The sequence below is a fragment of the Emys orbicularis genome, chromosome 2 (assembly GCF_028017835.1).
Source record: "Emys orbicularis isolate rEmyOrb1 chromosome 2, rEmyOrb1.hap1, whole genome shotgun sequence".
In the NCBI taxonomy this organism is placed as follows: Eukaryota; Metazoa; Chordata; order Testudines; family Emydidae; genus Emys; species Emys orbicularis.
In genome coordinates, this window is record NC_088684.1 from 96058588 (window position 1) to 96130676 (window position 72089).

Below are 72089 nucleotides of genomic sequence, written 5' to 3' on the forward strand. Positions count from 1 at the left end.
TTTTACAAGGCTGATTCTATTTCCTTAATTAGTCCATCTATACAAAACTGTGTCTTACAGTAGGTAGTGAATGAGATTCCATATTATGTGCTGCATTAACTATACACAACAAGATGAAAGGACAATATTTCAGCTTCTTGGTGGGTTTTCTTTGTCCAAAATGTAATGTTATTTAAGCATAGTATTGTGTGTATCATTTAATTATATAAATTCTTTATACATGTATTATGAGGAGGATGCTAACAGCATATTATCCAATGTTGGCTGTATGCCCATTATTCTTGATAGCTTCAGGGTTAGTGAGGCAAAGCTAATAAGTAAACTATGAAGCCTGAAAAAAATACTAAAATCTTCAAGAGTAGAAAGAATTTATTTCAGCTTAATGGAAAACACACAAAAGGTATTTGTGAGCCAATGGCAATTACAGTATGGATTTCACTAAATAAAACCAGGTTTCTGGAAGGCTGGAAGCAGAAATACATATAGAGAGAAGTCTAGTCAACAAATTGCAGGGCATCCATCTAGCATCTATTATAATACATGTAAAATAATCAAATACAAAGAACAGATTTTAAAACAGTACCTCAAAAACAGTAAGCTTGATTCTGAACTTGAAAAATATCTGAAATGGCACCTATTATATTCTAAATGGCACGAGACGATACCTTCCCTTTCATTATAAAGGGGAGCCACTTAGTGGAAGCACTACAGCTTGTGTATCATAACTGTGGGTCAAAATCCTGACTCCACTGAAGTCAACAGGAATTCTGCTATTGACTTCTCCCTGGTTGTTTAAGCATTCAGGACTCAATCGTATAGACAGGCTTCAGTGTAGCAGTGTGAGATTACTTACAGTGGGATCACTGCCTGGTAGCAAGGTTTGCAGGATCAGAAGATTAGGTTTTTATCCCTTCCCTTCTCCATCCACTCTCTCTCCTGTGTCTCACACTACATAGAACTCTCGGTACTGTACATTTTCCCACTACATTTGAAACTGTAGGAATTGTTCATTTCATAGGATATTTCAAAATCTGGTTTGACATGGTTCCATTTTGAAATGAAAGTGATTTTGAGATTTCCTGTAAAGCGGATATCCCATTTTTATTAGCTATTATTTTAATATAAGCCTGGTGTTATCACTACAAAAAAAAATTCTTGTTTTGTTCATTACTGGTGTTCAGGGATAGGCTATGTAATGGTGATGGGGACTGTACATCCTTCATTCCATGAATAACATGGAACACTGCTTTGTGGTGGTTCTCTCCCCAGTAGCTCAGCATGGGGGTGGGGAGAAGTGGGAGTTTTAGGATAAATGAGGTGTGATTGATTAGACCCTCCTTCTGGGATGCCACCTGATGTACTGGGATTTCACTGAGCCTCTCCTGCTCGACCAGCCTGGGTTCCCTCTCCCTGCTTTGTTGAACTAGGCTCCACACCCCACTGCAGACACAGACTGAAGTCAGCTCTGTGTGAGAGGACTCCCCCAGCACTCACATGCACACCCCTTTTGGGAGATAAACCCAAAATAATACTGTCTTGCAATATATAGAAAAATCTGCATAGTGCAAGCTCATAAAAATCCACCCTCTTCCTCAACGTGAAGAGAGATGTGCATGACTTCGTGCCCCCCGCCCCCGTTAGAAATTACATAAACTGGGTTTAACAACAAAATAAGTTTATTAACTACAAGAGGTAGATTTTAAGTGGTTAAGGGGATAACAAACAGAACAAAGCAGATTACCTTAGTAAATAAACAAAAGCCACAAACTTAGCTTAACACACTAGATAGTTAGGATACAAATTAGAAAATTCTCACCCTGAGTGATAAACAGGCTGGCAGATTCTTAAGGCACAAGTTGCTTTGCCTTTCCCAGGTTCTCTTACACAGGTTAAAAATCCTTCCAGCCTGGTACCATCGCTTCCCACAGTTCAGTCTTCGTCCCTCAGGTGATTTCATGTGTGTTGTTGTAGGGAGACTGAGATCCCCCCATGAGGTCATTGTCCCTTTTTTGTATCTTTCCCCCATTTGCTGGAAAGCTTTTTTGCTGTGACCTGGGTCAAACAGTGCCCATTGTGTACAGCTATCTCTGAGAGGTTTCTGTTGCACAGCATTCCTGGGGTAATCCTTATGCTTGTGTGTATTTCTTCAATAAGCCACACACATTGTTTGGCCTCATCCAACATAGCACATTTGAAATACAGAGACATGGTCAATATTCCCAGCTTCAGATACAAAAATGATACATGCATACAAATTGGATAAACACATTCAGTAAATCACAACCTTTCTAATGATACCTTACTTGAGTCATCTTGCATAAAGTACATATCAGTTATGTCAGGGATCAGCAACCTCCGGCCCGCGGCCCACCAGGGTAAGCACCCTGGTGGGCTGGCCAAGTTTGTTTACCAGCTGCATCCACATGTTCAGCCGATCGTGGCTCCCACTGGCCATGGTTCGCCATCCCAGGCCAACGGGGGCTGCGGGAAGCGGCGCAGGCCGAGGGATGTGCTGGCTGCCGCTTCCCACCACTCCTGTTGGCCTGGAGCAGCGAACTGCAGCCAGTGGGAGCCGCGATCAGCCGAACCTGCAAACGCGGTAGGTAAACAAACTGGCCCAGCCTGCCAGGGTGCTTACCCTGGCGAGCTGCGTGCCAAAGGTTGCCAATCCCTGAGTTATGTCATATTCATATCATAACCATATTTCTATGAAGAATATGGGGTGTAACATAATATGAGGCATTACAGTTGTTGAAATCAACCATATTAGTTGCCTCAAATTTTATTGGGAAGGTTTTTGGTGTGGGTGGATGGGCGCAAAAGACAGACTTTGTAGCCTGATGGTGAAGGACTGGGATGTGGGAGACCTAGATTCATGTCCTTGCTGTGCCTGAGTTGGAGTGAGTAGGATGAAAAACTGCTCTGAATCAGGCGAAGCAGTGACTTGAACTCAACTCTCCCACATCCCTGACCAAGCACAGAACCTGGTCTACACCCACACTTCTCCTTTAATGAAAAAAGTTTGAAAGGTTATTTTCATTCCAGTGAAGAACAAATTTTTAAGCCTCAAAAAGTTTTCACAAAACTGAATTGTCATCCTCCGGTCAGCTGTATGTGGCATAGCCCATGGGTCTATGAACTGTGCATGTCCAAGGTGAAAATCTTTGAGACTGGCATGTGGCAGGTCAGGGCTGCTACTAAAATCCAGAGCTTGCAGGAGCTACATGGCTATTCTTTTCCCCACCTCTCAATTAAAGGAGGATTACATCCCCCACAAAGCTTGTCCATTTGGGCTTTGCACAGGATATAAACATTTGGCCATGAGGTTGTAGCATGCAGTAGGGCTGTTCACTCTCATCACAATCTTTATCAAATCTCCACGATCAAGTCAGATTATAATCAGTGGCATCTGTTTAATACTTTGGCTCACACTATTTGAGAAAACAGTAGTCACTGCAAAAAGGTAGTAAAGTGTGTTACAGACCCATAAAATCTGCATTCTGCCATCCAGGCTACTCTTCCAACATTTCACATTAGGCAGTAATCTTTTATTGAAGAGTTTGGCAATAGTCCAATAAAACTCGTAAAATTTTGACCTATAAAAATTGTAATCTACCTTCCCTAGCGGACTGACAAGAAGTACTTAATATCATACACCATCCTGCTCGGCACCGTTCATTTCTTGCTGCACTATTCATTTCAATTTAAACTCAGAATCATCAGGAACTGAGATTGGATATTAATGATTTATCAAATCTGCAGAAAGAGCAGTAACCAAGAATAGAGATTCTCTCAAATTTGTAACTAACATAATTTGCAATGGCTAAAGATGTTATACTCATGACTATAAAACCCTCTTATTCATGGTTTTCATAAATTATCTAAGATAGTCAAGGTCAATTACTGCATAATGATAAGAAAAGGTTTAAATGGACCTTCGTGAAACATCTCCAAATGCTTTTAATACTTTTATTCATCCACGCTTTTATTTCATCCAAATCTGGGACATCACAGGTTAAAGATAAAGAATTTTAAGAGTAATATTCTGACATAATATGCATAGTTCTATGCTGGTTTATAAAGAAGGTGATTTGGGGGATTTTTCCTCCACAAGGAAAAGATTAGGCCCCCCAGATCCTGGGTGTTCCTTTTTTTTTTTTTTTTTTCCTAATTACCAGTAATTCTCTCATCACTTTGCTCAAAATGAATGGTTGATCTTGTTCTTATAATTAGAGTGCTACTCACAGATTATGTGTACATAAACCTTGATAAAGGAATGGGGATTTACCTGTCTGACTAGCTTAATTACAGGCAGAGGACAATGAATGTACATTTACATGCAAGGTAAACAAAGCAATCAAGTTAACAAGTGGCTGAGGAAAAAGTTTAACAAACATACCAGGGGACAGAGTCTGCACCCCCCCAGGAAGTCTTCCTGGTTCTTGAGACAGAGACAATATACTTTGGAAAATACAAGGGGAGCAAAAAGACATTTTAGTTCTCCATCACTTAGGTAATCACCCTCTGATTCTGTGAGCATTTGATCATCTTCCCAGGACAGCCTGGAGATGTTGTAAGTGAGGAAGCTGTTTAGGCAAAGCCATAACTTGCTAGAATTTAGTTTTTGCACTAAGAAGCATGTTTTATTTCATTTTGTTTGCAACTATTTTCTGTTTCTGTTGTTTTGTTTTGTATCACTTCAATTTCTGTTCTTTATTAATAAACTTATTCTTAGTTTTACTATAAACCATTTTAGTGCTTTTATATTGAAGAAAAGAGAGCGTCCTCAGCTAACCTAACAGGCTGGCATGTGTATTGTCTCTTTGGAGGCAGTGAACTTAACTTTTGTGAGTGTCCCATGAGAGGGACTGGACACTGCAGATGACCTGGACTCTACGCACTGCACAACTATTTAACAAAAAGCAGTCCTAACCGCAAAAAGTTTATAGCAGTTGCTTTATATGAGTCTACATCAGCAGATCTACCATTTATCCATTTATCCAATGCCTCTCCGTATGAAGATATGAAAACAGCTGACATCTTCCAGAAACACCACAAGTTCTAGAACCAAAGGTTTCCCTACATCTTTCACCTACACGCTCTCCTCAAGAAAAGTAAGTTCTGCACAAATCACATTAAGAATGAAAGAAAACATACAGCTTCTGCATGGGCAACATCATCATTAAACTTCCACTCAATACAAACGTTAAGGGCAACATATATACACACCGGCATAACATGCAACCGGCAAAGCCTCCACAACACCCTAAATAATGGTTATATATAGATTTCAGTAACAATAAAGTTACAGTTCATTTCAAAGTATTAACATTAAAACAACAGGGCTTTCTGTTAAAGTTTTACATTTGTGCTCAGGCCCTTGGACAATGTGATTGATGCAGACATGCAAATGGTGTATAATTTACCATTCGGTCAAGATGGCACACATATATTTGGTCTGCGTAATTCCACAAATATGGCCATTTTCCAGCTCCTCAGCTTGTCTGCCTACCATTTCACCTTCTTTTTTCACAACAATGCATTTTTCTATATTTCCTCAAGTGAAGCTCAATTAATTTTCTGAACATGGTTGCAATGCACAGTACAATTCCCAGAGGGCTTAGGTGTTCCACATAACAGCTGCTTTCTCCTGCAGTTCAGCTCCCAAGTTGTACAGGAGCCAGACTCAGCTCCTTAAGTGTTCACAAGCTCCCCACAGTGGGCCCCTTTTCCTTTCACACAGCTCCTAAAATGTATACGATGACCAGATAAGCTCTAAACATGCAAATTTATTTGTTCAGAGACTATTTTGTTTCTGGTACAATTCAATGTAGGTAAAATATTTGACTTGTTTTGTTTCAATGTGAAGTCAAATACCGTTCTCAGTTATGCTGAGGTAAACCTGAAGGAACTTTGTTTGTTTCAATGCATGCATTTAGACTTACATGGGTGAGAGATAAGAATTTGGTCCATTGATTTTTAGGCACATTATTAAACTTTATATTTTTATTCTTGTGACCATTTAACATCACAGATATGTTAATATCCTTTTTTTGCCATAAACACATTAAGTAAATTGTTGCTACTTAAACAGGTTGTGAATACACTGTAGCTGTACATTATTAATTTATTTCAAGGGGTAAAAGGGCAACACATTTTTTTTAAATATTTACCTTAAAAAACCTATACCACTTCTGCAGCTTGTTTGATGAATTGTATACATTTACAATGACCAGAACCAATAAACATATTATTTACTAAAGGAACAGATTATAAGCACTTCAGAAAAGGACGGTCTTTAGTTCTTTTGGTAATGTGCCTGCACATTCTAGGGACTCAAAACAAACACATTCAGAAGTTTAGAAGAAAATTCCATTGAGATCAACTATTGTATACAGTGTTCCATTTAACTTCATTCACAGAAATAACCTATAGGAGTAGATTCATCAAGATGTCAAAAAAAGAAGACAAACGTCAGGAAAAATTATACTGGAGAATTTGTATTTATTGTGACTGGAATTAACATTACCATATATAAATTACAGCCTAATTACAGAGAAGAGAGGGATCCATTCTCCTGTCTCCAGATATTATATATGCCCAGTGAGAAAAGGCTAGACAGTACTGGAATGAAGACTGATCAAAACTGCAACAAGAAGAGTTGATGAGATTTTGGACAAAAAGTGGCAGACCAGTAAGATTAGAAACTGCAAAATATAGTCTCCAGTAGTAACATACTAAAATACATACAATCTGGAAAGAAGAGGAAAGCAAAGACCACAAGTCAGATCTTCAACTGTTGTAAACCAGTATAGCTTCAACATGACTTCAGGAGCTATGCTGATTTATACTCACTGAGGATCTGAGCCTGCAATTTATGTGGAGGAGTTTATTTGGGAAATATGGTGAAAATGGTTCATGTTTTATTGTAAGAAAATGTAAGTCAATGATGCTAAAACGTGACCATCAATGAACAAGAAATTATTGCCCGAGTGTGCTAATATGATAGATTTGCCTTTTCAATCTGGAGTTGCTCTTGTTAATACCCTTTGCTGCCTCCATTTGATTTTCTGTACAGTCCATATTATACCTGATTCTTAATAGATAATTAACTCATTGACTGAAAAATGACTTAAATGAGGTTGGATAGAAATTTTCAGCCCTTCTTTGAATAAATTACATGAAAATAATGTCTCCCTCTATGTAAGGCAAGATGAATGAATTCTATTGTAGCTGTGAACGTTTTGTTTTGTTTTTTTAAATGTAGGGGGACAGGTTAAAATAATCAGTGTCAATTCTAAATTGCATGACTGATATTCATGGTCTGTGGCAAGTATCCCAACGTCTCACTGGCATTGGCAGTATTATGGGGCAAAGTTGTACATAAAAGACTATCACTTTCATTAGTGTAATTAGATAGAGTTACACTTTGGCACAGAGTGAGGCTCCCATGGTGGCTCCTTCTACTTTGCTGTCTTAGCTAAATGTCATTCAGACAATGCCAGAGAAATCCCACTCTGTTCATGTCCAAGTTCCCCACTGATCTCCTACTACTCCCCAGACTAGTGACACAGTATTAGATTGTATCTGAAGTGGTCTGCATTTGTACTCTAGTTCTGTCTTTTTAGCATTAAATTTTATTCTCCATATCTAGACATCTGAAAAGTCAGAGGATACCATATACTTCATTGCCTCACATTATGCTGTTGCATCATCTTCAGAGGATGATATGAAAGCTTTTACAGAATAGGACTTAATAGCATTAAGACAAACAGCATGAGAAAGATGGTGGTCAAGCATTTATTATGCCTATGAAAGTAACTAGTACCTGCCCACTACAGAGCAATAAGGCCTTTCCTTTATTGCTAAGACATGTAGGCCCATGAGAATACTCCTAGGAATATGTGGACCAACCAGAATACATGATTGACTATGCAGGGTTGAAACCCAGAGGGTTTCTTGTTGTTGCCCAGGATTACTTGCATAGGGGGGAGGGATTTAAATGAAACATGAGAAGGCATGGAAGCAGGAGGACTACAGCAAAAGAGAGAGAAACAGAACCATGCACATGGGCTACGGCAGAAAACAGAGAATGCCAATGTCATCTCCTAAATAAGGCAAATATTCTTATTGCTATTTTGGTCTGCGTTGTGTGCTACCTAGAGTAATCAATGATTGATAAATCTCAGGAAGTTTGATTTGGATGTGTATTTGTGACCCATCTTCCTTCCTCTTCCTCTTTCCCAGTGGGGATCCCCCATAATGGTGACAATAGTAGCATTTCATCCAGGTAGTAGCAGGGTTATAGAGAAGGCTGCAGGTTCAAATTCCATAAGGTATTAGAATCTCTGATCCTTTTATCACAACTAGCTTTCTCTGTATGTGTGTGTATAAACACACGCACCACCATTTTTATTCCTCAGTACAATTTTCTACAGCAGTTGGAAATAAGACTACGGTTTCTTCCCCCTGACAGCACATTTTGCTTAAAAATGACAAGTTTTATGCCAGCCTTAGCATTAATTTTTCTTTTCTTGTGTTGGTACAGAAGACTTTCTTCACTACATCATGCAAGCCAAACACCAGCAACAGCACAGGCTTTACTTTTACATATATTTTGAACCCATTTGATGTTTCCAAAAACATCACATCATTTTGATAACTTCACCTTTCCATTGCCCTTTTGCATTCATCTTCAAAAGAACGGGCATTGTGTGTCAGAGAAGATCTTAAAGGATCAGGAACTGTTCATTGACATTTATTGTGTGGTAGTTGGCCTCTAGATGTTTGCATTGACCACACAAGATGTAAACATGACTAACCTTTTAAGAAAGCAAAAGGGGGAACTAATACCCAAGGGGGTCACTGTCACTACTTGGACATCCAGGAGCAGCCCATGATCTCAGATGACACGTTAATTACGCAACTGTGTTACCAGCAGAGGTCACACTTTTCCAGTGTAGAATGCCAAAATACAAGGTATCAATATCTGGCTGCTTCCCACAGAATTATCCTACAGTTGCTTCCACCAAAGTTATCTCTGCCTTATTCAGAATAAATTGCAGCTTGCTAGCTCCAATCCAAATCCTAAATGTATGCATGTAAGTTTCACTGCTCTGGCCAGGTCACACATTAAGGAAATGTAAAGTTGAGTGTCATTAGTATACTGAATGCATGGCAGCCCTTGTCTCCTCATTTGCCTTCCATGCACATGCTGGGAAAGAGGCAAGAAAACAAATCTCCCCAAGGTACCCTTCAAGAAAGAACTCTTAGGACAGAAGAACAACTGACCACAACTAACCTTTCAGTTCTCTCAGATAAATAAGATTTGAGCCACTCAGGAACAACTCCACTGACCCCTGCTAGGATCTGTAAGTAAACAAAATCTCATGATCAACAGTATTGATGGTTGCTAACAGATTTATAAAAATCAGCAAAGACATTTGGTCTTCATCCGTTGCTAGGAGGAAGTCAGTTAATACAATTAGTGCCATTTCTACCCTGTAGCCAGGCCTACAACTCAAAATGACTAGAGTCAGGGAAATCTGAAGAATCAAAAAAACTTAGTTTCCCAGCCACAAACTTCCCAATGACCTTCCTCATAACTGGAGATGGGATAACAATCAATCATTAGGGTAGATTATCAAACATCTATTATTGATTTCTTAAGGATTAGCCTCAATAGTTCCTTTAAGAATTGCTGGCATAATGTACCTATTCCCCACTTATAAGGAAACCCTTACAATCTCAATCAATAGTAGACCCAGTATATTTTCTGGCAAGCTAAGGTAATTGGGAAAGAACAATGGGCCAATTTACAGAATTTAGCATGAACCCATCTTTCCATCTCCACCTCTTCAGTGCACTATTGGCTGAATCTAAAGCAGAAAATTCAGCATTCATCCCCCTCAGGACATTCTTCTGTTTCTACAGCAGTGAACAGCTTAGTCTGAATCCAAGCAATTTCATCTGAAGAATAATATTAAAATTGATGAAGGTTTCCCTGCTGATTAAATCCTTGACCTTTTTGCAGAGACTACAGCAAGAATATCGATTAAAAAGAGATACCACAAGGACACTTTAGTCCTTCATTTTGGGTTTTGTAAAAACATGATCTTTAAAAAAAAAAAAAATCAGCATCAACAGAAATGTTTCCTTTAAAAGAAGAAGAAGGAAAAAGTTACAGAGAATCAGTTTAAAACATTTCCCTTTGTGTCTGCAAACCCCAAATTGCTCTGCTCTGCTAATGTATGGGAACCAGAATGTAGAACTAATAAACAAAGATAAAAATGACAGTTTTGCTTTTCATAATCCAAGTTGAATACAATACAGATAGTAAACAGGGGAGTCAAGTAAATGAGACAATGCAAATTAGACATTTCTTTCAATTATAGTCTCAAATGTTATTAGTATGTGGATAAAGAAGACCGTCATTTTAACTTGACAGTCTCTTTAATGTATGCAGTGTAGTTGTAGCTGTATCAGTCCTAGGATATTAGAGAGACAAGGTGGATGAGGCAACATCTTTTACTGGACCAACTTCTGTTTGTCAGAGATACTCAGTCTCTAACGTCAGCCTTGATCATATTAGTTTGGGTTATGTGAAATTCTTCATTAAGGCTTGGATAGAAAGCAGCAAGACATTTCATATAAGCCACCAACCAACCTTCCGAGGATGACTTTCACTCACTACCATATCTCATTCTCTCTCCCCGAGCCATCCAGTTCCAATGTCAGCACATTTCCAATCAAGATGCATGCAACCAAAGGCAATAGAATGCACAGTGATTTGTTAAATATGTCCTACAGGAAGACATTATGGTGCCATCATTGCACGTTTGTTCCACATTATTCATGCAGCATTATGTTTATAAATTACATTGTCATCATGGACATTTTCCATGCACTTTGTTTGTCCTTGCAGTCTTAAAAACATACATTATAAGTCAAAGCTGTAGGAAACATCCTATAAGGTCACCCAGCTCAAAACAGATGTTCATATAATTTATGATAAACATGTGCTTTATTAGCCTAAATATTAGATAATAAATTGAAGGAAATGTTAGCTTGCAACAGGTTAAGCAACCTCACTATTGCACTTAATAATTTTATTAATATTGTTCAGGGTTCTAAATTGCAATTTTAAATTGTTTCTTTCAAGTTAATTGGTCTTGCTCTACACACAAAAGTAGATGGCTGGAGTTGTTAAAAATATACAGGCTGGAATAAATGCTATCATTTACTGAAATAAATGCTGTATTTTACAGTAGCTTCAATTACCCATCAGGAAATGAACACTACCAATTGGCTGCTAATTATTCATCATGTACTTCAAAGTCTCATTTTCAATGTTTTTCCTAACCTGTACAACAAGTTTTAAATCAGGTAAACAATGACAATATACATAAAAAAGATTTTTTTTTCTAGGAGGTAAAATAGTATTTTTAACCTTTAACAGCTGCAGAACCACAAGCTGACATAACATCTAATATATTGCTTGGAAAATTACTTACAATTACTAGTGACCAGTGCTGTGCGAAATATTTGCAACAAAACTAGAACTCACATGCAACACACAATTCTGATATATTGAAAACTCATAGGATACCATATTTAGTCAAAGGCATCACTAAGATTTCCATGTCTTTCAAGTAATCCTGATGCCAATTTGGAAGAAGGTAGGCCAAATAATGAACACAGAGACCAATTTGTGGCACTGCATAAAAAGACAGGTTTCAGAGTAGCAGCCGTGTTAGTCTGTATCCGCAAAAAGAACAGGAGTACTTGTGGCACCTTAGAGACTAACAAATAGTCTCTAAGGTGCCACAAGTACTCCTGTTCTTTTTGCATAAAAAGATGCAACATTCAACTTTAGTACATGGTTTCACATTGCAATCACATAACACCATAATGATGCAATTAGTTATGAGATTTTAGGTCTATTTAAACATAAGATATGTTTGAGACATGGGTTAAGTTTTAAAGCTAACCATGTTCTGAATATTTGAAGAATTTGATTTCATATCTGAAATTCATAGTTCACACCCTAGTAAAATTCAAGGGGTTATGAACCAGCATTGATCAGAGAAAAGAAAATTCCTGCACAGGAGCCTATTTATTGACTTTCACACAGCTCTACCAGTATCCACTGTAATAAATCTTATTCTTACATTTTTGGGTGGGATATGCTTTGGCTCCAGACAAAATCCTAGAGTTAATCTCTTGTTGGAATGAGCCCCAAACCTCAAAGTGAAAGAATTAATGCCTACATTAATATAACAAAAGCTGAAACCAACATTTAAAGTATAGAATTTAAAATTTATAAGTCACAATTTGTCAATGCTTCAAGCCCCAGGACACGGACATATTGGGCCTCAGTTAATGGAGGCTGCCCATGAAAAGAACGGAGTCAGTGCTCCTTCCTCCCCCCCACACCATGTGCGCCTGGCTTGCCCTGCCCAATTTGGAAAGGCTGAAATAGACTGCTTCAAGCTATGTTCCTGCCAGTGGCATGAGCCTTGCCGGTGTGTTGCCCCAATTTGTTCACTGCTGTTGAATGTACCAGGGGTTACAATCCTGACTGTACCGGCAGGAGGGAATACAGTGCTTTGTCCTAGACTCTTTTCAGGCTATGTTAAAGGCACACTTGCTGTAGTCAGTGTAAGAATAGCTATGCAAAAATAAGAAAATGCATTGCTACTTTGGGAGATTTCAGAGTAGCAGCCGTGTTAGTCTGTATCCGCAAAAAGAACAGGAGTACTTAGTGCAGGATTCAGGCAAATACAAGTCCTGTTCAACCTCTCCTATTTCTGTTGTAATAAAGATTTTTATTTTTAGAAATGTGACAATTCCAGCTACGTTGTTCATAAAGGTGAAGTCAACCTATTGTCTTTACAGAACCCAGAAGACAAACTGACTCCTTAGAATGCTACAATCCTCCCTCTAAATGCCCTGACCATATGCTCCTCTGCCTTCTGCTGCTTATCTCCATGTTTACCTATGGGGTAATGGAGCAATAGCTTTGTTACCCGGGGTTCTTTCAACCCAAAGCTCTTGGTAACTTTACTCTGTGCAAGGAGGTGTCAGGAAATAAATCAGGGGAGACACGGCTCTCCAACCGATAGATGGCTGGCACAAACAGGACAACACAAGAGTGCTTTCACTTAAAGCTAAACTTTACTAGTCTCAAGCACTTACACGTCCGCAACAGGTTTGTAAAACACCGCCAACCCTTGATCATTACCAAAGCTGAGTGTGGCTCTCGAGTGGCACAGTGCCAGCCCGTCTGCCGGTGGGGAACACAAAATGCATCCAGAGGGAGAGACCAGTCCCCAAACGAGTCCCACTATCTCAAGCTTTTCCCCCTTATTTATACACTAGTAATAGAATGACATGTCCCTTAAAGAAACCTTGTTAAGTAAGCAGTTTCAAGCAAGAGGTTCCTTCTGATTATTGATTAACCAGGTGTGGGTTTTTCCAGAGTCTGCAGCTCTGAGACCTCAACAGACATTCCTGCTCTTTTAAAATACATGTATCAGCAACTTCAACACAATTCTTATTAGGAAGGACACGGGGTCAAGCTGCCCCTTCCGTGGCACCCCAAAACCCCCTCCCCTCCTGCCTTGGTCAAGCTGAGTTTGCTGAATGGCCAATTTACAGCTTGCTGACTAGGTTGCTTTTTAACATTTAGCCATAGTGGTTTTAGGCACTTTACTGGTTTGCCAAAGTCTCCCCGTACAGCTTGACATTCTCACATTCCATATCTGGAGTACCAAATGCAAATTTTGACTTATGCCACAATGGAAAAAAATAAGTTTTCCTTTTCCTGGTACCTGTTTGTGCAAACCTCTCTAAAACATTGCACACCTGGAAACAATTTGACATAAGTGGGACTAGAATAGCAGGGGGGCTACAGGTTATGATCCAGCAACATGTACAGAGGTTTCTAGTCCTTTATTTTTTAAGGAATGCAAATCCAAATCACAATTTTAAAGGCATATGCTTTTATGTTGCAGTACTAGGCAGTAGTTAATGTATCCTAGACAGTTTTCATCAGAGAGCCAGGTAAAAATCTTTAAAAAGACATTGTCCCAAAACATTGTTTTACAAATCCTGATGGATTACAGTGGGGACACATGCAATAGGACATCTATAAGCCAGGAAGAATGATATTCATAGACCTTTCAAGTTGCATTCATTTTCAATGAGCCCTTCTCATTTTTACTGTCAATTTCAGACCATTTGGAACAATTTCAGATTAAAAGCAAAATGATTCATGATTATTTCCAGGCCTTCCACAAGAACTGAGGTCTTTATAGGGTGATCAGAACTTTCCCTGCTAGAGGGACTTTTTTAATACCTCATACAATTTGTTCCTTTCTCTAATAATTTGCTGGACATTTCCCAGATTTGCTCTCTTATTCTACATCTTATACAAGGGACAGAAAAGATCAGGAATATATAAATTGGCAGGGGAAAAGAGGCAGAGGGGTGGAATAAGATATTGTGTTTAATGGTTGTTCCATGAAAATGTACAGGAATAAAAAAAAAAAAACTGATAGTAATAGTACTTAGCAACAGTTTAGTTGCAAAAATCTTGACCAGTTCTACTTCACATTCACCTCTGAAGCGCTTTACAAAATGAACATTACCATCCTTGTGATGTGAGGCATTATCTCATTTTACAGATGGTAAACCAAAGGAAGGATAAATGAGCTACAGAGGCAGTGGGATTAGAATTTAGGAGGTCTCCGTCTCTCCCCTCGATCCTGAAGAATTCTTCCCCCAGCTCCATTGTGTTTCTCTATAAGCTGTAGCACCAATGTTATTCTTCCAAAACCATGGGCAGCCTGTCTTTAACATGTAAATGATTTTATTTAAACATTACATCATACATCCTGGTGTAAACTGAAGTCTGCTACAGTCTGTTCTGCTCCCTGAAGTCTAGAACCCCACCTTACAAAAATCAGGGGACTGCCCACTGGTCTCTGTAGTCACCCCCTGCCCACCCCAGCTTTACTTAATAATAGAAAGTTCTTCCATTCACCCCTTTCCACAAGTCCCCTTGCCCCGTTTTGGGGACCAAACACATTGTCACTTACGTCCTACAGAGCCACAGGCTTCCTCTACTGCAATTCTATTTGAGGGACTCACCCAGTTAAAAGTGTCCTAATATATGCAGCACATCATATCTGAATGCCTGCAAATATTCATCAGGTACAGGGTGGGAAAAGAATTAGCTCTATGGTAGTCACAAAAACTAAGTTATGTACCATAAAGAAGTACAACAGTAATGGATGAGACTGCTATCAGAGAAACAGAATATACTTTCCATCTCCATTTGGTCCTTGGCCTATTTACTGACTGCAAACAAGGATGATAATTAGTGCAATTTATGATGGCAAATTCTGTGGTGTGAACATGTATTAGTCTGCCTAGTTCCTAGTGGACAATCAGCTGTTTCTTCAAGGCTCCAGCCTCCTCTCCCACATCTGGCAAAAGGATTCACTAGTGACACCAGAGAAGTAAAAGCAGGGGTAGAACTAGGCCATACCACAGGCTCTCACTCCCTAATCCCCTTTCCCAGCTAGTGCAACCCATTTTTAGGAGTTTCAGTCACCAGTTATTATCCCCTTTACAATGTCACAAGTCCCCAGTGGGCTACGCATCACAGCAGCAGAAGCTGGTACAGAACTAGGGTAAATCTGACACAGTGTCAGTAAGTAGATTGCTTCAGTAGCAGTCTGACATTTCAAGAACTGAATCCTAAATTCTGTTTCAGGGTTAGTTTAAAAGACAAGTCATTTCTAAAAGGAAGTGTGTATTATTTCTAATAATTTCTATGGAGCTCATCACTCTAATGCCTGAGAACACATTTGGAAGTAACAATCTAGCCTTGTACATACACACCCACCCTGTAACCATGCTAGTTATTCTAAAAAGTTCTTATTCAAGCTATGGTAGCAGTTCTAGACTGAGTGAATTATTAAAATGATCATGGCATCAGTTCAGCAAAGCATTTGAGCACATGCTTAAGTTTTAACTTCAGTGGGACTTCAGCACATGCTTAAGTATTTTGTTCCATCAGATTCGATATTATGTGTGGATTGATAAATACATATATTGTGTTTTTTGTTTTTTTGTTTAAGCCAAACATGAAATGAAGATTGTTGCAGAACTAATATATTGAGGCAGGGGAAGGGGATCATCATGTCATCCTCAAGCCAAACCAAATCACTCATATTTTGCTTTAAATCAACATATCAGGGTAGTTAAAATGACTTAGTACATAGCTGAGCAAACATTTTGAAGACTTAGATGAACCACAGTGGGTAACATTAGTTGATTTAGTCTGGCTAATGAATTAAGCCACATACTTGTTAAACTCTCAAACCAAGAATGCAGAACATGTACAACAGTGAAGCAAGCATAACAGCATTACACCATCTAATATTTTCCAGATAGTATTCTCTCACCATTTTCTTCTCCAGTGAGGTCCTATAACCTATACAGAGAAGACAGTTGAAAAATGCAGAGCAATCCTTTGGAATCTGGAAAGTCCCCACTGTCACCATTAGAGGATAACATTCTACTTCATAACAACTTCCTAGACCCGATTCTCTCTGGATAGGTTTTTCTTGCAGATGAAACAGGGCCACATATTCTGCACAAACATATATTGATATTCACCTGATTTACATGCACATTTCCATACATAAGCCAGGCATTTTATTTATTAAAGTGTCCAGATTTTTATAATATACCTATAGGCAACCACCCAATGTTCTGGGTGCATATTCTATACAACAAGGCCCCATTTACACTTGTGACTGTGCAAAGTTATGTACATATTGTTATGCAATAACCCCTCTAACCAGCCATATCTGAACCCCTGAAGCACATTCCTGAAGGAGAGTGAAGTGCACAAAAGCTAGCACAAATGAGGGGTGTGGGTATGTATGTGTCACTGCTATGGCATGGCACTGTAAATGTTCTATAATGCAGATGGATGAGGGCAAGGGGCACGTACCAGGTCACAGGTATAGATAGTCTTCCAGGGCCATCCCCACAGTGAATTGCTCTCTTTGCTGCCTGACCCTTATCCCAAAAAGGGAGAAAGGTCTGTGACCCCACATTGCCAGCAGTAGTAGCGACTTGTGCCAACCACTTTTCAGTTCTCCCCCCGTCCCCATGAACTCTATTGACAGCATAGAGGATACTTGTTCTTACAGCTGCCACCTGTTTTTTGGAACACACTTGGGTGCTGTTCAATGTGTGGGCAGAGCATAGAGTCCTCCATGACTTGGTGCAGAGTGGAAGAAAAATCTACCTCTATTGACAGATTTCATGGAGGCTAGAGGAGGTGGTCATTCATCCAACTACATACCAGTGCTGGGAACACATGAAATGTCTCAGGCTGGTCTACTGGAGGGTGAAGGACTCCAATAAATCACTCTGGGAGGGGACTGAACACCTGCCCCTGCTATGATGCGCTGGACTGGCTATTCCCCAGGGCTGCGAGGACAGAGCCAAAAGTGACACAACCTTCTCCTCAATATTGCTTGCCTCATTGTACAATGGGATGCCAATGAGGGGAAAGGCAAGGACTCAGTAGGGACCTTGTAGGAAGTCCCAGATGAAACCCCAGGAGACCCAGAGGAAGGGGCGCACATTATTTTGCACCTCTATCCCATAGACTCAGTTAAGGAAGTCCTTCCTCCCCGGCCCAAGGACTGCAAGCCCTGACAAGAACCAGAATCCAATGCTGGTAAGTTTTACAGTGGACCCCACCCTCCTTGATAATATTATACCATTCCCAGTCCCCGGTGTGTGACCTCACCCCATGCTGGGTCTCGCTGAAAAAGCCAGGAGAAGTGGGAGTGGGTAAAGGATCCACTCTGGAAGTTGCACAAGCACAACGTGGTGTCCCTTGGCAGTGAAGAGGTGACTGCTTACAATATTACTTCAAAAGTTCAGGGAAAGATACACTTATTCAGAGACTCCCTCTTTCCCTGTCTCTTCTGTTCACTGGACACAAGGGTTGGTCTTCCCGGTGATAAAGAGACGGTTGGGGTGGGAAGTGGGGTTGACTATTTCTATGGTTCTCTGTTCCTCCTCCTGGGAAATTCCTCTTCTAGTTTAGAATAAAATCAATTTCCTCTCAAATTGACACCCAGTCCTATAAGCATAATTCAGCTAACTTTCAGTGTAGCAGAAATTCCAGATGGTTCTGCAGGTTTAGTGGCAGTGCAAAATTGTTTAGTCTCCCTTCATAGCTCACCAAACCCCTTCATTCAGCAATATGTAGAGGGAACAGTACTGGGAAACCATTTTTCCATTCTGGTACCTTCAAAAGTACAATCTGCTCCAAGTGATGGGCAGCCTTTTAAAGAAAAAGATGACTTGCATTGTTATCCCTGCAGGAACCAAAACCCACCGCAAACTGGCTCTTTATGCATGTAAATATTACAAGAACACTTGAATCAAAAGTAATGCAGGTAACTTACCATTTTTAATCTCAGCTCCTTCCTCATGAATTCCTGAGGCAGTCTAAAGGAAGGGATTCTAAAATGTAGCAATAGTGTGGCCTTCAGAACCACAGCTGCTTTATGGGAGAGGAATTAGGTGCCTTCCAAGGGGGAAAAAAAATGTACTACTACTCTGGTCTTGCAAAGGAACTCTCCAAAGCACTGGGGGGGGGGGGGGGGGGGAGACACAAAAATGAGCCCAATCCTGTCCCTGTAGCCCAACCTGTGTTTGGTGCCAAAACTCACATGGGAGACATCCCCATTAACACACACACACACACACACACACACACACACACACACCTCAACATTCCTTAGGCATTCCCCCTTGTCAGGGGCAAAGGGAGGGGAAAGGGTTGTAGACATGTCCAGAGGCAGTAGCGTTTACCCACATGTCCAGGAATTTCCTCCTTTGTTTGATTTGTTCCTGTTACAAAAGTGTTTTTGCACTAAGTTAGATCAATGTTTGTACAGAAATGTTCATGTTTGTTTCACTTGTACATGTGCACCTTGTTTCCCAAATATGAGGAAGGTGATAGTTCACAGAGGTTTGGGATGAGGTATCATGAATCACAGCACATATCTGTGTTTGTTTGGAACCACTGAAATACAAATAAAAATATCCCTCACACTAGCCCTTTCCTTCTCCCCCAGCCATAAGTTTACTTATGCATTGAAAACAAACAAACAAAAAAGCCCACCCAAAAATCAGACAACAAGAAGAAATAAAGAATTTACCATCAATGAAGTAAGCTGTGAAATAATTGTTACTGTTCAAAAGCACCAAAATAAGAAACTGAGAAGTTGTTAACTGAAAAGTCTTTATAGGTTTGTTAAAAGATTTAATTCACACTACAAACGAAACAAAAAGTAAAATGACGTGGAAGACATCTGACACTGTGCTTTGACACACATCCCTCCTCTCTCAAGCAGTCACAAGTGACAACCACGGTACTCATGTTATGTGAGCAATCATGCATAGTACCTAAGTGCTGTGAACAATAGTGTCTTGTAACATTGTGAGGAGGGAAGGTGTCAAGTCCCTCCCAAAACAAAGCAAGAAAAACAAAACATACAAGACTTAACAGTGCTGAAGTGCTGCCCATAAATCAAATGCATTTGACATCAACAGAAACATGGATGAATGATTGCATTACAGGGCATTAACAATGTCTTCAGCACAGAAGTGTGGCCAAAGGGTCCACGCCACAATTGTGTGCTTTCAGTTAGCACAGGGATCGGCAACCTTTGGCATGCGGCCCATCAGGGAAAGCCGCTGGTGGGCCTGGCCAGTTTGTTTACCTGCAGCGTCTGCAGGTTCAGCCGATTGCAGCTCCCACTGGCCGCGGTTCGCCATCCCCAGCCAATGGGGACTGCGGGAAGTGGTGGCCAGCACATCCCTCGGCCCACACCGCTTCCATCAATGGCCCCCACATGGTTCAGAAATGCCATCCTCTGAAATCCCACTATAATTTCAGGGATATCACTGATGGCAGCCACCTGTTGGCAGATCACTGTAAGTGATGTCTCACACACGTGTATAACCCTGCCCCAATGGTAGTCTTCCCAATCCCAAATTGGTTTCCCGCTGACCAACAGCTGTCAGATGTGGTCAGCTTCCAAACAGCGATGGCCACCTGCTTCTGTACTGGTGTGGGTTTCTGAAATTGAGTGGTCTGGTACAGGAAGGTTGGTGCAAACTTCCCGCACAACTCAAGGAAGGTCTGCTTCTTCATCCTGAAGTTCTGCAAACTGGTCAGCATCCCAGATTTCCAAGATGATGCAGTTCCATCACACCATGCTGGTTCTCTGGGACCAGAAGTGATGGTCTGCCCATGGGCATACCGTTGCAATCCCTGCATTCAAGACATCTGCTCCACAGGACCCCAGTGGACTTTCATTCTCCCCCCAAGTCAGCACTCTTCAGAGTCCCAAAATTATCTGGAGCAAATGCATCCAGTGTCTGGTACTGGACCATAAGAATATTTGTCCCACAAGCAGTAGCACCAGCAGAAACAAATCCTCATGGACTTGTTCCATGTCTCCAAAGCAGTTTGGAAAAAAGGGTAAGATGAGAGGGAGCTGTCATTGCTAAAAATGTGTGAAGGTGGCTTACAGTACCAGCAACAGGCACCAAGGCAGTTCCTTGACTGCCTCCTTTAATGCAAAGGACTCTGGGATACCACCCCTGATTTCTCAGTGCTATTGTTGCATTCTGTAAAAGCAAGGATGGATGCAGGACTATGCCTGTTTACTCTATACGCCCATGCCCAGAACAGCATATGTGGATACACTGTGCAAGTATGGGATGGCTGCACTAACAGTGTGCACATATGTACCTGTCTTCATTCACAAGTGTGGCCATACCCTAGGAGTCACAGCATAAATATATACCAGTCCCTTTAGTCCACACCCCCTTAGCAGGCTGAAAGAGAGAGGGATTTGTAGCATGCCTGGAGAGTTAACAATTATGAGCTCTGTTGAGTCAACCAGGGGGAGCAATCTCCAGAATCAAGGATTCCTCACAGAAAATACCCTGTCAGTAGTTCCCTCTTGATTATATTAAGGGAGCTTTAGCATGAGCATCTCTGCTGATCTCAACAGTGTGCAGTGTTGTAGCATGTCAGTCTATCTTTGATGAGAGAGACAAAGTGGTAATATCATTTTATTGGACCAACTTCTGTTGGTGAGAGAGAAGCTTTCGAACTTACACACCAAACTCTTTTTCAGGTCTGTGTAAACTCAAAAGCTTGTCCCTCTCACCACCAGAAGTTGGTCCAATAAAAGATATGACTGGAACGGTGACAGCAGGTTATGGGCAAAAAGGTGATCTCTCAGATATTTGCACATAAGTACTAACTTGTGCCTAGAGCTGGACAAAATGTTTTGAATTAATAGATTTGACAAAAATGCAGTTTAATTTGACCCAAAACTATTTGCCAGTTTGACAGGAATAGTTGTGGCCATCCATAAGCCAGCCAGGAAGAGGATGAGGATGAGGAGGTGGTGGTGATGCTGCTGTTTTTCTGGATTACGAGAGGCCCAAGTTCAAATTCCCATTTTCGAACAGACAAAATTTGAATTCACCAAAAATTCTGAAAGGTTTCAGATTGACCCCTACTGATTTTTCCCATTTTTTTTAGACCTGCCAAACAGAATTATCGGTTAATAGCCCAGCTCTACTTGTTACCACAAATATATCACTTTGTATAATCTGTCTCTCAATACCCAAAAGAATGGCCAACATTTTTGGCAGCTAAAACCATGTTCTCAATTTACTGTTCAGTCTCCCAAACCCAGAGGGCTAAAAGATTGAGAGAACATACAAAACAAGCCTCATATGTAAATCCAGTGCCACTAATTCTATCAAGATATCAATATAGTGCTGCCGATACCACGTGTCCTTTTGAAGAAAGGCATTCTTGTTGTTTAGTTGTTCTTATATAGACCGAATGATGAATGAACTTTTCAAAACACTTTAAGGCAAAGTAGGGATTTACCTTACGTGTTTACAGTACAGAAAAACAAGCAAAGCCTTGGGATGAAGCAATGCTAAAGTATATATTCAAATGATAGCCTTGTCGATATGATGTTAAGTAGATAAGATGGGGCCTACTTGGTTTCTTGCCCATCATTATTCAAAGAATTGCATGCAGTATCTGTGAATGGTTCATCATGATAGCAATGCATTTTGTCTAGGATTATCTATCACTCACTCTGTGCTGCTTAATTTTTTCAATTTTGAACTTAAAAGGTAGATCTGCTAATATGACAGAGGCCCGATGTATGGAACAGTTTTAAGCCTCACCAGGTTTGGAAGTAGGACAATACACAGAGCCGCATTTCTCAAAGACTCAGTCCCACCCAGAGACAGGAACCCATTACAGAGACAGCCAAGCAGTTACACCAGCATCAGTACTGTGCTCACTTTAAATTACATTAAAAATCTACAAAGGAGTTATCCTACAGCCTGCCTCAGCCATTGAAATACTACAGCACCTGTGACTTTTGCAAGAGATCTAAACTTGCTGTGTATTACTTGTCTCATGATGAGTAGATAAATATCTTCTTCTGTTTCCCTACATGCCTACCTGATATTTCAGGACTTAGAATGAACTATTTTGTGCATAGGATATAGAAAAAAAACTATGACAGCTAGAAGAAGTATTTACCATAGCCCCACATATTTAGAATACAGGCAGAAATAATTACATTGTCATAACAAATATTTCTGCATGCAAAATGGGTCATATGTGCCCGTGCATATTTTTCAGGCCCAATTTAGGTGCCTATGTCTGAAAGTGTGGCTTAAAACACCCATCTGGAATCCAATTGTTCAGTAATGAAAATAGGTCTATTGTCAAACTATACAAAATATGCTACCACCAAATATTTTAATCTTATTAAAAGTGAGTTTTCTTATTTCACCTTCGTAAGCAATAACTGCACTTATTCTACACAGTGTTCTTTTTTTAAAAAGAAAACAAAGTTGTAATATTTTTATCTATATAAAATCTGTGATGTCTCTTTATAAAGAAACTGTAGATCTACTACCAAGGACAATTTCCCAGGTAAAAAGCCTATTACATTTCTGAAGAATACTTTAGTATATTTGCTCTAACTGCCAGCAGGAAGCAGAAGTCTTTGAAAACAGCAAAAAGTGTCAAATGTAATGAGCTTTAATTCTTAAAGTGTCTTGAGCATGAGGTTTTGAGATATGATGGGAGGCGAGGGGGTTAGAAAAACTTCCAATGAGTTAAATAAATAAAATAGGCAGTTTTGAAAGGATTAACCTCTTCGTAAGGTTCAAAACAGTTATTTGAAATGGGCCAACACAATGTCAACTGAGAGGAGGTTGTTACTTCTAGTGTGTATCAGAAACTTAATTACAATTTTTGAAATACTTGTATGTTACCCACTCCAACTTCTTAGAAGAAAAAAAAAATACTGATTTTTTCAGATATGAGTGCCTAAAGTTAAAGCATCTAAGCACACAAGTAGCCGGATTGTCAAAGTCATAGAAGGTAATCTGTGCTCAGCAGGATTTAAAGGGAAAAAAAAAAAAGTCAATCCACTTTAAGTGCATAAACTCAGACACTGAAGTTTGAAAATAAGGACTCAAAGTAAAACTTGGAATATATTATCTGGGAACATGTTTTTGAAAGCATTGCTTAGTCACCTCAATGGTATGCCTTAAGACATTACAGAAACTACACTTGAAGAACAACTGACCTGATTCAATATGCCAATTGCTATGTTCCTATTAAAGTGTTAAGTGCTTCAAGTTAAGTAATTTATCTGAGCCACTTTCAACTGTGGTGTAGGAATAGTGTAGTAGTGATACATCAAACTAGAGATTAGTATTTATATATTCAATTTACCTAAATACCATCAAATGTCCTAAAAAAATATTACAGGCCATCAGCTAACCAAGACTAGCAGTTCGTTTGGGTTATCATTACTTTTACACCAAAATGACTGCCTGGAGCTGGAACAAGTTTCTCCCATTCCACCTGGCACCACAGAAATGGGATGGGGAAAAAATGCAGGAACATGACATAGAAACCATCTCACTGGCTGGTTGATAATACTTGTTTCATAAGGAGTCCTCCAATTGGTGGTAACAGTAGAAAGGGTTTGTCTTATCTAACACTTTGGGTGACAGACTTAAATAACATGTGGGAATATAGTCATTACAGTAGCTACAGACAATTTTCTCTAGTGTTGAGAGCTATTTTTCTGCTCTGTTTTAATATTTTGAAATCATAGAAATGGAAGGGACTTTGATAGGTCATCTAGTCCAGTCCCCTGCACTGAGGCAGGACTATATATTACCTCTAGACTAAGCATTATCTAGAAATCGATTTTGTACCTGGACAATACGGAGTTCTCATTCTCCAGGGTTTTTAATTCTGTCACCGCCTCACTTTCATCCCAGCTTCTAAAGCCAAAGATGTGTTACTGTACTTTCATCTTAGGGCAATGAAAATTAAATCAGCAGCCAACCATGTTCAAAGTCCATCAAAGCTCAGTATGCTAATTCCTGGATACTAAAACACTTTCAAATGAGAGATTTAAAAAAAAAAAAAACACATTTTAGTGTACGGTAAATTGCTTTGATGTCCATGTAAGAAATGCATATGTAACTAGTATGTGCCTAATTGAAGCTATCTGTGGTCAAGGACTCGTGCCGTAAGTTAACATCTTATTACTGTCTGTTTCTTAAGTTTCCTTCTTCCAGACAGCAAAGCAACATAAAACAGTTTATGAACTGACTTAAATATCTATGCAACTCTCTCTCTCTAGCAAGATGACCCGATTAAGGTGAACCCACAGTTCTTGTAGTATGTTTAGTTCTATGGTTCCATTTTGCTGACATTGTTGTCCAAAAGACAAAATGCTGGACGAACAACAGAAGTGATTCTGGAAGATTCTTGGAATTGTTAATGCCTTTCATGCACTGACATCTGCTGAGCAAGTTTCTTCAATATGGAGTAAGTTAGCTACTGCTTTCAGAATACAGTCACAGAGCAATTCATTTTTGATTCTTGGAACATTCTTTGGCGAGTACCAAACTGCTCCCTCTACTAGGATGTGTAGGTATTGCTGTAAAAAACAATAATTGTAAGGAGAGAGATCATGTTCACTTCCTTGTAGAAATGATGGCAGAGACACATTTCATGATTGGACTCATTGCTAGGAAGTGCTACAAGAAGCTAGTTATATTATATTCTAATAAATACGGTATTTATGTAAGATTATTGCTTGAATTCCATATTAATGTGAAAATCAAACTAGTCAATTATTTTCATTGGCATTAGCAGCCCCTCATGTTTGCTTATTTGTGACCATTTGGGGGAACAAGATTTTATTCGCAAGGATGTTTATGGATAACAGAAGCATCTAAATATTAGCAATAGCACTCACACCAGACATCCATCTCAACCCTCAAATCTGGTGAAAAACACAGCAGCTCAAGTCCCTCCTTCTTCTGGGAAAGTGGTATTGGCACCACACTATTCCCTCACTACCCCCCTCATCCAAAGTCTCCTTTTGCTTCCTGGCCAGTTTCCCTCCTCCCTTCTCAGGGCTCTTCCTGTTCTCCTTAGGAGTGAGGGGCAGAGAGGCATGGGCAGGGGGCCTAAAATTGCAGGTCAGAATACTGCCTGAGAATACAGTGCAGTGGGGCAAGGAGGCTAAACTAGCAGGAATGCAATATAATTAAGAGCTCTCCTGGCCATTTTGAAAAGATTTTTATTATTATTCATGCAGTAGATTAAACAATTAGAGATTGTGACACTTTCCCTGGGATACACAGGGTTGTGAGGCACCTCACTACCAGCTGCCTTTAGTGCAGTGGTTCTCAACCTATTTACCATTGTGTGTCACATATGCAGCTGTGTGCGTGTGAGAGAGAGAGAGAGAGAGACGTGGTCCACATCCACAAAATATATATACTATCTGTATGGCCCTGTGTGCAGATTGGGTAGGAGGTTGAAAACCACTAATTTAGTGTAAAGAAGTCCTGTCTGTGCATGCTGTGGATCTACTCACTGATGTCGCCAGGCTCTGGCAACACAAGCACTGCCTTCCAGGCCTTTCTCTCTGTTTAGGTTAGCGATAGGAACGCAACAACCCATGTGTCCTACAAGCATCTCTCTGGAGTGCTGAGCCTTTATGCTATTGAACAATCACAGATCCATTCTTAGATCCAACACTTAGATCCACTATTCCCAGAGGAATAGTGAACACCAGCTTGGTATATTTTGTTTAGGGTCACCACTTTACTTAACACACAGCACTATATTGTATATGAATTTGAAAACAAGTATACGTTTATTATCAAACAAAGATTCAAGACAAAAATCATAACACACTTTATAGAGCAGGGGTCGGCAATCTTTGGCATGCGGCTCGCCAGGGTAAGCACCCTGGCGGGCCAGGCCGGTTTGTTTACATGCGCGTCTGCAGGTTCGGCCGATCGCGGCTCCCACTGGCCATGGTTCGCCGCTCCAGGCCAACGGGGGCTGCGGGAAACGGCGCGGGCCGAGGGATGTGCTGGCCACCACTTCCCGCTGCCCCCATTGGCCTGGGACGGCAAACCGCGGCCAGTGGGAGCCGCGATCGGCCAAACCTGTGGACACGGCAGGTAAACAAACCAGCCCGGCCTGCCAGGGTGCTTACTCTGGCAAGCCGCGTCCAAAGGTTGCTGATCCCTGTTATAGAGATTAAGTTTAATAAGGAATTCCCCTATCTCCTACAAGATAGCTTATGCCAAGTCCTGTCCCCAGCATTTTTAACCAGTTTGGCTTAAACTCCTTCTCGTAAGATCAAACCTGGTGGCAGCTTGTCCTCGCAAATTGAAGGAATGAGGGTGTAACTTCACACGCATCATTAGACCCCGAAAGTGTTTTGTTCTTGCTTCTAACAGGGTTCACTGCTGGGTCACTGCTTCCTGAAAATGTTCTTTTTGAAGCTTTTACAATCCTTCATTAGCATTTAGCTCAGAATGTAGATGGAGGCCCATTGTGAACCATATAATACTTAATTTACATGTAAACAGACAGACAAATGGGACAACCTGCTTTCCCCCTTTCTGGTAACCAGTTTGTAGTCACATAATTTTTAGTACATACACACATAACTCCTTACACAACATCCATACATATTTTTTGCAGTGATTATGACCACCGGTCTGGCACAGGCTTTTATAAGAGAACTTACATGACTTTAGTTTGGTGACCTAGGGGATCCCGGTGCCCATATGCCCTCTGCTAGTGGCATCTGGAAGTTCTTAGATCATAGGTATTTGCAGGTAACTGGCAAACAGAAAATTGGGACTTGTATTAATAAAAACTTAGACCACCAATTAGGTAATAGAACGCATGTGCTCTAGGTGGCCACTCATAGATAAAGGATAACAAATACTCAGATAATTTCTCAATACAAAAGTGAAAATTCAATACAGATAAGTTTATACAAATCATAACCTGCTCAGAGAAAAGTGGCAAACAGAACAAATAAGCTTATGCTCCCAATACTTCTGTTAGTCTTAAAGGTGCCACAGGACCCTCTGTTGCTTTTTACAGATTCAGACTAACACGGCTACCCCTCTGATACAGAACAAATAAGATACATCAATGAGTAATTTTGCCATCTATGATTCAAGTGCAGCTCTTGCTAGCTACTTTATACAAACTGATGAGTGGGACAGTTACATCAAACCAAATGTGTTTGTCTCAGGTATCAGCTTTCATATCTTAGACTATTGCTTTCTTTGGCATAGAGCAAGAAAGCTGCTTTAGGAGAAAAGGAATGACTCATTAGGACATCACATCACTCTATTATAAATTACAAATGTTTTGTTTGGTGTAAGTGAAGAGTAACACTTCCAGACAGCACCAGAGTTTCAGGAGCACTACAAAGAAAGAAATGTTATATGGATGCCTCATATGCACTCACCACAAAGGTATGACTGTGTTAAAAAAGGGCCTAGTAAAGTACTCGATCAAAAGTGAAGTCCTTAGTTACTGACTAGAGAGCAAGTTTATGATCAGTGGACTATAAACTTTGCTTCTTTGCCTAGAACACTGAATGCCCAAAAACTGAAAAAGAAACTGTTAGGCATCTAAAAAATATGCCACCATGCTGACTTAGGGATAAAGAACTCAAGGATGCAAGTATCAACATTTTATGTATATGCTCCTCTGTATAAATAGAATATATTTATAATTTTGCCATTAGTCTAAAAGTTACTTTAACCGCCGTATATAGATTTTGAAATACTGCAATTGTTGACTTTAATTTTAAAAGTTAGATAGGTTCTGTGTTATGGTGTGTAGTTACTGTATATAACATAGTAATAAGTACATCTTTGCATTTTTATATAAGTCCAGTCCAAAGGTCCTTTGATAATTATTGTCCAATCACTGACAACCTCCAAAGTAAGTGATTTACACAAAACAATAAGCATGATGTGAGGAAAAGTAGCCCTTGGTAGATTTCTGTTAAGCTTTAAAACATATATCTTATTATTTTAAACTTCTCTCAAACAAGGTGCTCTAAATGTAATTAATAGAGTTAAAGGCCAGAAGGTACCACTGTGACCATATAATAAACTGATCATCAGGAAGTTTAGACTTGAAATTAGATGAAGGTTTCTAAGCATCAGAGGAGTGAAGTTCTGGAACAGCCTTCCAAGGGTAGTGGTGGGGTCAAAAGACATACCTGGCTTCAAGACTAAGATTGATAAGTTTATGGAGGGGATGGTATAATGGGATAGCCTAATTTTGGCAATTAATTGGTCTTTGACTATTAGCGGTAAATATGCCCAATGGCTTGCGATGGGATGTTAGATGGTGTGGAAGCAGAAAAGGGAACTGTCAGAAAAGAACTGCAATGCATGACAGTTTGTTAGCAAGAGTCAGGCTAACTGTAGGCCTGATAACGCGAGATTTGTAGAAGCGAGGAATGTGAGAGGCGGGTGAGATAGTACTGTGTGAGGAGTTATTGTGACCTGTGACCTTGTATAGATAAGGTGTAGAAGACCTTGGATAGATAAGGTATAGAAAATATTGCCTGTCGGTAGGAGTCAAAACATGGGGCTATACCTTCCTCTGCCTCAGGACGCAGAGGGTACTGTGGAACCCTTGGCAAAGCTTTAGAAGGATCAACAAAAATCTTAACCGGCTCTGCAGTCCGGATCTGACCCACTTCATTGGCATGCCGAGACCAGAGATAGGGGGGAACTTGTGATAACAAGTGCACAAGGTCAGGGCTAAGAGTTGTTGTTAATTTAGCTGGCTCCTCTATGTGGAGTGTAGCCAACACTAGATTAGTATTCTCATCAGGAACCTGTAAGAATACGCCATCTGGTGTGCAATAGATAGTACAGCCTAATTTACACAAAAGATCCCTTCCCAGCAGATTCACAGGAGAGGAGGGGCTGAGCAAGAATGCATGCTTGTTAGAAAGGGGCCCTAGTGAAATAGCAAGGGGTTTTGTGACGGGATGCGAAACAGGTTGATTTGAAATGCCAACGGCATTTACAGACAAAGTTGACAAAGGAACAGAAGGAAACTCCGAGGATCTTAGAGCAGATCTACTAGCTCCAGTATCCACAAGACAAGTAACAGATTGTCCTGCAATTTCACAATTTACATAGGGACCCTCTTGATTAATGGGAATTAAAGGATTCATGATGCAGTTACGTTCCCTCAGGCTGTCCTAGTAAGAGGTAGTTTGTGGGGTAAAAGTAGACGCTTCAGGATTTGGGAAAGGAGGTAGTGGGTTTCGAGATACTCGGGCTGGGCACGCATCTTTCCAGTGTCCCTCTTGGCCACAAATGTAACATGCATTGTGCCTGGACTGGGCAGGATACGAGGGACCTTTCCCTCTTCCTCGCCCACGACCTCGTCCTCGTCCTCCTCTCATTCCCCCACGGCCCTTGTTTTGATAAGTTTCTAACTGCAAGGTTAACAGTTTAGTTTCAGTATTCTCTTTCTTCTGCTCTATGCAAGCTGTACAATGATTGGCGACTGTCACCAATTCAGAAAGGGGCTTAGTTTGCCAGCCTATGCAGATAGTTTTTAACTGCTGCTGAATCTTTGGTAAGAGCCCCTGAACAAAAGCAGCCCCTACTGCTTCTCTAGCATTTTCAGCTGGCTGAGCAATTCCTGAATGTTGTTCAAAAACCTTAGTCAGTCTATCCAGATAATCAGCTGGGGACTCCCCTTTATTCTGTTTACAGTAGGTAATCTTTGTCCAATCTGTCTTCTTGGGGCAGACCTCCGTAATAGCATTTAAGAGACGGTCCCTAGCCTCTGTCAAACCACGATCGATTCCAGGGTCGGCACCTGGCCAAGCTGCCTGTCTAGTAAGCCGTTGCCGAACTTCGGCTGGCATAATCATCCGTAAGAGTTGATTCATGTCTGCCCAAGATGGATTATAACACTGAACCACCATGTGGAGCTCCTCTCTAAATCTTTCTGGCTCCTCTCTGATATTAGGAAATTCCTTCACCAAGTTTCTCAGGTCTCCGGGTGACCACGGGGCATGCACTGTAACTAACCGTCCCGTAGTTCCGGGCAGTTCTCTTAAAGGAAGCTGGAATGCCTGTGCCACGCTTCTAGTAAAATAACGGGCACCCTCCTCAGAGGTTTCGGATGTCTCAGGAGAACTGCTACTGGGAAGATCAGAATCACTCCTCTGTGGTGGAGAGGAGGCTCCTCTCTCAGGAGGAGAAAGAACAATGTGTGCAGCTGATACACGTGGTGGTGAAACTGACACTGCCGGGTGAGATTCGTTAGCAGACACATTCGGCAGAGGGGGAGGAGGAGGCACGGGCTGCTGCTGCTGCTGAACGTTACTGAAAAAATCTACAATGTCCTCAGCAGTTTCCTCCTCACTCTCAGGTTTAACTAATTGGGGATAAAGAGGAGCAGAAGGAATCACTGGAGCAGAAGGAATTACTGGAGCAGAAAGACTGTCTGATGCTTTACATTTAAGTTGTAAATTATATACTTGGTGTCTTAACTTTTCCTGGGAGTCCTTTAGACTCCGCACCCGAGACTCGTGGAGTCTCTTTGTAGCTTCCTCCCACCAACAGACAAATTGCGCCCACTGCTTATCAGAGGCTTTTGGTGAAGTTAGGGTTTCTTTGAGATATTTAAGTTTATCTAAATCGAAGGTACCTTCTAGTGGGCATTGTTTAGATGGATTTTCACGCGTGTAAAGATTCCAACTATCTAAATACCTGCAGGTTGATGGACCATAATGTACGTACATAAAATAAGCTGGGGTACCCTTAGGGGGTGAGAGGGAATCCTTAGACTGTCCCCCACCCATTTTCCAATCACACACACAGGGAGGAGGATGCCCTGTCCGCGCTAGCGGCTAATAAACTAAGGATTTCTCCCTACAGGGTATTCACACAGGAGTGACTAACGAGGGTAACCATGACCTCCTACACCTCCCTTCAGCAAAGAGCGTCGGCTAATCTCAGAGAGACGGCGCCGCTTACTCTGTTGCATCCAGTGAGATGGTCAGACTGTCAGTGGCTCACACGGAGTGGAAAAGGGAAGGGAAGATGGGTTCACACACTCCTAGACCCAGGCAGCCTCCTCGCCGGACGATGCCAGGCCGAGTTAGCGTACCGTGGGTCGGATCTCCTAAAAGATCCTCTAGTTACCGGGCTTGCGTTAGAGTAGTTCTGGTCACGAGCCAAAAGACTTCGCAGAGTACTCTGGGCGTCTTCCGGTAACACTCAATTCACTCAATTCACACTGGTATACTCACACACACACACACTCAGCACCACACTTCACACAGCACCACACATTCACCAAGGCCTTCTCCAGGTACTATCCCAAGTACCTCAGGTACTATTCCCAAGTACCTCGATGCATCACCTGAGGCGGTAAACAACCCCTCTGTCCGGACTATGAGGCGGTAAAAACCCCTCCTGCTGAGGCAGTAAAAACCCCTCAACACAGGTGCAAACCTATGCACCTTGCATATGCATACAGGGGGCGGCAAACACTTCCCCTACGCCGCTCAGCATCTGACCTTGCTGCACAGTCAATAAGTTCGGATGGCGTGAGCCCAACAGGGACAGACGGCTCCACGGACAGTCCTCCTCCGACACCCCAATAGAGATTTCAAAAGGTCTCTTACCTCTATTGTGGCGCCATGGGGTTCGAAGGGGAACGATCCGTAGTAACTGCCGGTGCCTCTGAGGGCGTTGCCATCCCGGACGAGCCCCCAAATTGTCGGAGAAAAACTGAGTTCTCACTCTTTTGATTGGGTGCAGCAAGTCAGAAGCTTTATTCACTCTCACAGTGTGCAGAGGGAGAGAGCCAAGCAGGTCTCTCTCCCTGATACCTAATTACAACAAGCATTTATACCTTTCATTACAAAAATAATGAGGGACAGCTGTATCTTGTTATACATATGTCATCTTGGTATTTTACTTTAATTGTTTTGACTCCTACCGACAGGCAATATTTTCTATACCTTATCTATCCAAGGTCTTCTACACCTTATCTATACAAGGTCACAGGTCACAATAACTCCTCACACAGTACTATCTCACCCGCCTCTCACATTCCTCGCTTCTACAAATCTCGCGTTATCAGGCCTACAGTTAGCCTGACTCATGCTAATCATGCATTGTCATTACATCCAATCAGAACCGCTAAATTGGAAACACCTGATATAGAATCAGAGGTCCAGGACTTGATGCAAATAGAGGTTTGAGAATGTTTGTTGTACTAAAAGTACAAAAGGGGGGGTTGTGGAAGCAGAAAAGGGAACTGTCAGAAAAGAACTGCAATGCATGACAGTTTGCACCCAATCAAAAGAGTGAGAACTCAGTTTTTCTCCGACAATGGGGTGGGATCTGAGTTACTACAGAGAATTCTTTCCTGGGTGTCTGGCTAGTGAGTCTCGTCAACATGCTCAGGGTTTAGCTGATCGCCATATTTGGGGTCGGGAAGGAATTTTCCTCCAGGGCAGATTGATAGAGGCCCTGGGGGTTTTTCGCCTTCCTCTGCAGCATGGGACATGGGTCATTTGCTGGAAGATTCTCTGCATCTTGAAGTCTTTAAACCATGATTTGAGGACGTCAGTGGCTCAGACACAGATTTGATACTTGAGTGGGTGGGTGAGATTCTGTGGCCTGCGTTGTGCAGGAGGTCAGACTAGATGATCATAATGGTCCCTTCTGACCTTAAAGTCTATGATTCTATGACCTCCTATATAACACAGGTCATAGAACTTTCCCAAAATAATTCCTAGAGCATATCTTTTAGAAAATAAACATCTAAGCTTGATTTCAAAATTGTCAGTGATGAAGAGTCCACCACTGGTAAAATTGTTCGAATGGTTAATAAACACTCACGGATAAAAGTTTACTTTTAATTTCCAGTCTGAATTTGTCTAGCTTCAACTTCCAGCCATTTGATTGTGTTATACATTTCTCTGCTAGATTGAAGAGCCTACTATTAAATATCTGTTCCCACATAGGTACTTATAGACTGTAATGAAATCACCCCTTATCTTTCCTTTGTTAAGCTAAATGGATTGGGCTCCTTGAGTCAGAACTGGCCACAGTATTCCAGAAGCGGTCACACCAGTGCCAAATATAGAGGTAGTATAACCTCCCTACTCCTAACTCAAGATTCCCTTGTTTATGCATCCCAGAATCGCATTTGGTTTCTTTGGCCACATCACCACACTGGAAGTTCATGTTCAACTGATTATCCACCATGACACCCATATATGTATGGCCTACATCAGTGGTGGGCAACCTGTGGCCCATTAGGGTAACCTGATTGCAGGCCGTGAGACATTTTGCTGACATTAATCATCCACAGGCATGGTCCCCCGCAGCTCCCAGTGGCCATGGTTTGCCATTCCCAGCCAATGGGAACTGCGGGAAGTGGCGGCCAGCTTCCCGCAGCTCCCATTGACCGGGAATGGTGAACCGCAGCCACTGGGAACTTTGGGGGGCCATTCCTGCAGACAGTCATCAGCAAAATGTCTCGTGGCCTGCAATCAGATTACCCCATGGGCCGCAGGTTGCCCACCACTGGCCTGCATTCTTTGTTTCTAGATGTATACATTTAACCACATTAAAAAGTCTTTTTTTTTTTGCTTGCACCAGTTTATGAAGCAATTCAGAGCAGTGACCTATGCTCTTCATTATTTACCTCTCCCCCAATTTTGGGGTCATCTGCAAACTTTCTCAGTTTCAGAACTGTATTTTCAGATGTTATATTGAGAATGCTACATCTGGAATAGATACCGTCCAGACTATTTCTAAATTGCTTACATTTTAGCATTATCTCAGTTAATCACTAGCAAGTGAGACAGAATTGTTTGTACCTTGTACTCAGACCCTGTGAATACTAAGATTCCAAACAATAATTCCTGCCGTGTTTAGGCTCTCTTTTCGAACGTGTTTCCTTTTTCCAAAATGTATTTGCCCAAACCTCTTCTGACAGCCTGGATTGCAGCCCTTTAGCTGCAGAATGACCTCAACTGCTACCACAGGAATTGATTGGCAGGTTATAGTATGCAAGTAACTTGGCATCAGCATCCTATTCAGGAGTAAGCCCAAGAAATCTGGCCCCTGACCTGGAAAATGGAATGGAACACTCACTACTAAGTCAGACTTAATTTTGTCACACTGTTCTGTGATATTAACATGAGTAGCATTATGAGCTGTTACAAAGGGACCTTGGACTTCCCCAAAATATTCTCATATGTACGCTGTCATCTTTAATATGCTGACAAAAGGTGCAGGACTGTAAGTCTGTATCCTGTTGCTAATGTTGGTGAGCAAGTGATGTATTTTATAATGAGTTAAGATTTCTGACATCCTTGAAATCAAATATTTCTAGCTAGAGACATTGTGTCTATGTGTCTTGATGGTATCACTAACTACCCTTCATAAAAGAGAAAATTGCTTGCATCATTTCACTGACGATATTAAATCTGATTTGTTTGTCCAATACACAAAAGACCTTCAGCATTTGGCAGCTAATACTAAGGATTAGCATTCTAGAATGGCTGAGGAAACTAGTAATTAGACATCTAAATGAAAAACCTTACTTGGCAGAAATCCATTATCCATATATTAATGTAAATAGCCATTACAGCAACTTTCTATATTGCTATTCTCATGAGATCCAATAATACAAATAACAAAGATGCACCAACTGTTCTCATTTGGCCATAATTTATTACTGCCAGAAAAATAATTAATGAAATGCCATTATTCCAGCATGAATTCTAATATAATGTTTTTAAAAACTAACCACCTTTTATTTCACTATTATTTTTTTCCAGATGATGACTGGTAATCTAATAACCTTCTCCGTAAAGCACCTCCAGAAACATTATAGCAGCAGAGCCACCAGCAACATGACACATGAAGGCCAAAAGTATTGCTGGGTTCAAAAAAGAATTAGATACGTTTGTGGAGGATAGCTTCATCAATGGCTGTTAGCCAAAATAGTCAGGGATTGTATTCATTCCCTCTGAAGCATCTGGCACTGACCATTGGTAGAAAGACCAGATACTGGGCTAGATAGACCATTGGTCTGACCCAGTATGGCCATTCTTAACATATTCTTAGAAAATAGGCTAAGATCACTGCAGAGAAATACATTAATGGTGAATTTTAGTTTTCTAACCTGGAAAGATCCCAAACCAGTTCTATTATAGCTTATCCTGAAAATCATGAAATGACTCAGAAATTGCATTATTCATAAATAGTGCTATATCAGGAAAGGTTTTCAAATTCCCTATCAGTTGGGAAAAGTATCCAAAAGTTCATCTTTAGATCCTTCTGTCCTGAAGCAGCTGACCTGGTTTAGACATGGTGTTACCCTGGAGCAGGGATCTGCAACCTTTGGCGTGTGGCCCACCGAGGGATGTGCTGGCCACCGCTTCCTGCAGCCCCCATTGGCCTGAAGCGGCGAACCGTGGCCAGTGGGAGCTGTGATCGGCCAAACCTACAGATGCAGCAGGTAAACAACCCGGCCTGGCCTGCCAGGGGGCTTACCTTGGCTGGCTGCGTGCCAAAGGTTGCTGATCCCTGCTCTGGAGCTTGCCCTTCAGGAAAAGCTCAGGGCATGATATTCCTCATTCCCTATTCAACTTGCTGAACTTGGAGGCATGACTCAAGGGAAAAAATCAAAGTAGTGAAAAAATTAAGACAGCAGCAGCAAGGGAATCCCACCACATCCTAAAAAACACCCTGAAGAGAGAGGGGTTGTAGAGTGGGGAGCAGTGAAAGAACCACAGTGAAAGAACCACAGTGAAAGAACTGTGTTATGTTTAGGGAGGGATATGCTCAGAGCTGAACCTGAAGCAAAAAAAAAAAAAAAGTTATTTTTACCCCCCAAATTTTGAACCAATTATTTTGTTCCAAAGGGTTCACCCATATCTAGTGGTTGACACACTAAGGGAGCCTTCTTCACTGACTTCAACGGAGTTTGAATCAGACATTAGAGGTGGCGAGTAGACTACGGAATGGACTCTTGTACTCTGATTTAATGATTTTTTTAAAAAAGAACGTTATATTATTTTTGCTCAACGCAGTCTTGTGTTATTTTATTAAGTATCAGAGGGGTAGCCTTGTTTGCTGTTTTTACAGATCCAGACTAAGAGTCCTGTGGCACCTTATAGACTAACAGACGTATTGGAGCATGAGCTTTCTTGGGTGAATACCCACTTTTGCATCCGACGAAGTGGGTATTCACCCACGAAAGCTCATGCTCCAATACGTCTGTTAGTCTATAAGGTGCCACAGGACTCTTTGCTGCTGTTATTTTATTGTTTGCTAAGTTTGTTACACTTCTGTATACTATATTTAAAATGCTCTCTACAGTCAAATACACTTTTATTTTATTTAAGACTTGGATAGCTAAGCAGTGTGGCAGCTCTACTTCACTGAATATCCCATTCATACTGAGATTCTCTTGGGAAGCAACACTTTTATAGCATTCCCTTTTTACAATAGCTAAAGGCCTAGATTTTCAAACCTGTGGCCTAAAGTTAGGCTCCTAAATCCATAGTCAAGCTATTTCATGGTTTTCAAATGTACCAACCATCTGCAACTTCCATGTTGTCCCCCTGACACATTTTTCATACGGAATTTCGTTGTTGTTGTTGTTGTAGGAAAATGTACTGTGCACCACTCTAGTTTCACAGTGTTAGGCTTCACTGTTAAATCTAGTGAGTGTTCTGGTAGGAAGATTTAGTTCAGCAAGATTTGTGTTTCAGAAGATTTTGCTTTGCAAAGTTATTTGTTCTATAAACATTTCACTGTATAAACATGGCAATCCTCCTATAAAAGTGGTTTAAAAAAATAAGTAAAGTACACACGCTGGGTTTGAAAACAAGAGCACTCATAAATTAGAATCTCACTTGAGGTTTTATTTCCCAAGTACAGCAAGGAGAGATGGGGAGAAAATCTTTGAAATAAAAAACAAATCCAAATATTTTAGATGTCGCTGATAGTCCTAATGACAGCATAGATAAATAGAAACCTTAAGCCTGGTAATATGATCCTGTGCACCAGACATTCAAATTCATTGCCCATTCTACTGGTAGGTTATAAACACAACTGAAGTCATGGTGCCAATGGAGAAGAGGACCCTGGAGAGCAACATGGAGGACAGCTTGTTTGCAAGTAGGAGTTTCCTTCTCTGTCTGATCCACAGGAGCCAGAGGTTTGAAGATCACACCCTCTGCCTCCCTGGGGATCATCTCAAATACTGTACCCTGGATGTAGTGAGGATCACCCCTGAGTTTCCTATGCTTTCTGTCCCCTTACCTTGGAAATACATAATATAGCCCTTGAGGGCAGATAAGACTAGTGGAGCTCAAGAAGAGACTTTTATTACAAAAAAAATGTGTTTTAAATAATTGTTAGAGTAAGCTAGAAAACAGGGGTCATTACAGTGTTGGACATCTGGTGAGCATGGAGGGGGCAGGTGGGATCAAGATCATTAGTAGATTTCTTGGCAAATAGTTTTTAAATTTATATTTATTCATTTTGAATGCTGGCTGAGAACAGGCACTGGGTAGAAATGAGCAGCTGGAAAGGGACAGATGGGGCAGGGGAGAAGGTAGAGTTGCCAAAAATTTAGAAAACAATAAAAGTATTTTATAGTTGGCTGGAAAACAGGATCCTGGGTAGAACTGAAAATAAAGGGTAAAGCTAGTATAAAGGTGGGTGGAAATACAGGCAGCAGAAACCAGATGGTTTTAGGTTTTGTATTGTGAGAACACAAAATGTGTTACAGAGGCATAGAGACTACACAGGTACAGAGGGGTTAAGACTTTTTTTAAAATTCCAAAACGTTAAGTGCTCTGTAATTTGGGATTTAACATAGGTATTGGCCTTGCAATGACTTTTTTGCTTGGTAGTTCTAAATAGCGTTTCTAATAGCAGGGAGCAGAAAGTCCACCTTTAAAGTAGGTCATAGCCTTCTTCTAAATGTCCGTATATCCCACTTGGCCCCTAACACACACTGGAGAAGAGTAATAGGATTCATCTGCTGCTACTCCAACAGCAGATATCAAGGAGAAAGTGTTATGGGTTACAGAGCTCTTAGTATATGTTTGAAGAGAAGATTGATTCCTTAAACACTTCTGTGTTCTATTAGTCTTCTAAAGTATATTCCTCTAAAGATTCAAAATGAAACAGATATTGTTTTTCTTTGTCCCCAGTGTAATATTGTTTCAAGGACACATTCTTTACAGATTACAATATTGTAACTTATGAAGTTCTAGGGTATTAATTTGTTTTCTGTAGTCATCTAAAGTCATCCTACCAGAATTCATGTCACTCTAATTTAGAGCATTTGACTGTACTTGGGTAGTGTCAGTTAATACAATCCATTCATTTTGGCAAGATGCTACAAAGGTTCCTTGTGGCTGTGTGGGTGGATGGCCATCGTCATTGAAATGCAGACTGCTGAAGTCCCGATATGTCATCTTAAAAATATGCTTAGATGCAAGATACTATTTTTAAAGCCCACCTCTAGTCACCTATGATATTGCAGTATTTGTGATTGGTAGACACTTAAATGAAAGCCACACTTGAAAAAGGTAAAAAGGTAACTAAGGTTCAAGCTACCATCCATGTTTGAAATTCCACAAGAGTTATAACATGAAAGAACAGATAAATGAATAGCTATCGTTATTTATTTAAAGAAGTATCTCACCTCGAACCCTATATATTCCTGGAATAAAACCAAATCATGACAACAAACAAAAAAAACCTTGAAACTCTAGAAAATGCAACACCAACATAAGGGAACTTTCTGAAAATATTGAAATGGGTATCAAGTTTCCTGAACTCAAAATTCACAATGGTAAATCAAAATATTTTCAGCTCCATGGAAGTGTATTTAGTCATTAACCATATCAGTGATTTCAGACAATTTTATTTACTCTGTTTAAAAGTGTTTGTTTACCATTAGATATTTTATTTAAGCTGAATATATTTGAAAAAAAAATCTATCAGGTTAAAATGTAGCACAGTTCTCTGAAGAGAGCTATGATGAAGATGCCCAACTTCCAAAATGTTATCAGCACACGTGGCCTGTGCCTTAAAGATATTTTTCTGGAAAGTGTATTTTTACTACTACTATGGAATTAATATTTGTAACAGAAAAAGCTTACCAGGAATACTGACTTAAGTTGACCACTACATTCAAGATAGACACAGAGGATAGATTACAAAGAAGATAGTTTCACTACCAAAGTATCTGTACAACTTGACTGTCCACCATATACCTTGGCAGAGGATAAAAGGTTGATGGCATAAATTGTAATTGGGACCATTAACACCAGCAAGTTTTTGATTTACAAGACTTCTAATAATTTATTGTTAATGCTAATATGTAGGGTATATTTTCCTCACAGAAAGCGATTTAAAAATTCATAACAGTCCTGATCCAGGATTTACTGTGTCCTTGATCTGAAATACAGGATTTTTGCTGCAGTCAGGAATGAGTAAAACCTGATTAATCTTTTCAGGACTAGATCTGGTGGATAAATAGGAACATGTTTACTATTTGTGTATTTTATGAGGGAAAATTTTAATTATATGCTGATTTTTTTTTTAATGTATTCATTGTAAAAGGTTTACAGAAGGGAAAAGCACTATTTCTAGTTAGAGTTTATGCTGCATATTCCTTTCGTATATATTTCTGTTTCTCAACCTATGAAGTCTCTCCATCCCCAACCACGTGATCCTACAAACTACACCATTCGTGTAAATGAATGTTTTCTACTGTTTTATATCACAACCATTTTATTTTATTTTCAAAATAGGTGATTCCAGTGTTTGTACTTGAGTTATTTCTATAGGTTTGAGAGTTATTTGCATACACACAAATATAAACCAGTACAAAAGAATAACTATTAAAACCAGCAGAAGCATAAAGGGCACCCACTGTACTAATAATTTTAAAAAGTCAGTCACTAACAAGCTCTCTTTCTCATGCCCCCAAATCATTAAATACCTTTTCAGGTAATGGCATATGTAACTGTTCTAGCAATCTTTATTTTTAAAATAGGGTTATTCATTGTGACATATCAACAGTTGCAAATAAATCTGAGTGAACCATGCTTGCTTATTTCTGAGTTATAAAAATTCAGGGTTGTCAGACTGTTTTCTTATTAAAAAAAGAGATCAACCCATCATGATATTATGTAATTGCTATTTCCCCTACTTTGGAAGAATTTCTCCCTTCCTAGAATAAAGCAAACCTTCTACAATTGTCTAGTTTGCACACCAACTCCAGAAGGTCCTGAACAATGGGAAAAAGTACTGATAAGGAGACCTGTAAATCCAAAGAACAAGTTTTTGAATCTGTTTTTATCACAACCTACCATAATGCTATTTTTGGACAGTCTGACTATGTCCCTGCCAACATTTGTCAGAATATTCAGAATAATTAGGGAACATTCTGGATAATATTTTGAGTTTCTTATCAGCAAAAGAGCTATGCACCACTTAAATTCTCTTTTGAGGGCTTCAGTGAGCTTTAGCCAGTGAGCTTGAGCCAGGGTATGCAAGGCCGGAGTCCTGAGCAGGGGGGTGGGGCCTTAATTCCCGGGCCCTTTAAATCCAGATTTAAAGGTCCTGGGGCTCCGGCTGCAGTAGTGGATGCTGGGAGCCCCAGACCCTTTAAATCACCACCGTAGCCCTGGGGCTCCCAACCGCTGCCACTACCCCTACCCTGGGGCTCCGGCAGCGGGGCTCTGGCTCTGAGTTAAAGGGCCTGGGGCTCCGCCCACTGCCAGGAGCCCCAGGCCCTTTAAATCGCTGGCCTGGGGAAGCTGCCCCCTGCTGGTACGGTTGGTTGTGTACCGGATCTTGCCGGTAGGCCATACCAGACCGGACCAGCTTACTTTCACCTCTGGCTATAGCTCTCGTGCTAGCCCTCTGCACAAGGGTTAGTTTTACCCAGAACAAGCTGGAGGTGAAGCAGCTTATTTATGATACATACATTCTCTCTCTTGCAGGAAAGCTCATTTTAACAATGTCTACCTTCCATGTTGATATATACTCCTCTCTTTCAGACTTCAGCTTCCCTAATGATTTACATATTACTGACAATGCTCCCACACAGGCTCCATGTAGCATACAAGAGCTGATGGGGTACTTATCGCTAGAGAATTGTTTTTTGGAATGTAAAACATACAAAATTATTATGTTGCAGGTACAAACATGGATTTTTTTTAAATCTAGCTGAAGTTTTTTCTGTTTCAAATAACAGGTTGTTTAAATAGCTGACATTTAAGAGGCTTCTGGCCATTCCCTAGGGCTGGTAGAAAATTGTCTGTTGAAACTTTTACAAACAAATGATTTTATTTCTTTATTTATTTTTGTGAAAACACACAGATTGTTTTGTTGAAAAGTGTGTGCTCTCCTTGGAAATTTTTTATTGAAAACATGAATACACCAAACCTACAAAAAAATATTCTGAAATACAGCTATGGTGTCTCATGGGAATTGTAAATGGAAGCCTCATGTTCCCATTTTCCAATATGGATTGGACTCCCTACCTGAACTACACTCCCATGATGCATAGTTTTCCCTCTGTGTGAGGGGAGGCTGTATGTTATGACTGAGTCGCATGGCCCCAGTACATCATTGGAGAGATAGTCAGGCTGAGGATTCCAGCCCATTGAGGAGAATGGGAATGAGGAACCCAAACTATAACTCACATGATGCACACTTGGGCCTGGCCTCATGGGAGATGTAGTCTCACCAGATAAGCTGGCATTTAAGGAGAGTGGAGGCATAAAGCACTTAAACTGCCACTCCCTAAGGCACCACAGCAATATTAAAAAAACAAAACAAAAAAACCCAGCAGTTTTCTAACAAACTATTTCATTTTTCTCCCCAAATCTTAACTTTTTTGGTGGGGAATGGGGGAGAAGGGGGTTGTGCTTTCTCTAAAATGTATACTTTTTAAAAATAAAGGCACAGACACATGACAGTGTGCTTTTTTTTTTGGACAGGGAATGGCTACATGAAATGCTGCAGCTGTGATTTATTTCTCAAATTCATGGCGGCGGGGGGGGAGGGGGGGGGGGCGGGGACGGGACAGGGTGGTATGGAAAGCAAGGTCTTAATGATAGCTCAGTTTTCAGCTTTTAATAGCATGTGTAATCTATTTAATAAATGATAATGCAAACCACAGGGGAAAATATGTGTAGAAGCAAGAAAAATATATTCACTGGTTAGGAAGGCAATTCAGCATTTAGCACCAGGGAATAAATAGTGCAAGGGGATGCGGGAATTTCCCTGTCCATAAAAATAAAATAACTGTCTGAAAGGAAAGTCAGTCCCACATATCTCGGGGGATTTTCCCCAAGTCTCCTCTAACATACAAATGTGGTAGTGAAAGTGTCTGTTGGTTTGCAAGGAATGTAGCCCCCAAATATTTAATGCCATTTATTTTCCACATCAGAAAAAAAACAAACGTTATGAAATAAAATTTGGTTAGAAGTGAAACCTTGGATTCCTTCCAATTATTTTTCCCTTTTAAAAAGCTAACTCCTTTCAATTAGTGAAAGGAGATGAGGGACTCAGGTTTGCGGTTCAACCAACTAAAGAAAGATTGTCAGCAATTATAAAGTTAGATTGTGGAGTAATGTTGATATCATGGGACTTCAAGAAAACATCAGGAGCCTAGAGCTGTACAGAAAGATGGAGAGATAGACGACATTCTTGAATTATGGAAGTGATGGTGCTATTGAGCCATTTACAGGAGTTTTAGCAATGGTAAGAGATAAAACAGGCTTCAAATTGCTACTCACACTGTATTTTTACAGGGACTATACATTTAGCCCTGGGTCCACATCTGATTGATATCTGTGGAGCTTAGCACTGATTAGCAAAGCAGATAAGTTTTAAAAGTGCTAAATAAAATGAAGCATGTGCAGTTTAAGAAAATCACCTGGAAGCACACTGCCTTGTTCCATCACAGTTATTTGGATAGGAGTGTAGGCATGATTTCCTGGTAAACTGGCAATGGGATTTAATAATAAGATGAAAGATCACTAGGGATCTCTCTTCTCCGCCTTACATCTCTTGATGTCATTCAACATCACTTTTTTTTTTTTTTTGGAGGATTCATTCCCCTCGGGTGGGGGAACTTAGATTCTTCATTCAATAAAGATTCAAATTATGAGATACCTTAAAAATACTAAACATAATTAACACTGACTAGCAGGCAGTGATGTTCTAATAGCAATAAGAAACACTGTGGGTAGTGCCTCTCTCTTTGGCTTTATTCCAGGGATGTTCTAATTGCCCAGAAATCCCTTTCCCATTGTGTCTCACTGCTTGTTTTAAGGTGCACCACAGCTGCTTTTGAAATCAGAGATATTTTTTAAACTTGTTCAATCTCTTTTTCTTCAGAGATTCAGAGAAGCGGAACATTAATTTTATTAGAGATATAAGTGTGTTATTAGAAGTTGGCTGCATGTGTGTTCTCTCTGTGTGCTGCATGGGTTCTGGCCAGATCACCTGTACAGTAGCCTTCGATCGAACTGGCCAATGAACTCGGTCAGTTTTGTCGTCTATGAAGCACAGTATTAGTGCCTTATACTTGCTACAAGTACACTTAATACATGTATGCCTGTGACAATGGACAGAGCTCAGTAAATGACGGCACTTTCCATTCTCCCCTGGGCTCAAAGACATAGACTCCATTTTATATACCCGTACGAAAAAGCTACACATTGCCCCTCTGACGTGGTTAGTTACCACCCTCTGAGGTGGTTCGATCAAAACATCTTTATCCATCACACAGTCATCCTGACTTTATCATTAAGAGAGGTCAGCATGTTCCTGTTATCTTTAGGGAATGTATTTGTACCAACTTGGTATGAGGGTGTTCTGGTACCACCTTCTGGAATGTGATTACTTGAGTGTCCTGTGCCTAGCACTTCTCTCTATTCTTGCCAGATTCTGTGAGCTTGTTCACACCTTGTCTCTTGCTAACTGTGTTTTTTATTAGCAAGGCTTGACTACTACTTTAGTTCAGGCCTCATACCAGACCTCTGTCAGGCTCTCTTTTTACTACAAAGAACAATATAACAAATATAGACCTAAATCCAAAAGAACTCATGCAAGGGACCATGGCTATTTTTGACCTCAAAGACTTCAACCTAAAGCATTGGTAACTTACCCCAGATGTAAACCAACTGAGCAGGTGTAGATTGGAGCTGTGGAGACTAAAAATCCACTGCATTGCAAGTAGCCCTCTGTGAAATGGTTTGTACTCTGAAAAAGGTCAACTGTTTTATCTGTTAAGAAAAAAAAAACAACACCGTGGATTTTGGTCAGAACAATCTCACATTGATCCATAAAGATTAAAATAAAAATAATAAACCCAAGAACACTTTCTTCCTTCTATCCAACAGGACAATTATTGGTTTGCTATTTTCCCACCACAAAGACAAAATACATTTTTTCAGCGACCACATAGTGGTTGCCATTGAGAAGTCAACACATACCTACAGCAGTATCTGAGTCACAGCTCACATATGTTAATCAAAAATAGGAAGTAACTGATGTATCAGATACTACTCTGTGGTATGCTGTGACAGAATGTTGACTTTTTGAATGGCAGCCAATGTATATAGAAGGCTGAACTGAGTTAATGGCCTAAGCTCAGGTTTAAGAAGGTAATGCATTTGCTTCTCTCCTATCCCTTAAAAATAAAACTACCACACAGGAACAAGATTTGACCTAAGATGTTCAAATAAATTATGCATCCTCATCCATGTACAATATGAAAGGAATGAGATTTACATGAAGTTTATACAACACTAGACCCAATCACATTGTCCAAGTTAATTTGTTCTAGTAATTTTGAAATGCATGGTTATGAGCTCTTTGCAAATAGGACATTTTAAAAACAAAACAAGAAAAATGTGGACTTTGCTTTTTGTAAGAACAGTCCAGGAACAAAGGTTACTAATGAAATATGCATAAGCACTAAAACTTCCTACTAACGTTGTATTAGCACTTTTTTGATGTCCTATTGAAAGGACATCTGACCCAGTCTTGAACTCATATCTATTGGAAGCAATGATATATTGCAGTAATTTGGAAGCATGCTGTGGAAAAAACACAAGAGCAGCAGGAGAGAGAGTTGGTCCTGTTTTTTGACTTGCTGTGAAGCAGAATGAGAAGGATTTTTTTCTGCTAAAGTTGGGGGGGGGGGAGTAAAAAGGAGATGTGCCTCTCCACCTAGCTATGGGAAGCTCTCACTCTCAAAGAGAGCAAACAGCGAGTTAGAAAAGACTATATGAACCCTTGGAACTTAAATCGTGAGAAGCGGTTCTCTTCAAATGCTAAGAGCCATTTTTAAGTGACACATTGAAACAATCTGCTTTTTGCAAAGTTCATGTATTCAGGGGTGTCCAACATGGACAATCTACTTGTTGTAGTGGGGTCTGATAATTAAAAGCTAAATGGAAGAAAAGATTGAAATGGCCATGGGCACAACAGTAACCATCTGCTACAAATCGGACAAATGAATGGTTCTTAAACAGAGGCCTGTCGAGCACTGACTGTTCTATAATCAATGTGCTATTGGTCCACTGAGAACTGGCAAGTCCTGGGGTGCTGCCTCTGCTGGACAGAGTAGGGGCAGGGGAGGGTGAGAACAAAACCAAAAAAGCTACACCACCACTATAAGCTACACTAAATGAAAGTCTTCGTTATTTCACTTTTTCCACACTAAGATGCAGTGGGAGCTAGAAACAATATCTGATGGAAGAGAAGCCCCCTTTGAGCAGCATCATTGTAGGGCAGATCAAGGAGCAGGAAATTGTTATAGGAGTGATGCAATCTTCTTCCTCCCTCCAAGAATGTGTTATCAGAGCATCCAAGGGCTTACTGACACAGCCTAGACTCAGCACAGGAAATTTGTGCAAGGTGAAGCTTCTTCAGCCATGATCATATGGATAAGTCTTGAGTGTATTTGTAATTAAAAGACTTAGTTACAACTATGACTGCAAATATTCATAGCACAGTCTGCATAAAAAAGCTAATCTATTGCTGACAAATTCTAAACAAAAGACCTTAAGTCACTACTTCCCTCACCCAGCCAAGTTCATAATAGCAACAATTAAGGCACAGGATGGACTTTCTCCACCTTAATCCACAAATCAAATTTATGACTTACTATGTTTTTCAGTCAGGAGAGTTCTTCTAGAGAAATAAAACCTTCCAGGTTTTCAGGACTCCCTTTGAAAAAGGATTTGTTCTCAGACACCCAATCCCTATTTTTTCCTTGGCTGGAAGGGAAGAGCAAAAGTATGCTTCTCCTTTGTATGCCCTCACCAATTTACTACTGCCTCCTCTTTATTGCTCTGCCCTACCAGTCTACATGGCAACTTGTTAATAATTGGCAATTTATAGAGGTAGTGTCCTCTCTTCCTTTTTTAAAGTTTCTAATTTTGCATGCCTAGCTTAATCAGATCTATGTACACCCCACCACGTAAGGGTAAACAAATGTATATTTCACAGTACAAGTTGATTGCTACAGAGGGCGGAGAAGAACGCACTTCCTCCATATTTATAACATTCCACATTTAGTTAAGTGCTTATGTGATGTCCATGAGCTTTCTTTAAAGCATCAGATATTGGCCTTGCTGGGCAGGCAAGACTTAGCCCATCTAGTGCACTGACGGATATGGCAAATGCTAAAACTGGTTTGTGATATACACAACAGAACAGGACCTAGAGTTAAAATGTTTTTTTCATTAAAATGGAGGTATAGGTGATCAAATTAGTGTTATGCTGCATGGGGACATATCAGAAAATGGGGCTTTTGATTGAATTTTTAAAATGTCAAGCATGGATTAAGTTGAGTGATCATATAGAAATAGAGTTTGATTAATATAATTAGGACACACATATGAGCTGAAGATAAAAGGCAGCCAAGAAAATTCATAGGGGAAAAAAAAAAAGACTAAACTTCTCTCAAAATTTGAAATCATGTCATATGGAGCCTGGAATCAGACTCGTCTCAAGCTATTCTACAAAATACAGACAGTCCAAACTCTGTTCTCCACCCCCTTTCCTGGGTTTTATTTTATCTACTAACAAAACAATCCTAATGTAACAAAGATCAGCTCAAACCTTCTATCCAAGTTTGACTGCAGTGGCTACTGTGCCTCGGATTCTCTCTTCTCTGCTGCTTAGCCTAAAATTCTCACTCCTGCTCCCGAAGTCACTCCTACTTTTCTTATATCCAGGTGGGAGTAACAAACCTGACTGAGTCAGAAAAAAACTTTTTCTGCCAAATCAACACCTGTTCATAAGTGGGGTGTTCAGGCAACCATTTTCAGCTTATTATAGCCAGCTATGAAGGAGGTTGGAATTAAGGGCACACAATATAAATTAATAACTATACATGGGTTAACTAAGTAACTATGAAAGTGTTGTAATGTGCTATTTATTGCTTAAGAGAAATGTTTCCTTGTTGCTCAGGAAAATAAATGTTTCTTCTTTTGATATGCAGTGAACATTTATGGTAATATCCAACACTGACATTAACCAGCAGAGATGCATATTTTCATTGAACACCAGCTGTTGAGCAGCTTTAGGAAGCTGCACCGTACAGAAGAAGGAGTATATTTACAGCAACTCAGCTCAGGTTCTGTGGGATCTTCTGCAGTAGAATAGCTGTCAATATGCAGCAAGCTAAAGTGTTCACAGCACATTCATAGGAGGAAAGCTCCTACAGAGGCAATAAGTACTAATTGGCTGCAGTAGTTCTGTATTTTTACTTTTACTACCATACCTCCCTAGATGACTCAACAAAGATTACAGACTCATTGTGCTGAGCACTGTACAAACATACGAGACAGTTCCCAACCTGAAGAGCTTACAGTCTGAACAAGCAAGAGACGGAGGGACACTCATGTTTTAGGGTGCAATCCAGACCAGTGAGGAGTTGTGTCATCACTTTCTCTGTAACCCTGAGTTTAAAGTGCTCTCCTGCTGTAGCTCCTTTGTTTGGACACTCCTAGCCAGCATTCAAGCATGCAAACTGTCTGTGTGAGAAAGTGCCTGGACCAGCAGGTCTTACGCCAGGTGCCTGCTTGTTACACCACAGTCACACTCTGGCCTCCACCTGCCTAGCATGATGACCACAACATCCCACAGTCCCTGATTTTCCCAAAACGATATGCTCTGCAGTGTCCAGGTCCTTTCCTGGACCATTCAGATGAACAAGATTTGTTTGCTCTTCTAAGGAGACAAAATACACAGTTTATCAATTTCACTGGCATTAACAGTGACTTCAATTCAAACAGCACTGGGTTGGTTTAGCTTAAAATACAAACAAGTTGATTAACAAAAGGTGATAGTTTTTAAGTGAGTTCAAGTAGGAAGGTGAGAGTTAGAAATGGTTACAAGCAAAAAAAAATGAAAAATGCTTTCTAGAGACTAAAACTTAAAAACTACAGTATGGGTTCAAGATAAGATTTTTATCACACTACCGTCCAGCAAAATGGCTGACCAACCCTCTCTAGTCAGGATCCCCCACAAAGTCCACAGTGCTGGGTTCTTTTGTCATCTTAGGTGAAAGCCCATTTAGGATTCACTGCCCCTCTCTTCTGTGGTCAACCTCTCACAGATTGTGTGCATAAAAAAATGCCGTTTACAGTTGAGCTGCTGAATACTAAAATATATCTTCCCCTTTACAAGCATCTGTCTGTAAAACAGGAACTGTCCCCCTCTGGACATGGCTGAAAAAATGCATGATCCTACAATTTCAGTTCCAACTTTTTGCTGGTTTTGAATTTAAATTATTTTTTTGAGTCAGGATTTTTTAGGATGGTTAGGATAATGCCTGCAGACTGGTCCATGACCTCAAGTCTCAAAATGCCTATGGACCGGCTGACTGTGGTTATTGGAATGGGGAAGTTCTTTATTTGCCTAAAGATGACCCAATTAGAACCCATTTAGTGATGCTAATGGCCTTACAAGTGCCCCATTCTGATTTGCCAAGTAGCTGCTGAGAGCAGGTACAAAGGAGAGGAACCATCCAGGCTACTACCTTCAAAAACCAAATGAAAAGACAAACAGTTTGCTGTTTATCTACAATCGTGGTGGCTGTTTGCTGGCTGGCTTCTGGATATTCCACACCATCATGCTTGACAACAAGTTCTGCACTTCCTCCAACCTGCCAGATGGCCAATGAGGGGCAGGAGACCAGCAATGTTATGTTACGTTCTCCGACCATGAATTTTAAAAAGTTAGGGCTTGTCTATGTGAACAAGTAGACCACAGCTATCTGTGGTGTGAATCTACCCCACACTAACTTGATGCAGTCTAAGTGTAAATAAAAGAAGAACCCTGCATCAATGAGTCTCAGAATCTAGGTCAACTGACTCAGAGTTGCTAGAGGGTTAAATAAATAGCACTGTAGGAGTTTCTGCTTGGGCTGGGGCCTGGCCTCTGAAACCCAGTGAGGCAGAGAAAGTCTCAGAGTCCATGCTCCAGCTGGAGTGGAAATTTCTACAGGGCTAATTTTAGCCCCATAGGGCAAGTCTGATTCAGATGACCCAAGACCTGAGACTTACTGCCATGTTTGTTTGCCGTATAGATGTACCTTAATTGTGTGTGTGCACCCTGCTGTATGTTAGTGACTTTATTGGAGCTCTTAAAACACTAACGCACTGTTCATGTGCATCAGCAGCATTCACATGGACAGTTAGACTGCAGCAGACTAGATCAAGGTAGAGTCACACTCCAGCTTGTTTGGTGCAGTCTAGTTGTTCATGTAGACAAGTCCTTAGTCAGTCAGCTAGTCTCTCTCTCTCTCTCTGACACACACACCTTGCACATGCTCCATTGCTCCAGAGTCCTGTCAGAGCAAATCTGCTGCTGCACCCAGAGCAAACCCCTTTGACCTTCTCAGCAGACTTTCATTCCTTAAAGGGATAGTGTGCAGGTAAATCTAACCCTGACATTCCTTTATGAGTGCTCCACATGGAACAGCTAAGGTTCAACATCTAAAAGCAAGTAACCTATAACCAGATATTAAATGGAGCCACTAAGACCACCAGCTAATCTTTTTAACAGTGTACCAGTTTCCTGATGCTGATTGAAGCCAGAACAACCATCCTGTATAATTTTTTTTATTTGTTTTCTGATCTTTATTAACAGAGGGATGCCTCTACCTCAGCATTCTTGCATTAGTTTTTAACTCCAGCAGATGGCTGATTGGGAGCATGTATGTACACACATGCATGCTCAAGCACAGCTGTGTGTGGTTAGAACCCACAAAAATATATTTAAGAATTACATCTATAGAATAGCAAAGCAGCCCTAGGTTTAACAACCTTACTGTACAAAGAGCACACATGCATATATTTCATGGGTTAGAAGCTGTATAGTTAATCCTGAGAAATTGTCTTATTTTCACCCAAGTTTGTCATTTGAAAATTAAATGTAACAAGCTTTGTCATCTTGACCTGTATTGGAATGTTTCATTATAACCATATTTTGGGGAGGGGTAAAAGAGAAGAGATTAGATATAATCAAATCACCAACAATTTGGAAAAGCTACCTTAATTGGCATGTGAGCAGTATTCTCAATATCAGCTTCAAACCAGGGAGTCATTTGACCTTCTCTTTATCAGCTAATTGACTGGAACGTATTGACAATGAGAAATTGCTAATGCCTTATTACAAGACTGCTACCTCCCATTATTACACAGAGCTTATAAGGAAATGTTGAGTTGATATGTTTTAAACAACCACATAATTAGGTTAATTTATCGATATTAAGCCACTGTCTTAATTTGATTTGTTTATATGCAATTTTATGCTTTGTTATTTAGTTTAGTTAATATATAAAAACTGGATATCTGTGTGGTTTCTATGTTTCTTTCCCAAACACAGCAGAGTTCTGAACCTGAGGACTCCCCAAAGTAAATAAGAGGCAACTTTGTGCCCCATCTAATAATGGTTCATATAACTGCCCCTATTGCCCTTCCATAACTGGTGCATGAACTAGAATACGGTTGGTTTTTGAAAGAAAGTTGAGGGCTTGTCTAGAAAAACAGTGCACAGCAAGCTGGGCTATAAGTCTGCCCACAGAGAACCTTTGAGAGCATGGTGTGGTGGATGTGAGCTGGTCAACCTGATGGCTGGTTGCTTCCCCATATAAAGTCAAATCATGGTTCAACTCAGGATTATGCCCTAATTAAAAAAAAAAAAATACAACTAGCTTGTAGTGATAGCCATCAGTGACCAGAGGCACATATACAGTCATGGCTGCCGCATAATTTTTTTTTATTATTATGCACGTGCTGCTACTCAATATGTTATCACAGATTTTGGTATTTAGATATGGAGCTGTACACTAGCACTGTAAATTAGTGATTACAAATCTCTAATAGAGTGTAAGTTTGACCAACCTATTTGAGGGGAATAGGAGAGGGGTTTGCAGGCTCACAAAATGAATTTTCAAACATTAGTTAGTTTAAAGCTTGGTTTCTTTGCCCCCCCTCCCTCCCCCCGGCATGAATTAATAAAAAATAAAAGGAATAAGACTATCTAGAAGGCAGCCTGTGCTGTTTTAGGGATAGAAGGCCACCTTTGCTTCCAAGGGTAGGCTGACACATTTAGATGATAAATTCTGGTCCTCACTCCATTCTGGTGGTATACAGGAGCGGTTATAGGCCAAGGGAAAATTCCAGGGCAGGAGCAGTATAGAGGGTGAGCTGGACTGGAAGGGTCTGCTCTAATTTGTGCACTACATTGATCCCTGGCACAGGCAGAATCCAGTAGGCACAAGGATGGCATAAAGTCACTTTGCTCCCTTTTCCTCCAGACTGAGCCTTCTGTGTTCTTTCCCCCAGAACATAGGAAAGGGGGATGGAGAGGAGTTCTGTTTTCTTTCCAGTGCAACTCTTCCCTTTCTCCTTTCTGTACAATTGACTTTAATGGGAGTTTTGCTTGTGTAAGTCTGGATCAGGCCCTTAAAATCAAATGCAATGCAAATCCAGCAATTAAAAAAAATATGATGGGTTGCTTAAAATTGTTTTAATTTTTTTTAAAAAAAAGCAAAATTTGCTATCTTTGCTGGCTCTCTCAAAACTCATACTGTTTCGTTTTTTGAAATCACACGAGAAGAAACCCGATTATAGGCCAAAAGTCAAAGGGAGGTGTAGATGTAACAAGCGTATCAGAGGGTAGCCGTGTTTTTGTGGATACAGACTAACAACAAGGAGTCCGGTGGCACCTTAAAGACTAACAGATTTATTTGGGCATAAGCTTTTGTGGATAAAAAAACCTCACTTCTTCAGATGCATGGAGGTAAATTAGAGCAGACCCTTCAGATGCATGGAGGCATCTGAAGAAGTGGGTTTTTTACCCACGAAAGCTTATGCCCAAATAAATCTGTTAGTCTTTAAGGTGCCATGTAACAAGAGGGTTCCATTGTCGCCATTGTGAATTCTGTAAGACACAAAAAGATTTGCCCTTTCTCCATAACGTACAGAGTGTCCATATTCTAAAGTTAGAGATGGGCTCAAACCAAAACCCTGGATCTGTTTCTCCCAAAATTCAGGGTTTGTTTGCAATGCAAGCCTCACTACAGGTTTGGATTTTAGAGTGGGCCAAAGCACAACCTGAATACTGGGATAATTAGATATCTGGATCTGAATGTTATCACCTACATCCATCTCTGCTTGCTAAATGCCAACCCCAAGATATGACACTGCATGATATATAACTAATCCTTGTACAGTTAACATTTATTCAAACTTAGATGACTGTGGAAATTACAATAATCTTCCAGATCCCAGTTTGTTGATGACTAAAAGGCCTGGATTCTTGTAGTAGAATTGGGCTCAGTGGCCATCCTCCACTCCTGACAGAACTGTGGTTTCCCTGAGGGAGTCCTTGTGGAGATGTCTTTCCCTTTAACTGAACATCCCAAGGGTCTTCTCACAGGAGGGCACAAATTTAGACTAGAATTATTTGAGTAGGTTTCATTGTGTTTTGAATTTTCAACTTTTTCAGTTCTGATAACTGCCCATGCACACTGGTGGTGACAGTTGATCTGTAATGATTTCAGCTAGACTCTTGGATCCCCCCAAAAATGATACAACATTGTCTGAAAGTAATAAGCCACACTCTTGAGTTAAAGATACCTAAGCAATCGTGTTGACTCACAAAATTAAGTGAGTGATTGATTTCAGCACTGGTTAAATGAGAGACCTTTAGGCTGCTGCCATCACCTATAGTCCCCTTCATTCATCCAATAAACTATTAGCATTAGACCTCAAGACTGTTGTGAACCAATGTATTGCACAAGAGAAATGTCAACAACTAATTGTTTTTGTAAGCTTGCAGAAGTGAATACTTAGTCAGACATTTTTAAGATAATATGGTCTCACAACATTATGTAAGAAAACATAAAAAGCTTGTGGAGAGCAATAGATCCCTTTCATTTCTGACTTAATCTCATGTACGGTAGGCCTCTTGAGAAATAGTAGGATAGGCTTTAAACAAAAAGAATAACAGATGAAAGGCTGCATGCTTTTTATAGTCCATGAGGACCAACCATGCAAATTAGCCTAGGACGATTAAAGTCTCTGAGGTTATATTATCCACATTGTAGATGCATGACTGTATTCATGATTATAAGAAATTATAGATAAAGAAAAGTCAATCTGTTTTCCAAGCTGTTTAGACTCCCTGTTGTCCTCAGCCAAGAGTTTACTAAAAGGGAAAAAATGCTTTTCTTCACTTTTTGCAGTTAGTGAACAAGAAAAGATCTATATTTAAAATTCTTAGCTTTCTAAAATGTGTGTGTTTTTGTGTAATAATATATTTAACTGCTCTACAAATACATATTTTCCTCAGGAGTAACTTCTGAAAGGTATCCTAATGTCATTAGAAAAATCCCTCCATATTTAAGCGTGGAGGTGAAGATATTTCTAACACTGCTTTATTCAGATGAAAAAATTGCATGTCTGCTCAATGGGGCAACCCATACATAGATGTGGTTCAGTAAAGTAAGCACCTGTAAACTTCAATAAACCTTTGTTGTATGTATTGGATAATGCTGTCCTTAGAAATCAGTTCAATCAAGGATCTCTTGTACCTCTTAGACCAGAGCCTCTGCTGGTGTAAACTGACATAGCTCTATTGACTTCATTGGAGCTAAGCTGGTGTAAACCAGCAGAAGATTTGGGCCTTTGTTTTGTTTATTTAGCTCAGTTCAGTGCAACCAAAGCATTTACAGAAGCGATACCTTTGTCCATGCTGTTATAAGTACTGCACTATTCCTTTAAATATCTGAATTTATACCAAATATTACAACGCTTGCAAAGCCACATAATATGTACCTTAATATTGATTGTTCCTGTCAAGGTCCTCTCCTACTCTAGTCAGTACTGAGGCAAAACTCCCATGGAAATCTATTGGAGTCCTGAATAAGAACTATAGTATTTCAGCCTGATAATTTTCTCTATGACTGACCATAGCAGTCTTATTATTACCAGTCAAAAGAAAGAGCCTGCCTTAGCCCTGTTGCATGCCACTGCCACCCCAGATCCGCTCGAGGTAAGTGGTGCCGGGCCAGAGCCCGCACCCCTCCTGCACCCCAACCTCCTGCCCTGAGGCCCCTCCTGCACCCCACACTCCTCCTGCACCCCATCTCCCTGGCATGAACCACCTGCCACACCCCACACCTCTCCTGCACCCCAACAGCCTGCCCTGAGCCACCTGCTGCACCCCACACTCCCTCCTACACCCCAACCCCTTGCCCCAGCCCTACATTCAATTTCCCCACCCAGATGTGGCCCTTGGGTGAAAAAGTTTGCCCACCCCTGAGTTATAGCATCTCTTTTAAAAGTATATCCAGTCCCAATTTAAAAACTTCAAGTGATGAAGAATCCTCCACATCCCTAGTAAGTTGTTCTAGTGGTTATTGTCCTCTGTCAAAAAAGTGCTCCTTATTTTTAGTCTAAATTTAGCTAGCCTCACTTTCCAACCACTGGATCACATTATACGGCAGGGATTGGCAACCTTCGGCAAGCCAAGGTAAACCCCCTAGCGGGCCGGGCCGGTTTGTTTACCTGCCACGTCTGCAGGTTTGGCCGATCGCGGCTCCCACTGGCTGCGGTTTGCCGTTCCAGGCCAATAGGGGATGCGGGAAGCGACGCGGGCTGAGGGATGTGCTGGCCACTGCTTCTCGCAGCCCCCCCATTGGCCTGGAACGGCGAACCGTGGCCAGTGGGAGCCATGATCAGCCGAACCTGCAGACGCGGCAGGTAAACAAACCCTGGCATGCCGAAGGTTGCCGATTGCTGCCGTATAATGTGATCCAGTGGTGTGCCATTTGCCGATCCCTGTTACAGAGTCTTCTGCTAGATTATGGAGTCATCTGCTATTAAAAATCTCTTTCCCACATAGATACTTGAAGATCATGATCATGCCACCTTTGGATAAACTTAATAGATACAGCATCTTTAACTTCTCACCACAAGACATTTTCCAGACCTCAAATATTTTTTATAGATCTTTTCTAAATTCTTTCTAATTTTGCAAATCCTTTTCTAACGATGGACACTGAAACTGGACACACACTAGACTAGAAATAGTCTCCCTATTGCCATGCACAGAGGGAATACTACCTCCCAATTCCTTTTGGTATTCCCCTGCTTATACTTTGGAGGATTGTGTTTTCTCTTTCAGCTGCAGCATTGCACTGAGAGCTTTTGTTAAATGGGCTGTTTATTGCAGATGTATACGACATAGATGTTTCTGAAGTGTATATGTTTAATCATAGAAACGTAGGACTGTAAGGGACCTCAATAGGTCACCTAATACAGTCCCCTGGACTGAGTACTAAGTAGTGAGGACTAAGTATTATCTAGACTATCCCTGACATGTTCTTGTCTAGCTTATTCTTAAAAACCTCTAATGACAGAGATTCCACAACCTCCCTAAATAATTTGTTCACATGCTTAACTACCCGTATACTTTTAAAGATTTTCCTAATGTCTAACCTAAATCTCCGTTGCTGCAATTTAAGCCCATTGCTTGTCCTCAGTGGATAAGGAGAACAATTGTCTTGTCCTCAATGGATAAGGAGAACAATTCATCATCATCCTCTTTCTTCAAGTATGTAAAAGGTTGTGATACTCTTATGTCCTCCCTCAGTCTTCTATTCTCCAGAACAAACAAACCTAAAGAGAAATACAGGTGAAATTAATTTATTCTGCAACTTATTCACAAACAGGCTTCATTCTCCACTGTGCCAAAGCACAGCTTAAGCTCATGTGGGGGTAGGGGAGGTAGCATTGCCTGGAACCAAATTTCAGCTACCCATCTCTAATGTAAGTTAAAGATGTAGTGGGGCAGCTTTAACTTGAACACTGGCAGAAGATCAGCTAATGCAAAGCCTTGCACTACCACCACCATTCTCCTGACGTGCCACCTGTTTCTTCCCAGCTCCAACATGTCCTCCTCCCCACCTCAGAGATGCTACTCAACATACGGGAGCAGAGTTCCAGTGCAGGAATGGCATAGTTGGTGTAGGAGAACTGCTTTGCACCTGCAGATATTCCCCTTACACAGGAAGAAATTCTAAAGGTAAAGTGGCCAGAGATTTTGTAAGTTCACTTTGCACCACCTAAGCAATGCAATGTGAACTTGGTGTACTGCAGAATCTGGCACAAACACATACAAAAGAGCTAGTTATTATTTGGTGTTGTATGTCATGACCAGTAATGAGTGAACCTCAGAAAGTTCAGTTTGGAACAAAGCCTTTTACATTTTAATGTTTATCTGAAGCTTTTCTAAATATCATTATGTTCAACATAATCTAGCTGTAATAAATTCTGAGAAAAGAAGGGATCATTCTGATAATCCAAAATGACCTGCTGCATACCGCTGGCCATAGAGCTTCCCAAAAATAATTCCTACACCAACACCATACCTTTAGAAAAATCATCCAGTCTTGATTTCAGAATTGCCAGTGATGGAGAATCTACCATGACCATTGGCAAATTGTTCCAATGGTTGATTAGCCTCACTGTTAAAAACGTACACCTTGTTTCCAGTCTGTTTGTCTAGCTTCAACTTCCACCCACTGGATTATATTATACCTTTCTCAGCTAAACTGAAGAGTCCATTATTAAATATTTGTTCCCCATGTAGATACCTAAAGACTGTAAACAAGCCATGCCCTAATCTTCTTTCGTTAAGCTAAATAGACTCAAAGAGCGTAATCACTATAAGACATGTTTTCTACTCCTTTAATCATTCTCCAATATATCAACATCTTTCTTGGCAGAGGTAAAGTAACCTCTCTACCCAAAATTCCTCTGTTTATGCATACCAGGATTGCTTTAGCACTGTTGGTTACAGCATTGCACTGGGAAACTCACGTTCAGCTGAATATCAATCACAATGTTCAAATCTTTTTCAAAATTACTGCTTCTCAAGACAGAGGTCCTGAGCCTATAAGCATGGCCTAAATTCTTTGTTCCTATTTACATTTAGCCATATTAAAACACATATGGTTTGCCTGTGTCCAGATGGCACACAGTATCAGTGACTTGTCCTTTTCATTATTTACCACTCCTCCCAATTTTTCGGTCATCGACGAACTTATCATAGAGTCATAGAAGATTAGGGTTGGAAGGGACCTCAGGAGGTCATCTAGTCCAACCCCCTGCTCAAAACAGAACCAATCCCAATAAATCATCCCAGCCAGGACTTTGTCAAGACAAGCCTTAAAAACTTTATCAGGGATGATTTTACATTTTCTTCCAGGTCACTGATAAAAGTTTTCAATAACATAGGGCCAAGAACCAACCCCCACAAAACCCACTGGAAACACACCCACTCAATGAAGTGTCTTGGCTTACAGCTACATGTTGAGGCCTATCAGTTAGCCAGCTTTTACTCCATGTGCCATGCTCATTTTATAAAGTGCTAGTTGTTTAGTTTAGTGTAATAGCATTCTAATTTTTAGTCACAATGTTGGGCAGTGCCAAGTCAAACCCCTTCCATTATCTTAAAGCTCATAACCTCATAAATTGTATATAAATACAAGTTAGATAGTATTATCCCCAAACTCATGTCGATTACATACATATGGAAAGTAATGTAATGCCAAATTTAGAGTGAGTGAGGGCCTGAACCAAAACCCAATATTCCTAAACTCTCAACTTTGAGGAAGTATGGAGCAGGAGCTTAGCCTCAAAGCTCAGGTTCATCTTTAGTTTTGAGACTTCCCTCCCCTCTGCCTCCTATTTTTCTTCTTTTTGTCTTAGCCTATGCTTCCAGTCCTGCCACCTCCCAGCTCTGACTGCAAGGGGTCCCTACCACAGGAGATCTTACATATGGTCTTTCTGCTACCTAGATTGTGTGTTTTTTGGGTCAAAGATGTCCTGGATATTATCATCATTGATTGAACCACTGTCAGACTTTACATCATTGAAACAAAACAAAGGGAGACATGGTCTGTAGCCCAAGATGCTTATATTTTAAACCTGATCATTTGTCTGCATTGCATAGTCTGTTCTGTTGGATGACAAGAGAGTCTTAGTCGAGTGCAATTTTTGTTCTTTTGGGGTTTATCATCACTGGGCTTTACTGCAGAGATGTAAATGAAGAGAATGGATTGCAGTCGATCAGGAGAGTGAGGTATTTCCAACTCTCAGGGGCAGCATGGGGAACAAAAGCATGAATTCGAGAGGTTATCCTAGGCCTTCCTCTTTAATATAGATCTCAGGATACAGATATTCAGCTCTGCAGATAGTTAATGAAATCTGCTACATGACAGACATGAAAAAATATTCACTTTTCACATGACTGAAGTGTGCTGAGAAATTGTGCAAAACATGATGCAATAAATCTAATATTAAACCATCTGGGGTGTTAAGTTCTATAATGAGGGGGGGGAAATGCTGTTACAGTAAAAAAAAAAAAAAAAAAAGAGCTACTCCATGCTCTATTAAAAAAAAAAAAAAAAGTCTGAGCCCTTAGTATATTCTACCTGAGGAACCATCCAATGCATTTGGCAGGCCTTGCATCAAACATAACCAACGTAGATATTAAATTAGTTTCTTCTTACACAGGAAGATTTAGTGTTGGTGTACCACTGGCAAAAACTGTATTCAAGAGCTCCCACTAGCCTGACCTGGCTCTTCTGGCTTTTCATCCCATCTGTTTTAGAGATATTATTCTCTCATAAAAGTCATGCAAATTGGCTACCAATTGGCAAGATATAAAATAATCTTTTTGAAAGCTATGCATTACTAAATATTCAGTTAGAGCATGTGTAATTTAAGTATCTGGAATAACATCCCTGCACATATAACAAAAAAGTCATATAATCTGTGTGGATTGCTGTTTATAAGTAACATGCTGGAATGCAAGAGTTTAAAATCAGTCAGAAAGTTTCCTTTTCTTTGCCAACATTATATAATGGTAAATTCTCCTGTATTTTATTCATTCAATTTACCTTTACATGGCATCTAAAATATCAGTACAGGAGGACAAAATGGCACAGTGACTCAAGGCAATGGTCTTCCACCTTTACAGACAATGAAGATTTATACCTGTCATTTCACAAGTGATTAGCTTGGTTGTCTTGACCTTGTCCCTTTGAGACATTTGTCCATGTCAGAGAACCACTGCATGTTTTATTTCAATTGGCTGTCTCCACTTAGAAGAATGTAGTACTACAGAGAATGTAGTAAACAGAGTTGTTCAAGGTCAGTTTTTAGGTGCATTTGGGAGAACTGTGAAGGAAAACTTAAGAAACATTCCAAATATATGCATTTATGATTGTGCATGTATTGAACTACTTGTAACATGCTCAATACATTATATTAAATGTATCTATGTCCCTCATCACTATAGCATCTGTGAAGCTCAATAGATTTTATCCTCACAAAATGCCTTTGAGATAGTACTTCCCTCCTTATTGCCATTTACAGATGGCAAACAGAAGCTTTGAGTGACCTGCCCAAGGTCACAGAAGGCAGTCATGGATGTGCTGAAAATTGAATCTATGTCTCCTGCTCCCAGTCCTGTGCTTTTACTACAAATCCTTTCTTCCCACTCTATATCTGGCAAATATACAAATTTTCATAGCAATCATTTAGGGAATTCCCTTCATCCACAGTAGCAGAAGCAGCTCTAATCTTCTGGGCAGTCTAGCCATATTTGCACTTGAGCAGTTCTTACAGCTCTCTCTATCCCAGACTTTCTACATCACTCCATGCTTGGTTTTGGTGATAATTTAGTGTACAGTTAACTCTATATAAGAGATCTCATTAACCACGTTTAGATTCTAGCTCCCAACATGCATCACTTGCAGGAAAACCTTTTCTGCATTGCCAGATGCCTATTTATATGAATCGTGTCACATCCGTGGTTCTGCTGGGACAAACAAGGTCTGTACTTGTACTGGGCAAAAAATGTCAGGCAAACTTCACCTACCCCAGCAAAAGATGCAGATTGAGACATTGCAACATTTTGTGAATGTATGAAGATTTCAGCAATTTTTTCCCCCAACTGAAACATTAAAAAAATACGTTTTGTTTCAACATTTTCAAAAATGAAATTGTTTCAAAGTTTCCTTTAATTTTGTTTAATATTTTTAAATTAATGTCATAGTAAAACAAAACATTTTGTTCAGCCAGGCCAGTTTTTCCCCTCCCAACTTTCGAGAACTGCCAAGAAACCAAAAAACCTCCATTATTCACTTAGCCCTAGTTTGTATTCAGTTTTGTTCTACTTTCTGTTCCCCATGTATTTTTCTCAATTATTTGTTGTGCCAGCTAGTTTCAGCTACTGTGCACTTTATTTTTAAAGTTATGTCCCCCCTCAGTAGTCCATAGTGACTTGCACCGCTGGACCACCCAAGATGCTTCCATCAGCATTTTCAGCAGGAAGAGCAGCTTGCTGCCAAATGGCTTAGTCAATGCTATAGCAAACATTTAAACAAAAATGTAAGTTAAAAGATAATTGGTGTAGAAAATCTTTTAGCACAGGTTCAGTCTGTCTTCATAGCTCTGACACGGACACCTTGGAAGTCACTGTGAGAAGAGTTATATTCCTCTTCCGTTCAGATTTCATGGTAAAAGAGCAAATATGGACTCCATAAAATTAAATAGCAATGAGTCTGAACAGATTAAAGGAAATATGTTGTGTACAATGTACTGTATAATTAACCTGTGGGACTCACTTCCACCAGATGTTATTCAGGCAAATAGCTTAATTTTCAAAATGAGTTAGACATTAATATGGATAAGAACAGCACATGCATTTGCACTAACTCTGCTTGTGCAAGAGCTGTTAAAATTCAAACTTCAAGGCATAAATTGATCAGCATCTGGATTTATGAGGAAATACACAACCATGATACAGTATTGAATAGTTCTCTTTACTCCTTCCTCCGAATCATCTGACACTGGTCCTTTAGTCTGTTCTTCTGTTTGTAAACTTTAGCATCTAAGTGCCTCACATTAAATATAGAGCATACAGTTAAAATACCACCCAGAAAATCAATCACGCACCAATATTCTTAGTCTGTCATCTAGAAATGAGTGAAGCCATTTGAAGGCAATGCCATTAAACCTTCCTTTGCACTTCTATCATGCCTTTCATCTCAGAATCTGGAAGAGCTACACAGGTTATTTAATAAGCAACAGAGGGTCCTGTGGCACCTTTAAGACTAACAGAAGTATTGGAGCATAAGCTTTCATGGGTGAATGCCCACTTCATCAGACTCCATTGGTTATTTAATGATGCTTCACAAATGGGGGATGGACCTAGTTTGTGAAGTTAGAGTCTGGTTGTAGACCCAGCGGTGTGCATTTCTGGCATGTGGCTTTTGGATGCAAAGGTATGTATCTCTGGTATTCCAGTTCAGGCCATCACTGCTCTCAACATTCCTGTGTGGTAGGTCAGTGCTGAGAGTTAGGATGGCTTGGGATTTATTTCTAGCTCTGATCATGTTGACACATTATGCGGCCTTGGCAAGTCACTTAGGGCCAAATTTTCAAACATGACCTGTAATTTGAAATACCTTTACTTTTAGGTGTGCATATTAAAACATACATGTTTAAAGATGAGCACCTAAAAATTGGCAGAGCCAATATGTGCGTCTTAAGATTTCAGTTTGCACATCCGTGGAGATAATGCTTACCCATCTCTGTAAAAACACATTGATATCTAAAGACATCATTTTTATCTGCAAGTGTTATAGTTGTCTCCATTTCACGGATTGAGAAATGGAGGCAAAGAGGGGTTATGAAATTGCCAAACATTATACAGCAGGTTAGCATCAGACCATAGAACCCGAAGTCCTGGTTTTCAGTCCTTCTGTCTTTGCCTCTTTTAATGTAACCCTCCCACAAATTAAAAGAAACTGTCATTATCGTTTTGCCGTCAGAGCCTATGACACACAACTTAGTCATAATCAAGTGGCTTTTTTTGTCCTGATTTTACACTCGTCAGCTCCAGTTTAGAAGATAATATAAAAAAAAAAGTTTCAAGTCACATTTGCAGTCAGATGAAATTGGAAAAAGGCTAGCCTATTACTTGAAGGTAATGAGTCAGAGTGATTCACTGAAGCCACTTGGTGATTTCTGTAGGAACCAATCAAATGAAAGGGCACAAAAGCCATTCACAGTGAAGATGATCCTCAGCTCTAACTAATATAAAATCTGAAGTCATTAAAATGCCTAAGTGAGAAAGATGGAAACTTAAAAGCAGAGGACTCACTGACCAAAAAAAAGTTTATAGTAGAGTGGCAAATAGTAAAAAAACTTTAAATCAATCATTAAGATGGAACTGTCCAAACACTGAATCTTATGGCTCCCATAGGACTAAAAAACAACACAGTCAAAATGAGAGCACTCTTAACAAATTGGTTCAATTTAAAGTTAAAAGGAACAGAGAGTGGGTCAGCAAACAGCCCACACAATCCATTCAGAAATGCAATAGTGTTTGTGCAATGTGACCTTTAGTATAAAAGAAAAAAAACAAATACACTATGCTAGAGAAGTTAAGTACCACCCCCTTTTACCTGTCACATCCTAAATGTATGATGACATAGCACTTTTTAAAAAATATATATAAATATGGCTCACATTTCCTGCGATGGTCCAACCAGAGGATGACTCATCCATGTTAATTACCCATTTCTTCTACATCTACAATAGACGTCTATAGACATGCTCATGTACTTTCCTACTTTAGTGTCAGAAAATATATTTTATAAAATGCTTCTGTCACACTCCTCCTAGTAGCTAGGGAATACTGAGAACAACAACCTTCTATTGCTGTCAGCTAATGGAATTGCTGTTCTAGCTCAAGTAGTAAAAGCCTGTGGTGACTGAGGTCCCGGTACTACTGACCCAGGTGAGACTTGCTAAACTGTTTAAGTGGTGCTGAAAAGAATTGGAGCTTATACCCAAATCTTTCAGTTTACTGCCAGAGCCTGGATCCCAGCAGTGTCCATATAAAATATCAGAGAAGTAAAAGATCATTCCAAATATTAACATGCAAGTGATGATACTAAATGTGAAATGTGAAACCATAAGTATCTGTATTAATTTAACATTTGTGTGCATAGTCAAGATGTAATTTCTTGGTATGTCTTCACTGCACAGTTAGTCCAGGTGATTGGCACCCGGATTTGAGCACTCGGATTAGTTTAGCCCAGGTACAAACATCCCGCAAAGCAAAAAACTATATTTTATCCCCATATTACTATGTTCTCACTGTTTCTGCACTTGCCTGTGTATGTTTGTCTGGAGATCTGGGCTTGAGCACTATCACTGGTCAGAGATTCCTGATAGAAGGAAATGCATGGGTTCAAACATAAGCTGGGCCTGCAGAGTAGTAAGTAAGTGTTTCTTATACACAGGGTTGCATACCCAGGTCCTGGTCTAAGAGTGGAACAACAATGAAATTCCACCCCAAGTCAGATAAGGAGAAGAGACCTATCACATGAGGTGATGTTCTAATAGACCAGAAAGGAGACAGAGGTGCAGCTAGTCCTGTACTTACAACATTAAAAAGCTCACTTTTAAAGAGCAGGCAATGCATGCTCTGAAAATTAGAGATGTGAAACAAAACAGAAAACGTTGCAAAGTTTGAGAAGATGCCTCTAATCATCTACCTCAAGTTTTGGTGTGCTTGGGAGTGCAGCAGAAACTAAATAAGGGATAACTAAACAAAGCTGTTATCATTCAAAAGGAAGGAGGGAAATTACAGTGTGTCAGACTAACAGATTTATTTGGGCATAAGCTTTCGTGGGTAAAAAACCTCACTTCTTCAGATGCATGGAGTGAAAGTTACAGATGCAAGCATTATATAATGACACATGAAGAGAAGGGAGTACCTCACAAGTGGAGAACCAGTGCTGAGAGAGCCAATTTGATTAGGGTGTATGTAGTCCACTCCCAATAATAGATGAGGAGGTGTCAATTCCAGGAGAGGCAAAGCTGCTTTGGTAATGAGCCAGCCACTCCCAGTCTCTATTCAAGCCCAAAGTAATGGTGTTAAATTTGCAAATGAATTTTAGTTCTGCTGTTTCTCTTTGAAGTCTATTCTTGAACAAAAAAACTTCAGAAACAGTTATTTTTAAATCTGTTATAGAATGTCCAGGGAGGTAGAAATGTTCACCAACTGGCTTATGTATGTTACCATTCCTGATGTCCGATTTGTGTCCATTTATTCTTTTACATAGGGACTGTCCGGTTTGGCCAATGTACATGGCAGAGGGGCATTGCTGGCACATGATGGCATATATAACATTAGTAGACGTGCAGGTGAATGAGCCTTTGATGGTGTGGCTGATGTGGTTGGGTCCTCTGATGGTGTCGCTAGAGTAGATATGGGGACAGAGCAGGCAACGAGGTTTGCTACAGGGATTGGTTCCTGGGTTGGTGCTTCTGTTGTGTGGTGTGTAGTTGCTGGTGAGTATTTGCTTCAGGTTGGGGGGTTGACTGTAAGCGAGGACTGGCCTGTCTCCCAAGGTCTGTGAGAGTGAGGGATTGTTTTCCATGATAGGTTGTAGATCGTTGATAATGCGCTGGAGAGGTTTTAGCTGGGGGCTGTATGTGATGATCAACGATCTACAACCTATCCTGGAAAACGATCCCTCACTCTTACAGACCTGGGGAGACAGACCAGTCCTCGCTTACAGACAACCCCCCAACTTGAAGCAAATGTAAATTTCATTGGTTTACTTCCAGAAAAACCCACACCTCAAATATCTACTTCCGTACACTCTTGGATGCTATTTACTCTCAAGTACAATACCCTTTGATCTTCTGTCATTAAATGATTCCAGTAATTAGAGCTATCAAGTCAGTCTGGGAAACTCTCCATATGAATTCCCACAAAGGTAGAATCATAAGGGACCCATTCAGAGATGTTGTTCAAAAGGTCACCCAGCAAACAAGGTTGCTCATACTTTTGTCCTGTTCAGCAGCATCCCTCATGACAAAACTCACTATCCATCCTCCTTACAATGCTAGACATAATTAACCAGAAGTAACACACATTACAAATATGGAAGCATTTTATTCTTTTTATAGCCTATTCAGAGCTGGAGTGCAGTGGTACATCCTCCCAAACTGGGGTTCGTGAACCCCTGGGGGTTTGTGAAATGTTACAGGGGGTTCTTGGGGAAAAATTCCCTAATGGCGGACAGAGCTGTCCCTACGGACCCCAGGCAGCACTGGGCCAGCAGCCCGGAGCCCCTGGACTTCTAAAAGCTAAGCAGATCAAAGCAAGCATATCTAATCACACTCAGGAGATTTAAACTTCAAGACTCCTTATAAGAAATGGAAAGGGAGGTGGATATTTTTTGCTATTTTTAAAATTAAATAGGCAGCTATTATTGTTTTAAAAATTATTATGAAGAACAAGTTTAAGCTTTGTTGTAACGTGCATTGTTTGCCTGGACTGCTCAGGACCTGAATGCTTGTGTAGGAGGAACTCTTTGAGTTGGCTTTTTAAATACCTTCATGCTGTTTCACATCTGATACTCCTTGATGAAACATAGGAGCCTTGTTGTATAACAGGCTTATTCAAAGTGATACAAGCTACAAAAGTGAGATCTTGGAAGAGTGTTGCTGTTTTCATAATGTAATAAAAATACTGTAATGATAAATAATAATTAATAATAAATAGTGTGTAATAAGCATGTCATAAAAACAAAATTTCATATTTCCAAGATCACTGCTTTTACAGTTTATACTCAGGTAAAGGAGAAAATCCCTGGAAATATTCATTTTTAGGAGGGGGTTCGCGAGACTAGACATTTTAGTGAAAGGGGTTCACAGGTTGTTAAAGTTTGGGAACCACTGCCCTAAACCATAGATGTAGAAGTTATTACACACACAGTTGTCATCTACCACCCCACACTGAACCCATACAGGGTATTATTAAATAATTACAACCCATTCTTGATGGGGACCACATCTTGAAAGAAATCTTTCCCAAACTCCCTCTTATGGCCTTCAAACAATCCTTCTCCTCTCTCCCCACCCCCGCACCTCACCAAGTTCTTCAGAAGCAAGCTCCCCACAGACCTGGACACACCAACTCAAATCAGCAGCAGACCCTGTCAGAACAGATACAAAACCTGCAGACATCTCTCTACTGCTATGATGTTCAATACCCCAACACTCTTTTCAAGATCCACACACAGCGTAACTCATCCAGTTCAGCCAATGCCCCAACAACTATGTGGGTTAAGAACATAAGCATGCCCATACTGGGTCAGATCAAAGGTCCATCCAGCCCAGTATCCTGTCTGCCGACAGTGGCTAATGACAGGTGCCCCAGAGGGAGTGAACCTAACAGGTAATGATCAAGTGATCTCTCTCCTACCATCGATCTCCACCCTCTGACAAACAGAGGTTAGGGACACCATTCCTTACCCATCCTGGCTAATAGTCATTAATGGACTTAACCTCCATGAATTTAACTAGTTCTCTTCTAAACCCTGTTATAGTCCTAGCCTTCACAACCTCCTCAGGCAAGGAGTTCCACAGGTTGACTGGGCGCTGTGTGAAGAAGAACTTCTTTTTATTTGTTTTAAACCTGCTGCCCATTAATTTCATTTGGTGGCCCCTAGTTTTTATATTATGGGAACAAGTAAATAACTTTTCCTTATTCACTTTCTCTACACCACTCATGATTTTATATACCTCTATCATCTCCCCTCTTAGTCTCCTCTTTTCCAAGCTGAAAATTCCTAGCCTCTTTAATGTCTCCTCATATGGGACCCATTCCAAACCCCGAATCATTTTAGTTGCCCTTCTCTGAACCTTTTCTAATGCCAGTATATCTTTTTTGAGATGAGGAGACCACATCTTTACGCAGTATTCAAGATGTGGGCGTACCATGGATTTATACAAGGGCAATAAGATATTCTCCGTCTTATTCTCTATCCCTTTTTGAATGATTCCTAACATCCTGTTTGCTTTTTTGACTACTGCTGCACACTGCGTGGACGTCTTCAGAGAACTATCCACGATGACTCCAAGATCTCTTTCCTGATTAGTTGTAGCTAAATTAGCCCCCCATCATAGTGTATGTATAGTTGGGGTTATTTTTTCCAATGTGCATTACTTTACATTTATCCACATTAAATTTCATTTGCCATTTTGTTGCCCAATCACTTAGTTTTGTGAGACCTTTTTGAAGTTCTTCACAGTCTGCTTTGGTCTTAACTATCTTGAGCAGTTTAGTATCGTCTGCAAACTTTGCCAAACTGTTTACCCCTTTCTCCAGATCATTTATGAATAAGTTGAATCGGATTGGTCCTAGGACTGACCCTTGGGGAACACCACTAGTTACCCCTCTCCATTCTGAAAATTTACCATTTATTCCTACCCTTTGTTCCCTGTCTTTTAACCAGTTCTCAATCCATGAAAGGATCTTCCCTCTTATCCAATGACAACTTAATTTACGTAAGAGCCTTTGCTGAGGGACCTTGTCAAAGGCTTTCTGGAAATCTAAGTACACTATGTCCACTGGATCCCCCTTGTCCACATGTTTGTTGACGCCTTCAAAGAACTCTAATAGATTAATAAAACAGGATTTCCCTTTACTGAAACCATGTTGACTTTTGCCCAACAAGTTATGTTCTTCTATGTGTCTGACAATTTTATTCTTTACTATTGTTTCAACTATTTTGCCCGGTACGGACATTAGACTTACCAGTCTGTAATTGCTAGGATCACCTCTAGAACCCTTTTTAAATATTGGCATTACATTAGCTATCTTAAATCAGCTTCTTTACCCAATGACTGGAAAGGACAGGTTACAAACCATAGTTAATAGTTCCGCAATTTCACATTTGAGTTCTTTCAGAACTCTTGGGTGAATGCCACCTGGTCCCAGTGACTTGTTACTGTTAAGTTTATTAAATAATTCCAAAACCTCCTCTAATGACACTTCAATCTGTGACAATTCCTCAGATTTGTCACCTATAAAGGTGGACAAGCACTATGCTCTTGAATATTGTCACACAGAACGATGAGAGACAAATGCACCCTATCACCCATGGGCAAACACTTTTCACTAAGTGATTGCTGCATATTTGACCTCTCAGTTCTCATCCTCAAAGGAAACCTATACAACACCTTCAAGAGATGAGCTGGGGAACTCTGCTGAACACTGACAACCATGGACTTTGAGACTAGTTTTATGGCTCATTGTTGGATTCAATTCGACACCTTGACCTTAATTCCCAAGAACTCATCTCAACTTTGAACGAGTCACTCGGGTTTCTTTATTGGCATACAGTAAACTTATGATGAGTTGCTCAGGCTCAAGTGCAAGTAGTAGGTAGAGGGTATACCAGAAGTCCAGAATACATTATCATCAAACTTACATACAGATTCCCAAAACAGACACTGTGAACCTTCCATTCTCCATCATATCATGGGCTCTATGATTGATTCTCAGAAGTTAGTGAGTCAGTGTCTATACACATTATGACTGGTTTATGTGCCACACATCTGCCATTCGTCACACATTTATGGCCTTACTGTTACACGTTATGCATTGCCCTACTACTATTCCCTTATCTACTAATTACATATTTACAAGGTTACTGTGAATACTCTTGTGAATTCATGCTCTATTAATTTGTTCATGTCCTTGGTCAGAATAAACCTACAATTACAACAATTTGTAACTCACCTTACCACCTGTTAAACCTTAATTGCCCATTTTATTTTAAGTCATCTCCTACACACGTGGACCCCTTATGCTTAACAATCTGTCCCAACTTGAATTTAGCTTAGATGCTATGGTTACTTTCCCCACACCTAAAGAAGAGCTGTGTGAAGCTAGAAAGTTTGTTCCTGTTATCAACAGAAGTTGGTCCAATAAGGCATATTACCTCACCTACCTTGTCTCTCTCAAGGAGGGGGAGGGATAGCTCAGTGGTTTGAGCATTGGCTTGCTAAATGCAGGATTGTAAATTCAATCCTTGAGTAGGCCATTTAGGGAACTGGGGTAAAAATCAGTCTGGTGATTGGTCCTGCTTTGAGCAGGGGGTTGGACTAGATGACCTCCTGAGGTCCCTTCCAACCCTAATATTCTATGATATCCTGGGACCAAACACACTGTAAGGAATTCCTTGGACATTTTTATTATGTTTTCACTAAATGTTAAATGCAATATCTATCTTCTAAGACCACGAGGCTTATGTGCTCATATAAAGAGATACCTACTGAACCAATCCTATAAGCACCCTGCACATACTTAACATTATGCACATGAGTAGCTCCTTTGATTTCAATGGACTTGGGGCTTTGGGTCCTTACAGTAACAATGTGTGTTATTCAAGTCATTTAAAATGTTTGCATGAAAGACTACCCAGATAAAAAGTTTAAATAGTTTCCATTTTTCATGCTAAACTAAGCTTTTTGAAGATTAAAACTTGAAGATAACCAATGAAAACAAAGGAAAGACATTAAAGTCCTCAGAATAGACTACAGCTAGGGGAAACTCAGTAGTCAGTGTGAGATTAATAATTGACAAGGCAATTTGGACAACAACAATGTGATTTTCCCCAGTGTTCAAAAGCAATACAGGTCTAGGTAACTTGACCAGATGCCTATGATCAAATGGTTACAAAACTTTTAGGTGCAAACTATTTTTGTCATTTCAGCAGAAAGTGCATCTCTAACCCAAACAGAATAAATCATTTATCTTGGAATATTGTTTAATATATGAAAATATAAATATTTATCACCACATTAATGCAGGGGCTATGAGGTTTCTGGCTTGAAGCCATTGGGAGCTATGCATCTGCATACACAGCGGACAATATATTAGAATGTGTATGCTAAGCGTTCCCCAATTATTCCTCTTTCTTTGTTCTCTATAAAAAAAAAACAATTCCATTTTGAGTTATTAAGCCTCCTTTGTACTTTGCTGAGTAATAAAAAGACAATTAGCCAAAACTAAGAACTGACACTGCAAGGCTAGTGTCAATTATTAGACCATTTTAACTGCCCTTGAGATTGTTGGCTTAACACTAATTGATGGCTCAGTAATATGTAACAATTTACTATGCTTTTTGACTCCTCAAAGCTTTACTTAATGTATTGCAATTATTACCAGAGCTGTCACTTTCAAATGGACCACATAAGTTAGTTTCAAAAGGCAGGAGTGGAGAATTAGAATGTGTACTGTGGATACTGATTTACTTTGGTAATAATCAACTGTAGTGGTCGTTAACACATGTTGACTCGAGAAGGCAAACTGATGAAAAACTAGTCTAGTACTGGACAAGCCTACCTAATTTTTCAAAAATGTTTGTTTGCTCAGCTGCAGTAGATTCACAAACCAAGAATTGCCTAATTAGGATAAATGGGAAAAGATAAATGTCAAAGGGCTTGATTCTCCTAATACACCAATTTTAGACCAGTGCAATTCCACTGAGTTCAGTAAAGTTACATTGGGGTAAATCAGGAGTAAATAAGCAAAGAATCAGCCCCAAAGGGAAAGAGTGGAGGAATAATTGAATCAGTCCATGATAAAAAGGGGCAGCCTTGGTACCATACATTGTTAGTTGATTTATTGTTTGAATAGCAGTACAGCCTAAAAGCAGAGGTGTGCCAATAGCTGATTTTCTATTTTGACCATTTCAGAAAAATGAAATTAAAAAATTGGTTTGGGTCTACTGAAATGTTTCATTCAGCCCAAAAACAAAACAAAAAACAAAAAAACCCAACACTTTATATAGCTTTTAACCATTTACATTTTAAAAAAACAAAGTAGAAGAAAATCTTGAAATGAGTAATTTAGATTAAAAAAAAAAAAAAAAACGATTGTGGGTTTTCCCCCAGGATTTCTCCCCCTACCTGTCCATTGGTGTCAAATTTGACACAAGTTTACAAAATGTTTAAGTCAACCTGAATTTGCATTTTTACATGAGTTATGGCTGAAAAAGTTTCATGCAGCTCTACCGA